We start from the raw sequence: 64,797 nt of genomic DNA, 5'->3' as shown, positions 1-64,797 counted from the left end.
TGCTCTCTTTCAGCTTAAAACCGTTAGCCCTTGTTCTATCACTACACTCCCTGATGAAGAGTGCCTCCCCATCTCTCCTGTCAGACCCCTTTTAACTACTGGAAGGCTGCTCTAAGGTCTCTCCAGAGCCTTCTCTTCTTTAGGCTAAACAAGTTCAACTCTCTCAGCCTGTCCTCATATGGGAGGTGCTCCAGCCCTGTGGTCATTTTTGTGGTCCTCCTCCGGACCAACTGGTCCATGTCTTTCCTGTGCTGAGGATCCCAGAGCTGGACGCAGTACTCCAGGTTGGGTCTCACAAGAGCAGAGTAGAGAGGGAGAATCACCTCCCTTGACCTGCTGGTCACACTTCTTTTGATGTAGCCCCGGATACAGTTGGCTTTCTGGGCTGCAAGCGCATGTTGCTGGATCATGTTCAGCTTCTCATCAACCAGCACCCCCAAGTCCTTCTCTTCAGGACTCCTTTCAAACCATTCTCCTCCCAGCCTATATTTGTGCTTGGGATTGACCAAAACCAGGTGCAGGACTTTGCACTTTGCCTTGTTGGACTTCCTAAGGTTCACACGGACCCACCTCTCTAGCCTGTCAAGGTCCCTCTGGATGGCATCCCTTCCCTCCAGCGTGTCCACCACACCACACAGCTTGGTGTCATTGGCAAACTTGCTGAGGGTGCACTCAATCCCACTGTCCATGTCTCCGACAAAGATGTTAAACAGCACTGGTCCCAGTACCGACCCCTGCGGAACGCCATTTGACACCGGTCTCCACTTGGACATTGAGCCATTGGCCACAACTCTTTGAGTGTGACCATCCAGCCAATTCCTTATACCTTGCAGTTGGCCTTGTTGAACTTCCTGAGGTTGGCATGGGCCCACCTTTCAAGCCTGTCAGGGTCCCTCTGGATGGCATCTCTTCCCTCCAGTGTGTTGACAGCACCGCACATTGTTTGTCTGCAAAACTCAGTAAAACAAATAATGTAGAGAGCAAGTTATTGTTGACCTTTTGCTGATTGTTGAAGTCATGTGAAACTTGAAGAAAGTTATTAGAATTGTTCCTTGAGACTGGTGGTAAAAGCAAACAGGCTATAAATGTTGTTAGCCTGCTGGGCAGTGGTACAATAGAGCCTTTGTTCTTACAGAGCACTTAATTGTAAACTGGGTCATGAAACTATTGCCTTCTGATTTGAGGAAAGGTGGGAAAATACCAGCTTTCTACCACCTTCGACTGGCTTGTGGACAGTGTTGAATGTTCACTTATTTGTATTTTTTCAAATACAGTTAAAAGTAAAGTAAGTATTGTGTCTACAGTCAAAATAATTTGTTTGGGGTTACTAAGGGAGTTGGAAATGGTAATTTCCTTCACACAAAACATAGACTGTGCATCTCTTGGGGAAGATGGCTAAATCCAGGAGCTGGTTATTGCAGCAGCACGTTGTGAAGGAATGAGAAGTGGGATTTACTTGTATTTCAAAAAATGTTTCAGAAGGTTTTGTGAGCCTAAGGCTCTTTTTTTTTTTTTTTTTTTTTTTTTTTTTTTTTTTTTTTTTTTTTTTTTTGGCTGTTTTGCTGACATGGAGCTGATGCTGGTCCCTGGAAAAACATCTTTTCCACAAAGAGACCTTTACCACTGGCTGCTAATTTGGTCCATAGAACGGTACACTAAGGAACTTGGGTAGTCTTGAGTGCCAAGTAGAGCTACAGCAGTGAGATATCCCAGACTTGCTGTGTCAGGAGGATATCTGTAGTTGCTTAACTATTACCTCCAGATACCCCTTGACACGGGACAAGCCACAAGATACTATACGGTTAAAATGTGGATTTACTCTGTTGCTAAAATGTGGACTGTTCATTAGATTTAGGAGCAGGCATATGGTAGTATAACTACATTGATCTAAATACTTTAGGTGGAAAACCAGAAAGATTGTTCACAGTTGTCTATGTTTAAGCATGGTTTTATTTTTATTAATATTAATTATTTATTTACCCAAACTCTCCCTACTGTTTTATCTGGATTTAAGTATTCCCTCCAAGCATTCCTGGGATATATACCTTCTTAATAACACTGTTAACTTTAGCAGTGGTTCTAAAGACCTATTGATGGTTTTCCTTGACCCCTGTCACTCCCAATTAGAAGTGCTGATGACCCTAGGGAACGAGCTAGAAGGGTTCTGTCCAGAAAGCAGAGGGAACCTGTTAATGACTGTCCTGGTGCTTAACTAGCCATGAACATAAATGTTAACTTGCTGTAATGCAAACACTCCCTTCTGGCACAGCAAGGCTCAGTCTGCAGTGTATAAGGAAGTTACGTGCTTTTTCACATCAAAATATGTTGTCAGTTATGCCTTGTAGGAGCATATCAATGAGAATAATACTGGGATCTTAGCAGGCTTTGACTAGACTTAAGAGTAATCAGCTGCATCAGGCTGGTAAAGGTTGAGAGAAAATTTACTGGGTCAGTTTTTGAAGAAAGCTATAACAAAGTAGTTATGGGTGGTTTGGGGAACTGGGAGACTGATTTCAATTTTAGTCATGTTGAGATGTAGGCTGGGGGAAGGAGGCTACACAGTGGGTGAAGAAATCACTGACAAAGCTTTCTACAAGGAAATTAATCCTTTCAACTTGTTTTTTCCAAAAGCTGTGTTTAGCTGTTGTATGCTTATTAAGCTGTGGTTGTAACTGTTGTTTGTAAATATGTGGGTTGGGGGAGGAGGGTTAAAAATAAGGAGAGAAGAGCAATATTTAAACTGAAGTGCAAGATTGACACAAGAAAAAATAGATATGAGCTGCTTATGACTAAAATGGGAAGAATCAGAACTATACTTTATCTCAGGAAGTGCTTTCCAGTACACGTTCAGCTGCTGCTCAAAGTTCCTCATGGGTATTACCAATTGTCTGGTTTTACTTGCTTCCCATGAGCTGCACTAAAAAAATAAAAATCATTGTCTTGATAAATGAAGTGCATTATTTCTGTCAAGTGCTAATGCTTCAGGTTAGTTGCTTGATCTGCCTCTGGATAATTATTAAGAGTAAAGATCAAGATTCTCAGGCATCAGTAATTTGAAAGCACAGCATCAAGTCACATGTCATCCTTGACTGACTCGGTTCATTATGAACTCCCAAGGTTGGAAGTACAAAAGCAAGGGGTAACAAACTAAAACATGTGGGAGCAGGCCCAAATGTGGATGTTAGTGGAAAGCACAGTGGCCATTTATACATGCCTGCATCATCTTTTCAACAGCATTGAAGAAGTTGCCTCTTTGCACTGAACATGGATTTAGATATTTTTCCTGTATGTTGTCTTGTAGGTATACTGCTTAACAGCTGTTACGCATCAAGATCCCTGGTGATGGCTTTTTGTCTCTCACTTGTGTGTTAGTTATTCAGCAGATCAAATTCAGGGAGACGTTTCTCAGATGTTTCTGTGGACCGTAAAACTTGTCCAACCAATCTTGTCCTTCAGCTGGAAGACTTCTGTCTTTCGTAATGACATAAATTAAAGTATGAAGCAGTTTTGTCATAGACTGTTATGCAGTTGCATCACAATCCAGACTGTCTTAATTATTCTTTACCCTGTATTGCCTCAGGCTGTGACCTCACAAACTAAACAAGGTCATGCTTGGCTAGGATGAGATAAGTCAAACGAATTCAGCACTACAGGAAATATTAGTGATTCAGTAGGTGAGGTGACACCCCTGAGTTAATGTTTTTCCTGTGTCCCAGACTGGTAAAAGATGCTGCAACTTGCATGATGAGATGTAAAACCAAGGTCCTTTTTTAAAGTTTCAATGCTATTCCTGGCAAAAATGTAGATGTTAATTCAGGGCTCCTGCCCAAATTCAGATTTTAATGGCTATGTTCTCTATACATTTCTAATGTCTGTTTTAGTAGAGCCACATCATCCTCTTGCACTTGTCTTAAACTGTTCTTAGAGTTTTTAGGGAAATGTTGCATTACAGAGGTGCTGACATGTTTACAGTGGGTAACAGATCAATTTGCAGAAACAATGGTCTATTTTGAGATCTTTTGAAATCAAGGAAATTGTATTCACGTAAGAAATGTCAGGTCCAAACTGAAAAGCTGCCAGATTTAATTTTGTTTCTTTCTTTTAATGTATGCAGAATAGTTTTTTGGCTTGAATGCATATTTGCAATATGCTCAAATGTACTCATGCTTATGTATTTTTATTTTCTATAGGATTCAAGTGCCCTGTATGTTCAAAATTTGTATCTTCCGATGAAATGGATTTACATCTTGTGATGTGTTTGACAAAACCAAGGATAACCTACAATGGTAAGAAAGAAGTAAGCTGATAATTATTTATTCATTTTAAACATTAGAATGATAATAATTATTTAATAAGATACTCTGGTAACTAATTCAGTGGACTCAGAAAAGATGTATTTTTTTTGCTTGTTTATTTTTTCAAAATAATTCATAGGAACTTGGTCTTTTACTGCCTGCCAATATCATTTACACTGTTGACTTGTTCTACAAATATAAAATTATTCTTATTTGAGTGTGTGTATTCAATTTTTTTGGCCGCAAGATCAGGTATTGGTCAGTGTCTGTGTAGTGCCCACTTGAGATATGTGTAGTTTAAACACCCTCTCATCTAATGACAGGCAGGTCAATCAAGTCTCCTGGGGGCATTATTAAGGACTGTTACTTGATGCACTGTGCAGTTGCGCCTTATTCAAGAAAATTACCCTTTCTTGAAGGAGCTAAAGAACTTTCCTTCTTCATCAGATTGTGTTTGTGATACTTTATAAGGACTGGTAGATATGTATGTCTAACCTTCATTTTTTGTGGGTTTAGTGAGACTTTTGCCAATGTCAAATGAATCAGCTGTTGTAGCTCTGTTTTTTCCCCATACCATTACAGTCTCCTGGCACTCAGTTCTATGGCAAGCACACAAAAAGATTTCAGAGAACTGGTAATTCAAAAATCTTAGTGAAATCTTAGTGCCTACTTTGGCAGAGCTGCCCTAGCATCAGTAAGTCTTACAGTGCCTCCTAAATGAGCTTATTGCTCACCAGTCATCAGATGTGGAATATGTGAGAACAGAATGTGAGAAGAAAAAATTGTAGAGGGAAGGAAGTCAGTTTTTTTCTGGAGGTGCAGAGCAAAAAGTTGAGGTTCAGTGGTCACAAGTTGCATCAGGGAAAAATCTGATTCAATGTAAGGTAGAAATGCTGCATAATAAGGGTGGTCAGACACAGTAGCAGGCACCTGAAGAGGTTGTGCAACCTCCATCCTTGGAGATGATCAGCAACTGGTTGAACAAGGCCCTGAGCAACTTAGTCTAGCTTGGTCCTGCTTTGAGTGAGGGGCTGGACCTGAAGACCTCCTGAAGACCTTCCACCATAAGTTAGTTGTATAAATAACCTGCAGTGTTATGGGCTCTTTGACACTCCTGGCACCCTTGCAGTTATAGTATCCTACACTGGATTTTTTTTTTCCTTGGAACAAGTCTTGAAGAGTGGTTGGAACCACCTTTTTCTTTGTCTGGACAGCGATAATGCTTGGCCTTAATTGCAAAAATAATTTGAAATAATATATTTACAGTTGTGAAAGCCATTTCAAAGCACAGCACTCAGGAAAAGTAAATATTTTTTTTTCTCTTGGTGTTGCTGCACCATATATTTGAGAAGGTTGACTTCATCTAACAGAGGGGGCTTTGTTTCTTTTTGTTTTGCCTTTTGTAAATGAGGACTAAGCATTTTCAAGATAAGTTGTTAGAAATCTTTGTATGGAGGGATGTTGACCATCAAGAAGAAGCAGGCTAATTGCGCCAGTCAGGGAGGGATAATGCACTTGGGATCAGTTAGGGTAGAGCAGGAGGAGGCAAGCTGGCAAAGAGCAAGCTCTGGCAGTAATCCAACTGATGGGATGTCCACAAGTTATGAGTTGACTGAAATAATCTCTTGATAATCTGCAACACGACAAAAGCAGTTGTGGACAATGCAATATGAGTTATTACCAGGAACTTGTCCTTCAATTTAGCCGTGTGTCTGCTGTATAGAGAGCCTCAGAAACTCATTCTAGGAAAGGTTTATATAAGGTTGAAAGGACAAAACTACTGAATTACACAGACTGATTTGAGAAAGATGCTTACTTAGAAGTATGGTCTCATTCTCATAATAGAAATGTGCATTGATCCTTGTGATGGGTTAACCCTTGGCTGGGAGGCAAACCTAGAGCAAAAGGGATCCAGAACAAAAAGGGACGATCTTCCAGAGGACCCTCACCTATGTACTGAGCATGACGTGTATGTTATGGAATAGACTATTGGCCACTTTGGGTCTCAATCCCGAATCTAAGATTGAATCCTAGGCTAGTAATTGGGGCTGTGCTCCCTCACAGCTTCTCCTGTGGACAGCAGAGAAGCTGAAACACCTTGTGCTGTCCTGGCAACAACTATAAACATCACTGTTGTCAGCTTTCTTCTTAGCATAAATCCAAAACCCAGCCTCTTGCTAGCTACTATGAGGAAAGTTAACTCTGTTTCAGCTGAACCCAGGACATCTGTGACTCCAGTTGGTTAGCTTCTGGAGTCATGGACTAAATCTTAAACTGTAGCCTATAGCTTGTTAAATTACTGCAGTGCAAAGAAATAGAGAATATGGCTTCGGAGTAATGCAGTACTCAGTTGTTACTTTGTGGTATGATTGTGATCCCTTTAATGAGGCTAATGAAAGAGAATTAACTAGCAGATTGGTAACTTAATGCTGCCATGATTACCGGCCCAGAATTGCATATGAAGGTACGTGCTTTTTTTTCTTGTATATTTTGCTGTTTGCCACGATGAGGAGATCAGTGATGGATCTGCCTTTTTGTTGTAATCCATAACAAGGGCATCTCAAGTTTTGCTTGAGAGAAGAAAAGGTGCAGCTATCAACCTCTGGTACCTTCTTCCAAAATGGAAGGCATTTCTTTATGCTTTACTTTCTCATTGTTATCTTGGCCTTAGGCCCTATATACTTAAATAGAGCCAAGCAGGCATCATTTGCTTGTGTTGGTCACTGGTGGTTTCCCAGTCCTATTACCACTAGTAGGAATTTTTTTTCTCCATTTTTTTTCTCACCTTCTTTTCTCTCTGAATTTTGTGTTGCAAGTAGTTGAAGAGAGCCTTAGACTTTGCAGGTGGTGAAATGTTTAAAAATTGAGCAGTTGGATTGAACTGTGCTTATGTCTAGTTCTGTTTTAGATGTATTTCCTCATGATGCTGTAAGCGTATTAGTTGTTCTTTCTAAGAAACAACAGGGAACAAATTGTATGTATTTTGTCATTCTGAGAACACAAACCTCCTTTATTTTTAAATGTGAGTCTGAGGCATAGAGTCTTCCCCAGAAAAATGTTGTAAGACTGTTTAGATGTGATTTGAAGTTTAAAAAAAAATTAATGAGTCCTCCCAGACAATATCTAATTGCTTTCTGAGTTACCGTTGTGCATTGCATTTGGCAGCAGGAAGGGTCAGTGAACTGCAAACTCTGGCAGCTGTCTGATTTACATGTGTTTTCTGAAAGAGAGTGGTCACAAATTTGTCCCAGTTCTGTGCTGGAACTTGTACTGATTCTCATATAAATAAATCAGTATATTTTATTAGCCATGTTATTTCAAAATCATGTGACTTGCCTGCAGTAGAGATCTCATTGCTTATTCAATTTGGTGTGTAAAAAGAGCTCTTTCTTTTTTTCTGTGGAACTTTGTTCCAAGTATGTCTTAAATTACTTGTGGTGCTCACACATGAACCAATATCTAGACATTCTGATACGAAAGCTGGTTAAATGAACGGAATTGTGCAAAAACAATGTGTTTGGTGTTACTGTCTTAAATAGCCTTGCTTTTTTTAGCAATTAAAGACTCTCTTCATACAGTTACTTGCTGAGTTGCTGAGAAGCCAGAGTAGGTCCCATGCACTGGTTAGCCAGGGGTTGCTAGAAGCCATTTCTGTGAAGAAAGTGGGTTACTTGCTAGCTGACAGATTTTTTGAAAACCACTGCTAAAATATTATATAGCTGTACATATTCCTTTGAGGTTCTCCAAAGTGTTAAATGAGGCCCTTTGCACCATCTCGTTCAAGTTTGCCATGGTGAGTTACACGAGAGCCCACTTAGGGACTGTGCTGCACAAGATGTTGCCTACAAGGTAGCCCTGGGTTTTGGTCAGGCAAGGGCATTTACTTGAATGACACTCAGTGCTTTGGAAGCAACTTGCCTTTAACTCCCTCCTGATGATTAGACCTATCCGGTGAAGTTTAGGTTTTGAATATAATCATTGTTCATTTTGTGTTGTTACAGTATTAATGCTTTTTTCACTGGAAGATGCTTTATAAAAATTAAGGAGACATAGGAGAGACTGGTGTCTTTAGGGGCACTAGCTTTAGATGCTTTGCAACACATGCAACCAAATCCCTCTTGAAGAAACCTTGCAGTTTGTTCTGAAGTAATTTTGGTTTTCATTTTAAAAATCCTTTGTTTGTTTCTCAGAACACTTTGTAAAACTTTGTTATTATTAAAGGGCCCCTCTGAGAGCAGGGACTAGCAGCCTGGCACCTGGCCAGATGGGGAAGCCAGTGACCCCAGAGAGCTGGGGAGAGCCAGTCAGCTCACTAGACTGGTTGGTTGGCTCGGCAAGCCTGCCTGTCCTCTTTCAAAAGTTTTGATTGAATTAGCACATTTCTGTGGAATATTTCAGGTTTCATCAAGTCAGCACTTTGTTTCGGAACACTGTTCTACTGGAAACTTTCTAAGCAGGTCTCCTTAAAGCTGTATGCTCAGGTGTGCTGCTGCTTTGACATCGGTGCTGCTTCAGACTGTTCTGCATTTAATTCAGATAAGGCAGTGGGTCTAATTATTGGCCAACATGCTTGCTGAGGTTAATTTTAAGGGGAAAAGCTTTTGCTAGTGTAATTCCAGAGAGGGAGGGTATTGAGACATCCAGTGCATGAGCTGCTGGAGGTTTTTTCCTTACTCAAGGCAACAACTTTGCAATTATTCTTTTCCAATTACAGTAAGTGAATTTTTTAGCCCTACCACCCCAAAAAAGAGCAGGGGTTCAAACATCACAGATAGCAGGGATTACGTATATGATTTTATATTTAAAGTTTATCCAGCTCTGTTTTGAATGCAGGATTAGTATGTGGAAAGACTGTTATAGACAGAATATTGAAAGTTAAGGTAGGTGTACTGGAAGGAAAAGATGAGTGAAACTCGATATGTTATTGCTGTCCGGCAACACGACACGTAGCTAGCCAAATATTCCTGTGCCATCTAACCCAATTCAGAGTGACTTGGGCCACAACCATGCAACTGATTTAGATTAGCAAGGATGCAAAGCAGGGTTTTGTCACCAAGATTTAAATACACTGTTTGTTCTAAATCAGTTTGAGGTACTGGGTTAAGTTTTGTCTTGTTAGGAAAGAGAAATTACTGGTGCTGCCACATGCCGAGGCCTGCATGTGAGTGTCAGAATCTGGAGCTGGCATTTGTGTGAGCAAGAATCCTGCTAGAAGAGTTGTTGACATCTAAATGACAGCCATAACATCCACATTTCAATCAAAAGTAGGGACTTAAAGATTGGCATGATTCATCTAAAGGACTAACTAAAAATATTTTTTTAAACATTCTTTGTGAATGGGACTGTCCTAATTTTTTCTAACACAAGTTATAAGCTTTGTTGATTTGTGGCTGTTACATCTTCTGGAAGGCTATTTGTGCCAGAATGTACTCAGCTTATATTTCTCAGTAGAAGGGAAGAAGACCAGCACACCTTAACCTCATGTTTGGACCACTGAGATACACGATTCAGGTAGTTCCGCACCCTGCAGTGACTTGATTTCCTTTGTAATTTCTGTGCACAAAAAAAGAGAGAGTATTTTACTCAGTGGGGCTGATGCTCTCAGTTGTTTTGACTGATACACTCAAAACTTCAGTCTGGAATGAAAAGAATCGCCAACTTCAAGTTCCATTCTCTGCCAGGGTTCCTGAGGTCATAGCCTAAAAGACCTTGCAAAAGGGCATCTTGCCAGTCTGCCTGGAAAAGCTTAAGCCTTCTTCCTTGTCCTCATCCTTTAATAGGACTAGACTTTCAGCAAAGCAGTACAAAATAATACTAAGGCAAATCAGTTCTTTCATTCCACTTTATCCGAGGTATAAACTTCTCCATAGAGTTTATAATTTTTCCATTTTTGGAGTTTAACAAGATTCTTGGCTAGAAGTTTCTAGCTTCTTGCTCTGCTGTAGTTGGTTCTGTGCTCTGTCCTCAGGGATACTGGGGAGGGAGAATAGCATACTTCGTAAGGTAGTTTAACAGGACATGTAAACAGTTACTTATCCTGTGCTTGCAGTTAAAGTAGTGACATTTACTCCTGTTTTGATCTTGTGTACTCATGAACATCCTCCACAGTATGTAGGAGGCCCATTCAGTTTCCCTGGTGCTTTAAAAGAGTTTTATTCAGGATTTCTTGAAAATAGTTAGAACTGTTGAACATCTGTTGAACTTTGAGATTTTGCTTAACATGGTGACAGCAGAAGAACATTACTATAGTAAATAAAATATTAATCTGAGACACAGCTGTTATTCTGTGAGTTGGTATCATATCAGCTCAGACTTTTCATAACTTGTCCTGCAAATAATTTTTAAAATTTTAAGGAGGGAAATTGTGTTTGAAAAACAGTTTGTAGTTTGTGCTTCTTCCCTTTGGGAGTTGTTTGTAACAGTTGAACAAGGAGGAAACTTGCAGTGGTGTTCACCAGTGTAGTCTGTGGATAGCTCCTCACCCAAACCAGACTGCCAAGAGGAGCAGTGGCAAACTCTAGCTCTTCCTCCTTTTTGTTCAGTAAAGCTGTATTTCCATCTGACCATCCCACATGTCTCCTTCAACAGTTTTTGGTGCCTCACAGAAGAGTATCACTACAAAAACAGCCTGTTACATTTCGGTTTTGTTGGGGAGGATGATATTATTTTTATTGTGACATTTTAGTGACATTTTAAATGTCACAGAAGAGTATCACTACAAAAACAGCCTGTTACATTTCGGTTTTGTTGGGGAGGATGATATTATTTTTAAAGAGTAATGCTGACAAATGTCACTAAATAAAACCACACTCAAGCTCAATGTATAACTTCCTCCAAAAGGGGGTAGGACGTGCTCTGCTGACCCCATTTCAGCCTTAGTCAGGGGGTGAATTGGGTCAGTCTGTGTTAGCATGGAGTGGCAGTACTTTTGGAGGCCGCAGTCTCTTATCTTTCCTCCACACCCACCAACTGTCAACCCTTTGCTACAGAGTCAAAAAAGTAAGCTGTGTATTTCTAACGGTGTGGCTGTGAAGAAAGCTTCTGAAATGGGAGCATAGCGTAACTGAGATGGAAGTGCTTTGAATGTCTGTAACAGCAGTTCCCAGAACTGTGGACTACCCCATTTTTCTTGGTAAGATATAATCTCAGAGGTTTAGTGGTGGTAGTTGAGGTACTAATATTGCTTATTATTTTACTTTACATGTAAGGGAAAGGGAGGCACAGATTTGTGAAGAAGCTATGACAGCTCACTTTCATGGTTCAGGTTGGGGGTGCTTAATAGATTATGCTGAATTTTCTTGCTGTAATGAAGTAAAGTCAACAAGCATGTGTCCTGCTGAGGAGGACACACTACAGAGATCATATCCATTCATATCTTAAACTTTTCTCTGATTTGTTGTGAATGGGACTGACTCTTTTAATGAACCTTTGGGGAGGAGGGTATTTGGTGGTTGAATCTCTGCATACTTTCCCTTAAGCCAAGCCTAAATCTGCTAGACCAAACTTCCTGTGACAGAGCTATCGCAAATCACTCCTGGACAAAATAGCTGCAATGTCACCTCGTACTTACTTCAGTTCTTAAGAGTGGGACAACAATTTTCTTTTCTCAGTACATTGGAATTGCCTTTATATAAATGCATACATGTCCCATGGGAATATTTTATATGCAGCACTGCATAAATACAGTAAAGCTTTTGACAACTACAGAACAAGCCTTCTTGTTTCTGAAAGAAATGGAGAAAATAGGATCATTCATGTGCTGAATAGCTCAAGTTGTTTCCTTTCCTTATAAACTACTCCTAACCTCAGATACTGTCATTATCTTGCTTTGGTACTGACAGTGCCTCTAAGTTGTCATTGTTAAATGGCAATTCTTGTCCTAGAAGATTACAGATACACCTGTGAACCAGTGCTGCAAAGAACATCTGCAGATGACAAAAGGAGTGATTCAGATTGGGTTAGAAGAAGACCCGATATATTGTGCTGGGTGTCGTGTTTCTCTTATATAATGGCAGTGCAGTGCTGCATGCAGTAGAAAGCTAAGGGACAGTTTTGTTCACTCAGTAGCAGACGCTCACTGTGCTGTGACTGTATCATGTGAAGCAGGCAGATAGGAGCTACCTTCCCTTCCATGTCTTACATTTAATCGGTCTTCAGCTTTGAGAGGTCATTCGGAGGATGTCATAAATTGTGTCTGCAACTGCTGCAGTCTTGTGACTGCTGGGAATTTAGCTCCAGGGGAAATAATGTTCATAGTTTTGTATGGTAATTCTGCAGTCTTTAAAGCTGATACCTCTAAAAACTTGAGATTTTACTCACTTGTTCGCAGCAAGCTGACTTGTTTTTTGTAGTTGCTCTGTGGTAACAAAACCCTTGAAAATACACAGCTTTTCCTAATCTTAGAGAGTAGGTTTTGTTGGCTGTATTTTGAAATAAAATTACTTGAAATATTTAGGTTTTTAGACATAAATGCCAAACTACATCTTGCTGAGATTGAGTGATCTGTGTAAGAGTTTCATGGTATTTCCTTCCCTAAGTTCCTCACTGTTTTGCAGGAACTGCAACAGATTATTTGCAGAGCAGGATTTTTTTCTAAAGAAATATAAAAGAGGCACTCCTTCTTGCTCAGAAACTGCCCCAAGGGCAGATTAATTGAAAGTATTGCCTGAAATGTAATTTGTAATTTATTTATTTCTTCAGATTAAAATCTTGCTTTAAATCCTGCTACCCTTTGGTTACTTAAATAGTCTTGTGCTTCTGAGTTGCAGACTCAACAACCCTTCAATGACAAAAGAAGTCAGTCCAGCTTTTTCAGAAAGTTTCAGTGGTAGAACAAGGCTAACTCTTCAGAAACAAGCTGGGTGAAAACACTGTTAATGGGATACACTACTCTCAACTTCTAAACTGCAGATTCTTATAACTGAGAAAAGATTACCAGTTCCTAGAATTTTTAACAAAATTCAGTTATTCTAGAACAGGCTGTAAATTGCCCATTGACAGGAATTATATTGATTATATACTGACATAGGTACAAAATACTAGACTTGCCTAGTATGTCCTCCATGGAGGAACCTCTTTGCTCCCCAAAGTTTGTGTTACTTTGTGTCACGTGGCTACAGATTTGTTCAGCTGCAGAAATAACACCAAGTTCTAACACACAGCTGAAACATGAAAATCTTAACTATTGCTAGATTTAGTGCTGAACTATATTAACACTTATGAAACCGTGTTAAAATTTCCTCATAAAAACCTCAGATAACTTCCATTTTAAACATGCACTGATAGCTCTCTGTAATTTAAAGCCATATCAAATTTTCTTCATTTTGACCATGTTCCTCATCCCCTCCTTTCTTGTGCAAAGTTTCATTAGACAGTCTTCATGTATAACATTAGCTATTGGATAGCCTTCATGTAGCTAAGCAATAATGTATTCACTGATAATTTTTGGCCCACAAATAATGTTTATTTGTTTGGAATGAAGAGATGGGAGAAGAAATTGTTTGGTTAACACTTTTATCTTTTTTTCTTTCCAGTTTCAAGGAAGTCTGTTTCAGTCTATGGCTTTCTTAGCTGACATGCCTTGTTGCCATAATGGTGTCCAATAGTTTTGCTAGCCTGTAGATTTAAAAAATTAGCAAAATAAAACTTTAATATAGTTGTAGAAATATACTGCCAGATTACGTGCATAAAACTCTGAACAAATATTGGAAAATTGTCTTTGGAGACTTTGGGGTTTTTTTTAACACATCTCCCATGTTAATCTTTTTGTGTCATTATTTGTGAATGACCATGATTGCTGAACACTGTTAAAATTATGTGGATGTCTTTTACTTAATTTCTAGAATCTAGAAATTGATGCTCTTTTCTTTAAAATATAAAAGAAGGTCTGTTGTTGGTTTTGTGTGGGTTTTTTGTGGGTTTTTTTCCCCCCCTCTTGAAATTAAAGATCTATATACTCAGTATGTCACTGGGATAATGAAAACCTGTAGGTACCTGTACCTGTGTACTGTATCTCTGTGCTTACTTGAATAAATTATAATACTGGATTATGGGCTAGCGTAGAGCAGAAAACGAGATAACTTTGAAAACTCCGACTCAGTATTTGATGTTATCAGACATGTGTTGCATTCCATCTATGTCGCAAGGATAATTGCATTTAAAATAGGAATAGCTTGTAAAAAGCAATCTGTCTGCTGTGAACAGAAAAGACAGACAAGTAAAAATTATGCCGTGATTTATATCCCTGTCCTGTGTATGCACATTGACACCAGGCATTCAGTTTTAACTTGGAAAAGGCTGATCTTGAGCCTTTTGGGAAAAATACCCTGTAGGCCTAGCAGCTGGCACTGGGGTTAGTAAGCTAGATGTGCACACTGAGTTTTGGCACCAGTGTTTTCATTGTGTGTTGCTCAGTAGTGCATCATATCTTCCCTAAGAATAGTGTCTTAGTCAGGCACACCTGTTTTTCTCCCCTGCTCCTGTTTGGAGCTTAGGCTCATAGTTTCATCTTTCGTACCATCTTCCTTAGTGCTCCCTACGCATTAATTTTGCGTCAGATCTAACCAAACTCCTCTGCAAGCTTGCAAAGAAATGAATCAGTTACTTGGCCAATGTTAAAAGACTGGGAAAAAAGACTTGGCAACATTCGGGGTGCTCAGGGCACCTGTAGGAAGCCTGAAATAGGAACTCGGAAAAGGACAAAGTGAACAAAACACTGAATGAAATACTGTATCCTGCTTCAAAACAAGTCACCATTAAAGTAACCCGTGTTGCCCAGAGTAATAGGATAGCTAACTGCATCTGAGCTTCTCCTCTTCATTCCCTCTCTGCCTCTGCTCTTCAGTGACGCTATTGCCCTCCCCTTTCCTTCCATGAAGGTTTCTAATGTGCCTGCTTCACCCACATTGTGTTTGATGAGAGTTCTTATAAGACATGTAGGCCAGCACGTCGCCATCACCCTCTCGGTTTGTTGCAGACCATTACTGGAATGAAACTTCTTAATTGAAAGTCATTGCAAAGCAATTTCTTTGGCTTCTGACCATAGGTTCAGTGATGGTGAATAGTTGAAGCCTTGCCATTTGGGAAAACTGTGTTCAGCAATCTTTTTGGTCTCATTTCGTGTGGGGATAAAATAAACTCAGTCCCTTTAAAAAGCTGCCAAAGCAAAAGAGATTTCCTAACCTCAGTAGGGGTCCTTTTGTACAGTTTCATCAACATCCTGCACTTGCAAGGTCTTTTTCAATTTAGGTCTTGCCTTCAGCTTGATCAGAGACAACCACCTTCTGTTGTACCTACTCTGCCACATCCATGCTCTGCTTTACTTTCCCAGGCTGTGTGAACACTCTTGGTGATACCATCCACTTTGATTTGGGAAAGTTGCTCATTTTAACAGCCTTACAGCATCATAGTTAAGTCTTCCGTCTCACCATAGAGCTATTTGAAGAGAACTGTCTCTACATCGTATATGAAAGGAATTCTTCACCTTCCTCCTGACCACAGTGGTATCTTTTCCTCATTAAATTATTAACTCAGATTCCCAAGTGATCTACTATCAGAAGAAGCTTCTGTAGATAAATACACTTGGGGTTTTATGCCTGGTTGGTTGTGGTGGGGTGGGTTGTTTTTTTTTTTTCTTTTTTAGCTTGGTGTTTTTGGCTTTGGTAAAGAAGTAATCCGCTGCACAAGGCAAGCTGGACTTCAGGCCTCTCTCATTCTTCTTGAGAGAGAACAAGTCACAAGTCTTAATTTCTGCTTGTTGCTCAGGGCAAAACCATATGGTTCAGCCACTTTTGGACTGGATCTCTGGATTGCAACCCCAAGTTCTCAACAGGCCTGAATTGGTTTTTCATCTCATAGCAGCTGCTTAGTGCTGGTACAGATTGTCAGGTACATATAAGTAGCCCTTAAATATTTTGCTTTGTTTTACTCCTCAGATATGATAAGCATTATTTAGCAAAGAATAAAAATGGTAGATCTACATGTGTAGATCCCACACTGGTATTGTTCTTTTTTCCCTGCTTCTATAAGTTTCCTTCATCGCAGCTATCTCCAGCTCCCTGCAAGAAACAATCCTCTCTAACTGCAGCAGGCTCTTTGTCAGCAATACATGCTGGTTGCCCCTGGCCATTTACTCAACCACTCCTTCTTTTGTAGTGTATCTGTGGTGTAAGATCCTCTTTGATGGTAAACTCAGCCTTAAGAAGTATAAATCATTCTTACCTGATGGAGCCAAGGAGGAGGTATTCCCCAAGTGATAGTTCCTTACGCTGTTTCCTAGGGAGTCTTATTTTGCTGCTGTTGTGTTTCTTGTGGATTTGCCCCTTTACATGCTACTTTTGATTTCACTCCTGACATCCAAGATTAATACCTGATAACCTAAGAGATCATGTAATATTGAGTTAGAACTAAGAAGATAGCCCGAAAGCAGCTTCCTTGTTCCAGCTGCTGCAGTAAGCAGCTTTTGTTTCAGATGGTATGTGCTGGGGTGCACCATTCATAATGGAGTTTCACGGTGGGGCACTAATTTGCTACTGCTGCATTCAAGGCTTTTTCACCCAGTCGCCTCCCAGTGAGACAATATTCATAAGTATTTTAATCTCCCAGGAATAGTGTTTCTGAAGGGGAGGGGGAAGCCTTGGGACAAAGACAGTGTCCCAAGGAAAGACTATTCAAGAACAAGGTACCTCTTGAGTAATTCAAAACACAAATATACGTCAGTTCATTTGGAATAGGGCCGTAAGGCAGGATGGGTAAGGCTGGCATGAAGTCCCTTTGCATCATGTTATGGAGGATGGGAGTGTTTATTTGTGAACAGGTGCAGCTCTTTGACCCGTATCTAGACTAAAATTTGACAGTTTAAGGACATGGTACTTACAAATGTGGTGAACAGAACTTTAGAAGTCAGTACAACAGGAGAAAGTTGTTTACCTATCTTGAGATGATTTAACGTCCAAGGGCATCTTTAACTGCAAGCAGACTGATTAAACAGAAGTTGGAAATACTGTAGCTTAAGCAGTAGTTTCAGAGTCAATCAGATAATTGTCTCTTGCAGATCTTGTCTCAAGCAAATCTTGAATCACTCTGGAAACGCATAGTCACTCTGGCAATAAGTCTCAAGACAGAAGCACAAGATGTTTCATGTCCAATTGCATTGATAAATTTTATCTTGTATGAGTACCTATTTCACTCCAATGTTTTCTACCAGAAGCATACATACAGACTGAGAAAGTTGGTACACTGATCATGATAGCATAGGAGTAGCTGTGGATATTGTTGCTTGGAAGTGAGGAGCTTTATTTCTCAGACTACTTGGCCTTTTTTCAAAGCCTAGCTCTTCACTGGGAGTCCTTGGCTGCAAACGTGACTTTGTCTATGAGCAAGATGTCTTAATTGGACATTGTATGAAAGCTGTGTTATTTAACCTTGGGATTTAAATTTTTTTTTTTTTTTCAGAGCTGTAGCTTGTATTGACACCATGTATCTTAAAGTTGCAGATAAATTTCCATTGTGGCCACTGAAGCAAACCTCTCTACAAAAGAACTGCTTCTCTCAGTGCACAAATCCCTCTCCCCTCTATATTATTTAATATACCTAATTAGAATTGTATCAAGGTAGCTAGGACTGTACCAGCTTTATCCTGCTCCCCAAAATTTATTTCTGTTGCTACTGTTTTCCGGTTTTTTTCTTTATTCAACAAAAAGTATTTTTTTTTCTGCCATACACCTGATCATTATCTGTTTGAACAGGAAGCATCTAGCTGTTTCTCAGAATCTGCTTCTGAAAGCTGAGAATGTCCCACAAAAATATAAATCCAGTTCTTCAACTTTTGGCTTAGCTGAGAAACAATGAAACTTCTGCAGCCACCTCCCTCGAGCTCAGCGCAGTGTTGCGATACAAGTATTGCAACTTGGGTCTTATTCTGCAAATATTTTTCTTGTGTGGCTTTCACTTTGTTTAGTGTGCTCCCTCCCCTTTACCTTTGTGTTTTAAGAGGAGGGAACACCGAAGACTGTAGACAATGTTTGTGCAGAAAGTCATGATGGGTATCTGTATGTAGATATCTCGGTCTTGGACCAACACTGAGCAAGGTGAGAGGGAAGGGGGGGAAAAAAAGGATAACACTTGGACTTTGAATAGAAAATTGTAATGGGCAGCCATGTTGTTGCAAGGGTTGAAGAGTGAGATGCCAAACAACATCCCCCCAGAATTCATCAAACGCTTTGTCAGTATTTGAGGAAGTGTGACATATGTTGTAGATGGTTAGTTTGGTTATAGAGAGGTTATGTTTTTGTGTATTGTGGTGCGGAAGGTGTTTTTAGATTGGTTAAGTTCTTGGTATTACTGCACAAGTTGTGCACTGGTATTTGGGACTATTTTGCCTGTCAGAAACACATTAAAAGTTACAACATATGGATATTTAATTAGCATATGTGTATTAGTTTTTTCATCAGTATGAAAGGGGGTTTGGATTGAAGTTACTCAGCAGAGCTGAATTCTGAATTTCTACATGCTCAACTTGCTGGTATTATGAATCCTGAAAACCACTTAGTTCTGGTTCAAGTAAAAACACTAGATGTTAAAAACCTTCCCTTTTGCATCTGACCTACAGGACGTTGCTTGTGTTAGAGAAATAAGAAAAAATAAGAAATGTTTCTGGTCAGGAACTGACTGTTTCTTCAGAAGGTATGTTCCTCACTGAGGGCTGTGTAAGTTCAACTTCTGGCCGTGAAGGTGCAGTCTTCATAGGGGGATAAAGCTAATGGCTGTAGCTCTGCCTTGCTAAATCTGCTGACAGACCCTGTAGCTTGGAAAGCTCTGAGTGGCAAAATAAGCATCTTCTGCAGTGACAACTGAACGATCTTTCTCCTGCTATTGAGGGCTCTGAGTACTAAAGCATCAGCTCACCTTCAGAGTGTCTTACTGCCCCAGTTTTTGAGCAGCAGCAGAAGGCTGACCTGGTCATCCAAGAACGATCCCTCACTGGAGAATGCTGAATCAAGGATGTTCCTCGTGTGGCGGCCAGAATACTGAAGAACAGGTAGAATGCCAAAGAAACTGCTTGCTCTCCAAGTGCTTAGGATGGACTAGGAGAGAAAGCTTTTGCTTGCAGACAGTTCCAGACTGCAAAGATTGCTACTGAGCTACTTCAGAGAAGCACACCCACATGATGGTCCTTCCATTCCAGTGTCTTACTTCTCCCAAGGATATCAATCCCAAATAAGAAGGCTGTCTATATTATTTGTATCAGATAGTGACTAATAATGTTAATCTCTTTCTCCTTTCTCCAATGCCTGCATTGCAACAGTAAATTAAATGACAAGATGGGGGGTAGGAAGAGGGGTAGAAGAAGTAGGTCTAGAGAGAATGGTATTTTGGGGAAAATGGGTGTGAAGAAAAGGAGAGCATAGTAGGAAACAGGTGGAAAGGAATTGAGAGGGAGAAAAACAGATGCAGCAGGAGCTGGAAAGAGCTAGTAAATCAAATCTGTAACATGTAATAAGAGTGTGTTAATCACATAGACAGTTTCTGGCTACCAAACAAGTTACCTGTGGAAAATGCAGGTCTTTTGGATCTACTTGTTTTTGTAAGTGTGTGAAGAAAAACTTTGGATCATCCAAGAAGGCGATATCAATAAAAGTCTAGAATAAATTCTGCAATGTGGATAAATTCATGCTATGTGTGTGAGGAAATATGTTGGTTCCTAGGTATCTATAACTTGATGTACTCTGTTTAAAAACGAACAAGCAAGTCTCTATTACTGAACAGAGATATTTTTAGTAATTGCCAACAAAAATGAATGAATGTGTAACAGACAGATGGTAATATGTACTATTTAATAGAATCATAGAATCATATAGGGTAGGAAATGACCTCAAGGATCATCAAGTCCAACCCAACACCACCTAACTCCCTAAACCATGTCCCTAAGCACCACATCTCCACGTTTCTTGAACACCTCCAGGGATGGTGACTCAACCACCTCCCTGGGCAGCCTGTTCCAATGTCTGGTCACTCTTTCAGTGAAGAAATTTTTCCTAATATCCAGCCTAAACCTTCCCTGGTGTAACTTGAGGCCATTTCCTCTTGTCCTATCACTTGTTACTTTAGAGAAGAAGCCAGCACCCACCTCACTACACCCTCCTTTTCAGGTAGTTGTAGAGAGTGATAAGGTCTCCTCTCAGCCTTCTCTTCTCTAACCAACCCCAGCTCCCTCAGCCGCTCCTCGTCAGACCTGTGCTCCAGACCCTTCACCAGCTTCGTTGCCCTTCTCTGGACCTGCTCCAGCACCTCAATGTCCTTCTTGTGGTGAGGGGCCCAAAACTGAATTGAATTGAATGAAGTTTCATCAATATTTTTAACTTCTTATGGCTCTTGTTTTACCAGTTTAAGTGCTGATAAGATAATGTTCAGAAGGTATGTTCAAATAAGTTTTAGTCATATTCCCGAAAAGGTGCACTTTTGTGTCATTCGTCACTGTTACGCTAGCTGTCGTGGCAGCTTCCACAGACATTTAAAGGTCTTTCTAACTTGGTGTTCTGTTCCCAGTGAATTCTTAGAGAGAAATGAATACTGCAGCTATAAAGTGACATCTCTCCAAATATTATCACCGTCTCCATGATTTGTGACTTGGGATTTCCTGAGCCTAGGCTTGTAACTGTGTCTTAAAAAGAAAAAAATGAAGCAGTAGCACAGATTTTAATGACTTAATCCATAAAGTATGTGTTGCATGTGCTTTTGCAGTCATCAGTTTAGAGGCAGACTCTTTCATTTCAGACTATTTCGGGCATTGCCTATAATTTTAACCATGGCTGAGTTGGTGGATATATTTGATAGTTGTTGGATTTATTTTTCAAAAATTCTAGGAAAAAGTTTTTAATTGGTAAAATATGTGAAAAAATTGCCAGGTTGATTGTATTTTAATTCAGTACTACCTATTTTGCTATAAATGCAGGAGTAGAATAGTATTTATTTTTCAGTAAAGATAAAAGCAGAATTTTAGGAGGAAAAATTACTGACAACCAGAAAATAAAACAGTAGTATCATTACCCAGGGATAGAGGAGAGGAAGAAGAAGTACTTGAGTAGGCGCAGGAGGGAAATACTATGCTCTTTTGCCAGATTTTGACACCAGTCTTTGGCTAGTGAGTACTTGTTTCAAGTAGCTGGGAAGGTGGAGGAGTGTTTACCTCCCATTTGGTGCAAGGCAGATGGATGTGGGGGTGTGGTGAGTGTTTGTGTATGTAACCACATGTGGGCGAAATGGAAAAATGTGGCCTCGGCTTATTTCCTCTTCCCACTTCCATTTAGGTAATACACTCATATAAATGTTTTAATCATAACATTAATGAGATCTCAAACTGTTCTTTTTTTTTTTTTTTTTTTTACAAGAGAAAAGAGAAAAAGAAATCACTGCTGAATCACTCCTCTGCAGGAAAATATGAAAATATGAAAAGAAATAAATTGTTCAGACTGCAGTAGTTCTGCCTGAAATGATTTACACATTTTTCCATAACAGATACATTTAAAAGTCAGTGTTAAATGGCCCTTAACCTGACTTCCATCTGGTGTAAGCCAGTGTTGGTACAGGGGAGTGCTGTACGAGACAAGTACGGAAGAAACTCTGACCGGGGTCCAGGTCTAACAGGTTTTTTCAGTCCTTTTTCTTTGTGTGGGATTGATGATCCAAATAACTTAAAATAGTCAAAAGGGAGTTGGACCCAAAATGTCATAGGTACTTGAAGGGTTTGGTTTTGCTGTCATCGCTCTACATGTGTAATCAATTATGAGCACAATTACACAAGTTTGGGTTTGTTAACGTGCAGTGCCAAGTTGCACGTGGGCATTTATAGCAGTTGGGTATTTGGTACTAATTCCTTCAGTATTTACGTTTTTCTCTTGCACAACAGCTTGGTAGAATTTGTAAGGTTAACACAAGAAGTAGGGAATGCCAGCTCATTATTTCAGAGGAAGAAGAGCATTGAAACCTGTTAACAAAATCTCTTGTGCAGGGGTGGCAGAACTCCACCACATTTGAGTCCCCGTCCATGCCAGTCATCATCAGTGTTCACACCAGCTCCTTCTGGCACGACTAGGCAAAGCCTGGTGTGTGGCCAGCGGCTCGGCCAGATGGAAAGCCTGGGGTGCAGCCAGGGAGGGGAGCAAGCGGTTTGCCTGGCACTTGTGCAGTAGGGCTGGTATTGGGAAGAGGGCGGCTAATGGCAGCTAGGGAGAGTGCCGGAGGGAAGGAGTCTGACACTTAGGGCAGGGCTGGTGGGAGATACAAATGTTTAAACTGGCATCTTGCCCCAATGTTAGCCAAAAGGTGCAGAATCTTGTTAATCGCTCAGCGGGAGTTCAGACCCAGGCGTTGTACGGTCTGGGGAGCTCACAGTAAGCCTGACAGGTACGGTAGGGAACGATATGAAGGCAGTTCACAGGAATGTTTCCTTTCATAAATTGTATTTTTATTGGACAGCTTTTTAGTTTTTGTCATCAAAGCTTGATTAAATGCTTCCCTCTTGAGAGTGCTGAGGGAGGGAGGCTGGGGATTAGTTCACTGGAGGTATCTTAGTGCCATTTTTTTTTGGCAGCTGCTGGGCTGATAAAGTGACTCCATGGAAAAAAATTACTTTTATTAAGTATGCTCTGTGTATATGATATATGCTTGAATTATTAATGGCGCTTCTTCATGTAACCGAACTGTGGGAAGAGAGTAGATCTGCTCATAGGACTTTCGGCAAAGTACTTGTGTAAAGAAGCTGTCTAGGAGAGTAGAATCTGAGAACCTCAGGCAAAGACTAATATCTCTGTAGCAGGACAATGCTGCCTGGAGAGTCTTTGCCTCCTGGTGTCAGATATTAAAGTATCTTTTTATTTAAAAAAAAACAAAAACAAACCTCAAGGAAGTATTTATCCTTAGCACCCTCTTCTGGGCAAGTTCTTACTGTCAGGATTTTGTAACAACAGTTAGGAGTTCTTAAGATCTTTTGTATTGTTTTAAATTGCTTTCTCTCTTAGGTACCTCTAATGTTCTCAGAAATTTATCTGATAGAACAATATGAATTATGTTACCATGTGTAAAATACATGTTTGATTTTCTTCATTGTGATAGGTGTGTATTGTTTATTATTTTGTTTTGAATATTTTTCTTTATAGCAGTTCACCTCATGTTAGGGATTGTTCACATATCCTCGTGAAGATGCCACACATGTGGCATTACACAGTATTTTTAGCATAAGGAATGAATATTAGCAGAGACTGAAATAAGCACTCTTTTAGAAACCCAAGCACCTGCAAGACAGCTTGCTATCATTCTAAGGGAAACTATGTAGACCTAATTTCATTTCACTTTTTGCTGCAATGATAGCTTTTTAGCTGTCTACTTGTCATTTTCTGTGTGATTGGAATGCTGTAGTGATGAGTATTGGAGCCACTGGAGAGAACAGCTTACAAGCTCTAGTGGTTTCTCAGTGGTACCTGGGAATGATCGTCTCCATAAATAGTTCCTTTAGGCTCCTTTTGGTCAAGAAAGGGGAAGCTTTTCCCCAGAAGCTGTAGAAATTTGAATATATGGGCTTTACTTTGCCAAGTGTGGGCCTTTCTGATCTGCCGGACATTGCCAGCTTGGTTGTTACGTGGTCCCTTGTTGGGAATGCTCTGTGCACTGTGTGAGTTCGCATCTAACTGGGATTTTTAACCTGCTCCTGGCAAATAGGGCCTTACGTGATCTCCTGTTTTGCTTTGTGCTAAGACTGAATTCTGCATCCCACATTCTGGCTAAGAGAAGTGTCCAAGAGAGAAGGTTTTTATTGAAAATAATATTTTTTCCCAGAAACTTCTGTGTGAAAGCCAGCTCTTGTGCATTCCTGGTAACTTACTTTCTCCTCATTTGTTATGGGGCTTGCGAAAAATTCAGTATCTCCAGGTCATTGGAGGGATACAGCACTGATCTTTCCCTGATGGAAAACTCCCACTCCTATTGCTAACAGTTGTATACTTTACATTGAGGAAAAGATGGATGGGATGTGGTAGAACATGCTGACATGGTGAGAATTGGAGGTTGAAGGTGTGAAATATGAGTACCAGAAAGGCTGGTGAAAGCAAGCCAGATGTGTAGAAGAGAGTGGAGTAGGAGAGCAGTAAAAGCAAATGATAGGACAAGTGTTCAGAAGTTGAGAAGATCTTTACCTAGTTCATTACCTGCAGCGTCCTGTCTGGAGAAATGTTATGTTCAGGCTTGAACTTAACCTCCATAGTGAAAACTGAGCATAGGGAAGAGGGGACAGCTAGGAAAAACCCATCCAGCATGAATCCTCAAAGCCCTGGAGACATTACATACCATCTGTATGAAGAACCCAACTTCTCCAATGCTTAGCTCGTGTGCTCAGCAGCACAGCATGCCTGCTGCAGCTCTGTGGTTCAGAGCACAGGTTTCCGAGGCCAGACCAGAGGAGCCTGTGCAGTGGGGTACGGGTCTGCTGGGAGGGTATAAACTCCAAAGGGATACTGGCTGTTGATTATGGCTACCCCTCTTCTCCATATGGGTATCTTCCTACAGGACTTTATTTTGAGCTACAGCTGTGTTCAGGCAAGAAACTGAATCATAACCATATTTTAATTTGAGCTGCTGTGAGGTCTCCCATCAGGAATCTTCAGTCACCTGGTATGTGACTGATCCTCACCTTGACAGGGCTTTTTGCAGGACAAGAAGTATCTTTTGTAGCTGTCCTTGATGTTCTGAATAAAGAACATTTTGCTTATAGTAGTCTATTTTTTAACCATTTAACTTTGTCCTTTCTTTAGAGGATGTGCTGAGTAAAGATGCTGGGGAGTGTGCAATATGCCTGGAAGAGCTGCAGCAAGGAGATACTATAGCACGGCTGCCTTGCCTCTGCATATATCATAAAGGGCAAGTATTCCTCACAATGCATATAAAATTCCAGAAGGTTGCATTTATTGGGTAACTCCTCTACCGGGGGCTTACAGGAGCACTAAAACTTAGTTGCTTTTTACATTTGAAAAACAAACAAACAACAAAGAAACAACAGCAGCAATCCTAAAGATGTTTTTAAAACGACATCTTTCTGCCTCTCCAGGGATGTGTTTTCAGTGTCAGTTTTCCCTGTGACATAGTCTTCTCACACTTGCATGAAAAGCCCACAGGAAAAAAAAAAAAAAAAGGTGAAATCACCTGTATGGGCAAGGGGTACACATCATAGCTATGGAGCTTAGGTTGTGTGTTACCTACATAATAAAAGTTGTGGTAAGTGCTAGTAGACTTGGAGGGGAAAGGGGGAAGCACTTTTTAAACCTGTTTTGTATTTGTTTCTACAAGTGTTTGTAACTACAGGAAGTAAGATGTCAGTGAATGATACAAGCAAGATGATAGTGTTAGTAGTCAAGTAACCTGTGTCTAGAAGCTGGATAGCAGTTTGTAAAATGCTTCCTTAGAAGATTTTAACACTTAAGCTATTTAGTTGTTCAACAGTGTTTAATATCCAAATACTACTGTGGTTTGGGGGTTTTTACATTTTCAATGAATGTTGAAATATGTGTGCATATACATATAATTCTTTGTATTATATAAAATTCGACTATTCATTGAAATTATGAGACACCAATTTATATTCATATGTTACTGCTAAATGTTACTGAGATATTCATGTCAATTGTTTTCATTTTTGTCTTGCATCCAACAGCTGCATAGATGAATGGTTTGAAGTAAATAGATCGTGCCCTGAGCATCCATCAGATTAAGACAAGATTCATGTTTTTAGGTAATATTTATTTTCAGACACATACATTTCAACAATAAATATCTTGGTTAGCTGAAATAACTCTTTATGCTATTCTTTTTAATTTGTGAATTTGCAACTGTGTTGGCACTGTAATAGTAACCAGTAAGTATTGACGTATATTGCAATATGTAAAAGGTTTCTATATCCTTATATGGCATGGTCTGAAATTATGCATTCCAGTTTTTGGTACTGGAAAGTGGCAAGTCGGTGCCAATAAAGCATTAGCATTAACTTTTAAAGAGTATTTTTTCCATGGAAATGATACAAAATTAAAATAATACAGTTGTGTAATTTTGGATTGTTCCATGAGTACTGGTATTTATTTCTGATGGAAAGCTTTGGGAATCATGAAAAAGTTGAAAGTAGGTATTTCCAAAACAACTTTCATTTTAATGCATTCCAGAATGTTTAAAATGTATAAATAAATTAAAAATGTTAACATGTTTCTATCCATCCCATCTTACAGAGGTTCACATTTTTCCAGCTTATGTTTTGTGTTAATGATTTTGGATCTGCCATCAATGTCAAAGGTTTAAAGGATAGGTTTATTCTTTTAGTTGACTAGTTCAAAACTTTATCTTGCATGAAAGTACTGCTTGTAAACATTGCAAAACACACCAACAATCATCATAATTATTAGAGAAATTGAGATATCTGGAATTCTCGCTGGTAGCTGAGGGTTTGGTTTTGTTGTTCTGATGGAAAAAAAATTCTAAAGACTTTATCATTGGCATCTATTCATTTGTTTCATCTTCCTTCATGAGTCTGCGTTGCAGGTCACATTGCAGTGCTGCGGTTGCTGCAGGGGTAGCAGAGAAAACCTGAAGGAGGGTATCCTACTACAAGGATAAATTGTTTTAACTTCAGGGCAGTGTTAGCTGAAATTAAGAAACAAACATGTTTCCTATATTGCTCCAACAACTGCATTGTGGAAGAAGCCCGCATGCTGTTTATGAACACATCTGTCTCTGTCTGAGGTGTCTAACCTCATGTTAAATCCTATTGTCTTTTTTTTTTTTTTTTTTTTCACAGCAGAGATGGTGATAATTAGGGGCTGAGGGAAAAAGGGAAGGAAAACACAGTGGTTGTGCTCATGCTGTTGGAGTGTGTTATGTACTGAAACAGCTGCAATGATGGTACTTTGTCTTCTGCTTTTTCAACAGCTGCTTCCACTGATGGGAAAACAGAGATGTGAGGCACAGCGTGCCTGGCCTGAGACTTACAGCTCTCTGTGGCTGAAAAAGGCAAAGATGGACAGTGACATGCAAAAAGCATTGCAGCCACCGGTTACTTGCCAGTAGTGCTCGGTATACCAAACACTCATGCAAAAGACACACAGGGATTTTGAAAATGCTGCACGTTCTGTAACAATCGTCTCCCCACAGACATTACTGACACTATTTTGTATTGAAGGCCAAAGTTCCTAATTTCAGCCTAACTTCTGGTTCTGTGAAGAAGCAAGTTATTGGACATATTTCCTGATGCCTCCAGTGGAAGCAGAGATGTTCGATACATGCTGTCTGAGACCCTTGCAGGAAGATGGCCCCGGTTTTGAGTGGGACTGTTTTCACCATCTCATTGGCTGAAGAAGAGTAAATGGCAAACTAAATATAATCTAACAGTGTGACCTTAATTTACTGAATTCACACCCTGTTTTACATTCTTCACTTCTTTCAAGAACAGAAAACATAAACTTCTCTGCATAGGAACACTGTATTTCAAAATTTTGTAACTAAACCTTTGTCACAATGCAGTCCAAAGAGTAAAACCAAGACAGGTAACTAATTTATGTTGGTCAAGCTATAGGGATTGTTGAAATCTGCATGTTGTATTGCTATTTAAGTAACTAAAACTTCTCTTCTACTGCTTGTGAGTAAAAACAACAACAAAAAAACAAAAATGCAGCAAAGCAAAATCTTACAGCTATGCAACTTTTTTTTAAATAGGAAAAAAAAAAAGAATTACTGATTTTAAGTGCTGCCAGTTAAGGTAATTTGTTTAACGGGTATTTTTTTAAAAATGTTTCAGGTAATTATTTTATTGTACTACTGTCATCTCCAGGCTGCCTCCTGAAGTGTAAATTAATAACTACAAATGTGGGCACAGTAAGAGGTTTTTATAGGCATGGGTGAGATAACATCAAGGTGGGATTTGTGTTTAATATTTAAAACACTTATGTGCAAGTTTTTGTTTCCTTCTTTGAATTATTTTTTTGATGGCAAGATCTGTAGTACTTTGCATCTAAATCCTTGGTCTCTTCATGAGCAGACCAGCATTTGACAGTGTCTTTTGTTTTGGTTTTTTTTTTTTTTAAATGCACCTGCATTTGTTTAATTTATTATTATTTTACTGTATTATACTAGTAGAGTCAGGGCTTCATGAAACACAAGATGTCTCTGGGGGGGGTACACCAAGCAAAACTGTGGATAGGTATTAGTTCCCAGTAAGTATCACAGTTTAAAAAGACCAAAAAAAAAAAAAAAAAGACAGTAAACTGGAACAGGTATCAGAGCTTCAAAGCATACTTTTTATATCAAGAATTAATCATAATAGTTTCTGAGTTTCACAGTACAGGGAACAATTATGAATATTTATTAGTGACAACATTTTTAGTGGGTTTCAGTAGTGAAAATAAATTGCACACTTCAAACATTTTTCTTGTACATACATAATTCTGCTTTTCTTTTATTTAAGTACATGTTCTCTGTTGCTACTGTGATTCATATCAAAAAGGGCAAAGAACAGGAGCAACTGCTGCTGTCTGGAGAACAAGTTCAGTGCATGTTATTAAACTCTCTATCTTGCTTGCAGAGCAGTTCTTGCCTGGATAACATTTTCCCTTGAACGTTGCTCTGTAAAATGCCTTTGTTATGCTGCAAGTCTAAAGGAGTCCAAACTAGATAATTGTCATAATTGCTGGTGCAGTTTCTACATTTTTGGGCTTGCATCACTGGTTTCAGCTGAACCTGTAACTCTGGGGCCCTGTTGTATTCTCTTTTTCAGTGGGAGAAGAACCGTTTTGTCACCCTTTCAATTTTGAAGTCACATCGAATGTATAGTCATTCCCTGTACAGATTCCTTTTTAGATGAGAGTATTTGTGTTGCCTTGTATTATCATGGGGGGGAGGGAGGGAAGGGATGAAGAATTAGAGCACCTGTAATTAATACTCGGAATAGTGGTGTTGCCTGCAGGCCCACTTCTCCAATGTTTTAAATCCCTGCTATCTTCCAAAAGTAAAACTTTTACATTTGCATTGATTCAATGTTTACTGTTGGCTTCATGCCCACAGAAGCTCACCTGTAATAATGTAAAGGGGGTAGGTAAGTGTTTTGGTGTCCTGTGCTCTGAGGTCGTAGATAGTCTTTGGCTTGGGAATTAAGTAGGTGAATATTACAAACACAGATTTGTTTACAACTTAACCTCAGTTTTGGTACTTCATATTTGTAGGTCATTTACTGTTTTTTCAAAAACCTTAATTTTCTGTATTCAGATGCAAATAGCTGGTTTATAGGCCCATCAGTTATCACTGCTGTCCTGCATTTAGGGCCAGTGTTTGAAAAGCGTACCACTAGCAATCGCACTGATGCATGGTTTTGCAGGCAAGGGTCCGCTGCTGCTTCTGTCAGCACAGTAGAGCAGCAATACCTTGGATTATTTGAGGAAGGATACAAGATCAGCCTTAGATCCTAGTTTGGCATTCTTGGTATCCATATATCTTTTCTTAAAGGCTATGGGAAGTTTTCTTGTATGAAAACCTGTAATATGCCCCAAGCCTAGAATAACCTTGGAAGCATGAGAGTGATGCTTGGGTTTGAAAATGCCTGTGGAAACTCACCTACATAAGCTTTCTGTCACCAGCTGTGTTGGTCAGTTGGCAATGACCATGCTGTAGACATAGCTCTAGTCATAGGCAACACCTTCGTTTTAAATACATCCTCACAGTGGTCCTGAGTCTTTGCACTTCTGAAGGGGAAAATAAACCAAACAAGTCCTGTGTCTCAGTCAAAGAATACCCCACTTGTCCACAAGAAGCAATAACTTAAATTATGGTGCGATTATGCTTCTTTGCCTGTAAATATCTTGAGATTGCCAATTCTGTGCTGTTTCAGAGTATTTTCTGTCGTCTAGCCTGTATCTTCCCTAAGTATGTAAGGGTGTGAAATAATTCCCATACTCAGGTCTGCCATAAACATGCTGCTTGCCAGAAGGGAGAGAGTAGACTCAACACTGTCTTCAAGTGTCAGATTTTTTTCTGAACTTGGAACATACCCATGTATCTTGAGTAGCAACTTGTGTTTTGAAGTTCATAGTGGAGGTGGCTGTAATTTGGGTTGTGTGTAACCCTACTCCATACAATGCCGTCAGCACAGGGCACCCATTGTCCTGTCTCATAAATCAGTATATTTATAATATAACCTTTTGAAGGAAGTAGCTAATTTTCTTTCAACATGTACATTCAACGGTGAGTTCAGTGGGACGTAAAAGCAAAAGTACAAAGCACACTGCAAATTTGTGGTATTTTATTTTGGGGAAGAATAAAGCCACAAACAGATGGTCTTATTTGTAATCAGTTTAACTTTCATATGTAAGGGTGACTGTACTGCAGTATTTTGAAATGGAAAACATGCAGGTGATATAAAAAGATGTGGGTGGATACTCATGACCTTTTTTTCCCCTGGTTTCCCCCTTTATGATGTAAAGGGGGGTTTATGATCTAATCTCAAGATTTATACATTTATTCTAGTTCTTAATGTTAGGAGCACTGGCTTTTTTAATTAAGTCTTTGCTGAAAGGCCAGAGAGCTGGTAAAACTGACTCCCAGATGACAAAAATCTCAGCAAGTGTGGGAAAGATAATTTTTATTCAGAGATGTGGATCTTCGGTGTTTCTGGTTGGATAATGTCTAATACTTAAGATGTGTTTATGGACGCTTTTAGTATGCCGCCTTTTCTATGTGGGGGCTTCAGAAACTTGCTCCGTTTCTTGTGTGTTCCAGCAGAAGCAGGGAACGCGGCCCTTGAATGTTACTGCTCTCTCTGTGTAAACGGCAACAAAGCATACATTGGTTTTGATGGAGGCCGTGATCTCTCTGAATTTCTGTAAATTGTAGCTGCTTTCCCATATCGAAAGAGAGTATTTGCCTGCAAATTTGGTATTGCTGTTTTGTACCTACTAATTTTCCTGTACAGTTGTGTGTTCCCTGCCGAGAGACAACCATACACCCAGGAACGCAAAAGTGCTACGATGGGATGTTCTAGCTCACCTTTGCTAGTGGAGGATTATCTCATTTTTTGATAAGTGCTATATTTTATGATTCACTTTCCACCCTTCCAAGCTTAAAAGTCATTTTAGTATCAATTTCTTCTCCTCTTCCTAGCTGAAGACATGAAACATTTTAGGCCGTATCCTCTCAATCTTTGGAAAGCGTTTCCATTGGCATCAGCAAGAGTAACCTAAGAGGCTGTAGGTGGAAGAGGAGGGCTTCTTAGGTGTTTTGCTACAGCCCAGCCAAATGTGTTTTTGCTGCAGTAGTGTCATCAGCTTGTACCACTTCTTGACGTTCAAAAATACTCTTCATGAGAAATTCACGACAGAACTATGTCCAGGATTTGTTTCCTGAATGTAAAACTTATGATGTTTCTCCATATAAATTAACCTGCTTCTAACATCAGGTTGAAGAGGTTTTAGCCTGTTGGGTGTGTGTGTGGGGAAACACCAGTCCTTACTCTCCAGTTGGGATAAACTGTAAAATGACCTCACTGTGGGGCATTATTTGTTGCTGAAGACTTGCTCAGGTAAACCAGCGTAGGAATATCCTGCACCCAAAAAAGGTTGAACTTGGTTCTGTCTTTGATCTAATAAGTTACCAGTGTACAAAAAGTAGAAGGCAGCAAGCCCACTAGCTGATCCTTCTGGCAGCTTTTAATCTATGTCTGTTTGTTTGAGAGACTTTTGCCCTTGGGTGTGCTTTGGCAAAGATTTTGCAGTGATAAGTAGGATTTGCTTGATTCTGGCAGAGTTTCAAGTGTAAGTAACCTGCCCTTGCAAGAACATGATCTGTTGCTGAATCCCGTTCCTCTTGTTTTCCCGCAAATCTGTCTTTTTTATTGCTAATTTGTAACATTTAATCGTAAACACTTCTCAACATGACTGGTCACAAGCTCTCAAGGTGTGAAATGCTAACAGGAAGGCCATCAAAGCATGATTCTGTGCTCTTCCTCTCTCTGTTAAGATGAAGCTGAAGTCTTTGTTATTGTACAGTCAAGAATTCTCTCCTAGCTGATACTGCCAAAGCACTGTAACTTTCAAGGAAGAAGGGAGGTGGCTTAGCTGTAGAGGGGATGTTTTAATGAACTACTTAATTTTAAAAGCTGTAGCATCACACGGAACGAGTGGTGATCCAGCATTAACCTTATCACTTGATTGTGAATCTCATTCTGGCTCTTCCTCCCCTTTTGGCGTGTACCTGCCTGTAGGGAGCCAAGTCTCTGTTCCCTTTTTTCATATGCCTCGTCCCACAGGGCTAACTCTGCCCATGACAAGTTTAGAGAGAACTACGTGCTAGCTTCTGAAATGCCACCCGTACATGCAATGGTAAGGGACAAGATGTCTTCCTTCATTACCCAGAGCAGAAATCGGTATGTAGTTTGCAATGTCTAATGTAAAACGTGTTTGTATTTTTTTTTTAATCGAGCAGTATGATTGCAAGCTGACTTAAGTTGTTCTAAGGTACTCTTTTCAGTGGTCTGCCAGTACATAATCATGAATGAAAATATTTTTTTATTGATTTTTAGGTTATATGTTTAACATTCCATTCGTGTAAAATATGTACAAATATGTGTAATAAATCTTTTGAAGCACAGTTTTCTTCACACTTCCAGGTGATTTTTTTTTTTTTTTTTCAGTATTAATGAAGAGGCGCTGCTGTACAGCAGAGCTTCTGTATGCCTCTGTCTGCAAGTAGGAGCGCAGACTGTCCGGGCCAGCCTCTGGCCCCTCTCAGAGCCCCTTTTGCTCTTCCCATATCCTGCAAAGTGGCTGTGTGACAGGTATGGCCTGGGATCATGTTGGCAGAGCAGAGCTGATGCAGGTGCTGTTTTGCCAGGGTGGCTGGTGGGTGGAGGCGAGGTTGATGAGTCCTCTGGTGATCCTCGGCAGACATGATGGCCTTCAAGGTTAGCATAAATCAGAGCTGCCGGGTCTGGAGGCAGGAAATTCATGTGGGTGGTTTAAAAAGAAACAAGAGGGGGTAGGAGGGCGGCAAACAGCCCTTTCTCATCACCTAAGGACTGGGGAGATCCATCAAAGCATCAAGGTAAGCTTAATACAGTGTTCATTCCTTCAGTTCCCTCTACCCAAATACCACTCTGGCTTCCTCCCAAAACATTTCATAGTTTCCTCTTTAGAACCGACTCCGTGCCAGTGTACCCATGCCTCAGCAGTTTGTGGATTTCATTGTCACTAATAGTTACTGGCGCTCTCCTGTCCGTCCCTAAATAGCTGGGAGGAGGCTACTACACCAGGCTCCCGCAGAGATGCATTGCTGGAGGAGGGAATTTCTGCCCAGAGCCAGAGAGGACGTTAAATCCTTCTCCAGTTGAGCTCCCTGGCAAGGGCAGAGCACTGGAAGCCTCCTGGAGCAGCAGCTGCAGCTAACGAACTCATCAGGCTTCACCCAGCGCTGCCTGCTGCAGGTAGCTGTGGGCGCGAGAGACCTGACCACGGTGTTAGTCCCATCTTCCTGCCTGTGCCCTGGCAGCAGCTGGGGAGCTGCAGCCCTTCTGCTGAGTGAGTGAGATGAAGACAGAGGCACAGATGAGGCGGGTGCTACCGACGACACGTGGGTTTTGGACAGTATCTGGTGTAAGTCTGCTAGTGGTAGACGGTGGTTTTACACCCCTTCCCCTACACTAGTTGGGAGTGGAGCTGTGAGTGCTATGAGCAAAACCAAAGTGCATTTCACCAAGGTTACATGCAGCACAGGTGGAGAAAATGAAAGGAGTTCATGTTCTGGGCGAGAAATACCTCTTCCTATGCTGGTGTGTTGCATCTCAACCCAACAGGGTGCTGCTCCCAGCCAGGGGGCTGGCGGCAGGCTGGTAATAGCTGCTGCTGGGATGGGATGCAAGAATTTATGGCACAGGTTCCTGCCAGGCTGGAAGGCCTTCCTTGGTTGCTCCACTGTTTGAGAGAAGCCTTCTGGCGTGGCTGGGAGTAGCTGAACCTGTTGTTAAAGCATGGCGACAGTTACGACCCTCGCAATTCTCTCTGTGGGAGATAAGTTTTAATGCATGAATTATTCAAGTCTGCACCAAGAGACAGCTGGGTGTAATTACTAAGGAACGTGTTCATATCTCTTGCTAGTGTGACTTTTTTCCCCCAGATTGCCTTCTGGGAAGCCTGAATTCCTTCACTGCCAGTAATCCCTGTGTTTCTCTCCTCGGTCTCAAGCTGTATTATGGAAGCAATTGATAATTAGTTAGAGCTGTGTTTGGCTTCACATCAGGGAAATCATCTGGAAATTATTCCAGTTCGGTAGGTACAGGATTTCATGTGTGGAATTTAAGTGAGTGGCATCTTTTGTTATCATATCCTGCCCTCCTGCCTAGTCGGGACATGGGCCATGCTGCCTCTGCCCCAAGTGCCTTGCCCTGAGAGGCGAACCGGGCAGCAGCGCCAGCCCCGGGCCATTCCCGCGGGCTGTCAGCGTGAGCTGGTGATGCCGCGTGTCTGGCCCCGCTAACACACGCTGTTGCTTGGTACAGCCAGTGGTCCATGTCCACTCCTGGATGCAGCATTGCTTTCAGTAGGAAGGGGATAAAAACACACAGCCTGTGGAGAGGAGAGAGGAGTCCTCTGCCACAGCTGGAGCCACACAGGGGCATTTTCTTGTAGCTCAGGCTACAAGACCTGAGCAATGTCCAAGCCTGGGGAGCTCAGGCTGGAGCCTGCTGGTCTCTGAACATCACCCAGTGTATTTGTTTAGCTGAGGAAGCACCCAGCTCCATCCCACCATGCAAGGAGAGGGGTGCCCATGTCCAAAAAGCCCAACCAGGTCATAGAGGACTCTGCTTGCGAGGTGCAGCACAGCTTGTGCCTGCTCTCTCCTTGCCGGCCAGCCACTGGACAACAAGGATCCTTAGCAAAAGCCAAGTGAGATGGTGTTTTCCAGCCCTCGTTTAATAAAGCATCTCTTTTCTGAGGGGGATGAGATCAGGAATGCGTGGGGGCAGGGAGGAGGGTTTGACATAAATAAATAATTGTATAAAGCCCATCCTCAGTTGACGCAAGATGACTCATTCTTCATAAAGGCATGAGCATAGAGGAGGCAAATATTAAAAGCACAGGGACGGGTCTTCCTCAGCTGAGCTTGGTGGAAACTGCAGGTGCTTGGTGCCTCTCCAGATTTGTCCCCTTATCTTTTGAGTCATGTTTTGTGTCGAGCTCCTGCCCTTCCTTTTTGCTCGGGTTACAAATCTCTTTGTTTGAACAGGCGTTTACATTTTAACAAAGCCTCCCCCCCTTCATTTCCTAGTTGCTTCTTTAAAGAAGATGGCTTCAACAGAAGGAAAAGAAAAACCCAAAGCCTCTGTCTGAGCCCAGACAGGCTTTGTCACCAAGGAGAATGATGACCACGGGGCCATCCCCCCTCCCTGTGCTGCTGTGGGGTCTCCTCACCTGCTCCCTGCCTCAGCAGAACCCAAGTGTCTTCTAAAGGGAGCAGCCTTCCTCTTCACAAGTCACCCAGGCCAGGATTAACATCTGCTAAACTCAGGATTAACGAGTCTGGCAGGTAATGGGAGCGTGAAAACTTGACAGCTTCATTTGCTCCAGCCTGTGAGGTCTAAGTCTCCTGGCTTGTGAGGATTTAGCAGCAAATAGGTTCCTGACTTTGGTGTAGAGAATGAATTCCCAGATGTGAGCGGATGGACATAATTTAGTTGTTTGCAAAGTGTCTGCTATAGCTGGAGCTCTGGCTCTCTTCCCTGTGGGAGCAAAGGAGATGCTTCCGCACCAGGACAGGCTTGCCCTTGGGCACAGTCGGTCACTGCAGCGATGGAAGTGACCCATCAGCTGTGGCACCAGCAGCCACCTTGTCGGCCGGCTGCCTGCACTGGGGGCTGGGACAGGGGAATGAATGGAGCCAAAAAAGCAGGAAGATTGTGTCCAGTGACATGATGGAGCCGCTCCCCTGTGAATGACCCTGAAGTGCCCCATGTATGGGGCTGGGGCAAGGGCCAAGCCATGGGGGGGGCTGGGATTTGGACTCCTAGCTCTGCCCTAGCAGCTCTGCTAGGCAGCGAGAACGGGGTAGAAGCTACCAGCAGGACAGCCAGAGCAAGGGAAATACCTGGTTCATCCTCTCCTGTACCTGATGCCCATCTCTGTGTCTTCCATTTCCACATTTTTCTGGAAGGTTCCAGCCTCCTGGGGCTGTTGGGAAGCCCCCCTGTCCAGCAGCCCTGGTGCCAGCAGCTGCTACAGGCTCCACGCATGACAAAAATTTATATATCACCACCTTCATGGCTTGCTTGACCCTTGAAGGTGCTGAGCTCAGGTGGGTGAGGCGGCATCAGCCCTGACAGAAATCTGCTGCTTTCCAGTGCAGTCACCTGGGGACTCCCTGTCAGCACGGACGTATGAGGGTGCAGGACATCCCCAGCTTTCCCAGTATAATGTGATGGCTGTAGTTCTTGCCTCTGGCTGACTACAAGACCAGTTTTTATTCCCTAACCCACCTGCTGTGATCTTATGCCTTGATGCTCCTGAAGATGCTGTTTTCTCTAACCACCATCCCTCCTTTCAAGTCCTGCTGCATGCCTTTGCAGTTCATGCCCTCATCTCTCGTTTAGTTCTGGGAGTGGAGAATGAATCCCAGCTAACCTCGGCCCTGTTGAGATTCACAAGGGGATCTGAACATGAATTCCCCATGAGGAAAGACGGGACTCCTCCCCAGCACCCATGGTGCTCCCTGCATCCTTCTGCCTTTGTCCCCACCAGGGAGGTGAGGAAGGACTCTGCCACTGTTGCTACATTGTGTCTTCAGAAGCCTCAGCCATCCCACAGGGCAACCGAGAGCCCCCAGCAAGCAAACAGAATCCATCTCCTGTGAGTAAAGCTGGAGTCCCCCAGTGCAGCAGGCAGCTCCCGACCTGGCCTCCATTTTCATCTAGCAAGATCCTGCTACTTTGTTTCTACCTACTAACACAACAGTCAAGTCCTTCAAGCACGGCTGCAGCTTTTTTCTGCTAAGATGACTTGTTCCATCAGTTGGAAACCTTGAGTGTCCTCTGCAGTGAGCTCTCCTTCCTCACAGCACTCCCGTCCCTGCCTGCCTTTGGTCTGAAGCCTCTGCTCCCGACTGGGCCATTTACACAGGGCTGCAACAGGCGCCTGTGTTCTCTGCCGCACCAGGGTAAGGGGACAGAGTGAAACTACGGGGAAGCAGGTGTGGGTCTCTCACTGCCTCAGTGTCAGTGCTGCTCCCGTGGCACAGGGTGGAGGGATTAGGACCCTGTGCTGGCTGTGGCTGAAGAGCAAAGGCTGCGTGGCTTTGCACCACCCTGCGAGTCCTGAATTGTGGTCTGACAGCTGGAGGTGCAGGTCTGATACCCAGTCAGCAGCACTACACCGGGCTCAGAAAAGCATCCTCTCCTGAAGACCTGCTGGTTTGTGACCAGAGCAGGACAGCGCTGCGTTGCAACAGGGCTCTCTGGAGAGCCGCTGTATCACCTGGCACCACCAGTAACCGTGCACAGCTTGTACCAGCCACATGCAAGTGTCGCGCCTCAAGCCAGCAAGCGCTCGCCCCCAGCAGTGGGTGGAAATGCAGACAGCTCCTGCAGCCAGCGTGGCAGGAGCACTACAGGGCACAGCACAGCAGCAGCGTGTGTTGTGTGTCCCTGAGCCACTGTTGTGGTCTCCCTTGCTGCTCCTGACTGGGTTGGCACCCACTGCTGGAAAGGCCTCTCATGGACAGTGGCACCTGTGAGTGCCCTTCTCCAGCTATGGCAGCTCCTCTCGCTCATCTGCAGACAGAATTTGGCTGTCCCTGTCCCATCCTGATCCAGCCAAGTGTCTGCTTGAAAGGGCCTCCACAAAGCCAACGCACTTGCAGGCAGCTTGTTCAAGTTATTTAAAAAGCTGTTTATTATCACAGTAGACAAGTGGAAAAAACGTAACACTGTGTAGAGAGAAGATCTTAGCAAATTACAAAGAAGTCTTAAAAAAGTTACAGTTGTCTCTGAATTCAAGTAAACAAGGCCCTTGCAGCAAGCTGCAAATGTGTTGCTCCAATGCACGCTACAACTAGCCCAGTAAGCCTGTGAAGAGCTGCAGCCTGAAATGCTGTGCCAATAACCAAGGAAACGCCGTCTGCTCCCAGAGCAGGAACCTGCTTCCCCAAGCTTCCCCCAGCTGTGCCGTGCTCTGTGAAGCAGACCCTCTTCCCTGGCTGACCAGGGAGCAGGACACTGCGAAACCCCTCAGTTTTGCCAAAGCCAGACTGAGCTGTACTCAGACCTTCAGCCCAGCCCAAATGAGCCCTCACAGCCCAAAATCACCTCTGAAGTGAGCGGCTATGACTGGCATGGTCACTGGCACCATGTTTGGTGTCAAACTCTGTCCTACATGGAGTTGGGCTTGGTCCTCTCACCACTTACTCCGAGGCTATGTTCAGCTGCCCGAGACACTCCTGACCCTGGAAACTCTGCCTTGGCTTGTAACACCATTTGCAACAGGGCTGAGGTTATTGTCATGCTACAAATAGCTCCAAAGGCTGCTCTAAACCAAAAAAAAAAAAGGGGCAGAAGTGTCTGCATTGTAAAGCTTGGAGGGAGCTGTCAGGCACATGTTGTACTGCCTCAGCTATCAGTGAAATGAGGACAGGAGCTGGAGTTTTAAACTATTTTTTCTACCTGGTAAATGAGCAAATAATTCAGTGATTAGAGCAAACTGGGAGCACGCTTCCCTCCAACACAGGCAAATGACAATGCTGCTGAAGGCCGTTCCTGCACCAGTGTCTCCTCTACTCTGTAAGGGCAGGCTAGCAAAACAGAAACATTTTGAACAAGGTGCATGGATGTCTGATTTGTTAAAGTCACTGAGAAGTCTTCAAAGGCCTTGCCTTGGCAGATGTTTTTGCAATTGAAATCCAGCTCATCTGTAACCATGTGCCCTTCTGCTTCAGTAAACAAATGGCTCAGGTGCAGAAATCATTCATGTTAGCTGACTTTCCTCTGGCACAGTCTAGAAGCCTCATCGGTTTCCCTGTGAAAAATCAGTGCTGATACCATGGACAGAGAGGAAAAGACACTGAAAAATAATGAACACTAAGCTGTTTTTCTTATTATTTTTTTTTAAACCACAGGTTTTGTGAAAAGCGTTATGAGTATTTTAAAATGTGTTAGAGAGTTGAAGTGAGTCGACACAATTGGGGACTGGGAAAGGTGTGCTACCATGTAGGAATGGAGAAACTCTGATGTACAAAGCAAGCCTTTTTTCATGTTTTTCATGTTTACGGGGCAAATTTAGGAGATGGGAAGGCGAGGGTTCGTTGGTTTGGCATCTTAACTGGAGATTCTTCTTCCAGCCTACCACAGTTCTGTGGGTTAGTCAGCAGCTGGAGAATTGCTTTTCAAAGTTTGGAGGAGGGGTGGGGTGGTAACATGGGAGAAGGAAGGAAGCTGGACCATGCGTTTCCATTTTTGGTTCCTTGGACACACTGTGGGGTAGCATTTGAGTTCACCTTTTTAAAGAATGCCTAATTCACACACAAAAAAAATAATGAAATACCGCACTCCTTTGCAAACTGGTTTAAGGGCATCTAAAGTTACACACCCTAAACACTCTTTTTTTTTGGGGGGGGGAATAATGTTTTCTTGCTGGTCCTTATCATTGTTACTTGGTCCTTGCCTTGCACTTTCCACTAATTCAAGCATAGAATAAAAGCTTTCCGAGCAAATCTCAATCCTTCTCTGTGCTTACACGTTGCCGGGAGAAGGGATTTCTACTTGATGCAATTGATTTTCACTCATCCTTTCTCCCCAGTTAAACTAGGCAACTTCACATTGGTGTACTGCCACCAGCACAGTGTCTAGGCCAAGAGCCAAGGCAATGAACAGCCCACTAATTCATTTTTCACATTTATCTCCAGACCCCCTCCCCAGAACAAACACTGTGAAAACAGGATGTGGCAGTTTCTATGCAGCCCTCAGGAAATTTTAAGCAAAGAGTTTTACTGCCAGTTTTATGCTTTTACGGTGACGGCAGTAAGGACTTCTGGTCATATAAAAGAAAATGCATTGGTTTCAATACGGAAAAAAAGATTATTGAAAGTAATCTGAGCCTGCTGCATCCATTTCTCAAAAAAAAAAAAAAATGGCAAAAAAGCTGTGTCTACAATGCTGCCTGCAGTCAGTGGAGAAATAAGAGAAATAGGCAGAAGAAAGGTATCTATGTTGAAAACACTGGTACTATGCAATTATTATAGATGGATTATGTTTTCAGTAAAGCTACCTATGTTCATTTTCAGTTATGAGGCAGATAATATTGTGAGCTTGTGGAGTTTGCACCCTTTCTTGCATACATATATATATATACATAAATATGTACACACATATATAAGTTAGAGATTATTTACACCAGCGTACAGAATAAATCTAAACAGCTATCAAAATGCATACACCTGCCAGTGGATTTGGTCTGTTAACACTTTGCATTTCATCTTCAAAGCCCCATACAAACATTAATTATTTACCCAGGCAACTTCCCATTCACCAAAAAGGATTAAGAATCAGGAAGGGTAAGGGATGGAGCTGAGGGAGCACAGCACGTTTATAACAAGGCAGCTAATCGTGTATCTCTCTCCTGCCATAAGCACTGCAGATTTACACCTGTATAAACTCTGCGGTCCAAGTGCAGAAATAACCTTTGTAACACGAAGCTTGTCAAAATGGGAAAGTCCTCATTCAAAAGCAAATGATCCGTTCTTCATTTTCAAAAGCTTTGGCCTCTTCTTGGCTTATCAGGTTCCCATTCAAACTGGAGGGGAAATATAAAAGGGATGTGAAAGTAAGGTAGTGACTGTTGCCCATCTTCTATTTTTCTAAGGTTTTGGATCACGGCTTTGTCATGTCGGGTGAGCTAAATGCTTCTTCTCAAGGGCACACAACCGGGAACCGGCCTCAGGCAGGCAGACTACAGCAGTGCTGTTCCCGCTGCACATAGGAGGATCAAGGCTACTCCTTCAGAAGTGAAAACTGAACTAACACCTTGTCCTGAGTTCAGCTGGGAAAGGGTTAATTGTCACAGAAGCTGGGAGGTGGGCATCACCAAGGGGATATTCGATACCATGCTGATGTCATGCCCAGGATATAAGGGAAAGCGAGCTGGGAGACACGTGGGGGTATTTGTGTGGTGTTTTGGTGATGAGGTCTTTCCATTGTGTGTTCATTCTATAATCCAGTTTGTTGTTATTATCTTCTCCTTGTGTTATTAAAATCTGGGGTTACCTCAACTCACACGGTTCTACCTTTTTTTTTTTTTTTTTTGTTCTTTCACCTTACTGGGAGGGGGAAGGGGGGAAGGGAGCAACCATGTGGCATGCAGTGGCAGTGGCAGCACGGTTGCTGCTCTGCCGCTTGGTCCTTACCTATGACACACCTAAACTTCATTGAACCAAAATCGGTGTTGGATGCCCAGCTGCTTGCATTTCAGCAAGCAGCATACAGCTGTCAAAGGTTCTTGCCATGCAGTGGGCTAGTTTAAACAAACTTAAATAGTCTTCAGAGCATTTTGTGTCTTCCATGACAACACGAGAAGAAAATGCTGTTAAGTACTCCGGCATTATTAATGTGAAATGACTTAGGGCAAAATTTTCAAGTTTGGCTACACTGATATTTACACTCCTGAAAATGAGCAGCCTGGTAAGTGCAGCTTTCAGAAATGTTGAACACTATTAAAGCATTTAGATCTATGAAGATACTGGGGTTAATGAACACCTCTGAAAATCCAGGCAAGAAAAAAAAGACAGACTTTGGTCTGAAGATTCAGAATGATTCGAGCAGGAATTGATGCCTCTTCTGTAGACAAAAGCTGACACTAGCCTTTGAAAAAAACATCTTTTCCACATCCCCAGGAACCCACTAGTCAGCTGGTGAGTCAATATCCTTTCTAACCAAGAATTCAGTGTCCTTTCACTAAAACAAATATATATATTTAAAAATAAATTTCATATTCAATAATAAAGAAGCAGCAGTGCTAAAACCAGCACAGTTCTATTCACTCCTGAGCCCCCTAAGGTGAAGGAAGGAATGTTGTATTTGGCTTTGTGCCTTATCATGCACATGCATGGCTATGTGATGCCTACCTTTTCTAAAACAAGCAAATCTTACAAAAAGTTAATCTTGTAGCTTAGCACTTGGAGTGTGTTTGGAGTACTACCCAAAGAAAATCCAAGCACAAATTCTATGAACCAAATTAGTAATGCTAATTAAGTGTAACCATCTCCTGCTTGTTGGGATTTAGCTCCTGAAAAGCATAAACATGTTGCAGAAGTTTAAAAATAAATCAGGAGAAGCAAAACTTGGTCTATAAATCTAGGCCCCAATTCTGCAAACATACACGTTCTGTGAGTCAGTGGTACACACAGATGTGAGCTAACAAAACTGCTTGACATCCGTAACACACAGGGAAGTGTTTCAATGACAGAGGCTTTTTACCTATTTGAAACCCACAGCTGGAACTACACTGCTTGTCTCACATAATTTTGCTCTGAATTTTTCAGGCTGGAAAATAGTAATGCCAAAAGTGTTTTAAAGGGAAAGAAAGTTTACAAAGTGAGCAATTGAGGAGGGGATTTTTACCAGACTTCTTTAATAGCTGTGTTCTCCTTCAGAGCTTCGCAGAGGTACTTCACCCCTTTGGCTGTAATTTGATTCTGGATAAGCCTAAAAAGAAAGCACTTCATGTCAAACTAGCATGCAAACTAATTTACAGTGCACACACAACCTGTGCTCAGCTTGACATCAAGGAGCAAAGCTGTCTGCCACAAGATGACAGCTGTGACTTCCGTCTGTGAGGTTGGTACACAGTATTGGTCAAATGCCTCACATGCACTTTCAGAAACAGAGCCCAGAGTATCAGTCTTTTCCTTTTCATCTTGCATGTGGCTGCATTCTGGAGATACTGAGCTTAATTTCTAACTAATTTCTGCTGAGAACTCTTTACTTACTGGTATGAGATTGTGATATTTGGACTTTGAGACAGACTAACTTCTTAGCTCTGTTTTCTTATTAAGAACACTTTGAGATGTTTTTAAGTTATCTACAGAAAATTCTGAGTACAGAACCTGTGTAAGCCAAGTGTTTTAGCAGTTATGATTCAGAGATTGCCAAATCCTCCTGTCTTGTTTATCAGAGCAGCAAGATCTCTGAAAAATTAGGCACTGAATTTGACTCTAGTATGAGCAGGTGCGAGTCCCAGTGAAGCCACCTAAGTAGCTACAAAGATGTCTAATCTGACCTGAGAGGATAAAAAAGAAACAAAAGATCCTCACATAGCACAACTGAAGAAGCACTAGGTAATTCTTATTAACCACTGCAGACCATGCCCCAAGTTGAAAATGAACACAGCCCCCTCATCTGCACGAGTATAAAAATACTCATCAACCTAGCCTAATTCAATACGTATCTTTCAGTCTACCATGGTGTGCCCCATAGCTGTACCGTTCCATGTGACTGGCTGCTTGAATCCCACAGGATTCAGGATAAGGCCGAAAACTGGAATGACTTGAACAATCTCTTAGGGAGCAAGGGAAAGAAGGAAGCAGGGAGGCATTCCCATTAAAGGACTTTCTGCACTTGGCAAATGAATAAAGATGACAAGAGATCCAGTAGATGCTTTCAGCTACTGGAAAAACACTTCTATACAGGTCACCACCTTTTGGAGATATCCACTGTTATAACCAACAAAGTAGGATATACATTTGTCTACTAGCAGGAACCCTTGGACAATACTGAGCCATGGTAAAGACATGTATCTAGATTACTATGCCTGCTTTGGATGGGGAAAGTTTTATTACAAATTCAAACCAAACTGCTCAGTGAAGCATATCTGCAGCTGTGTGCAAAGAAATCAAGGCCTTCCTCCACTCCCACACTTATTTTCAGGGTGATTGGCACCAGAGCGCTTCTGCTTTCAGCAGAGGTTCCAAGTGCTTGTCATCTCTGACAACTAGCATGCATGCTAAGGGGTGGAACTAGGATTAATACAGGGAATGCTAGAGTGTGGTTAGCAAAGTCTTTGTATAAGCTTGCAAAGGGACTCAATTGGTTATGTTCTCTTGACCACCTGGAATGAATGGATGGCCATTTGTTTCACAGCCCACATCTGCCCAACCCCATCCACGGACAAATTATTGTGAACCTCTGTATTAGACAGCCAATGCTGTGTTTTCTTGGAAGTTTAACAAGTCTCTTTGTGATTGCTAGAAATAATACGTGGTTTCCTGGGGATTTACGTCTTATAGATCAGTTTCTTGCATGAGTGAAAGTGCTAGCCCTAGAAGAAAACATCAGGCAAACGGGACATATATTTAAGTGTCATGTACATTCTTGGTTGAAGAGTTGAGCTTGCTACTTTCATAGTATGACGATAAACAGTAAGAATCATAATAAGGTTGTTCTATTCTATTCTAGCTGTCTGCCTATATGTTTTTTGCATCTTTTGTGTTTGAGGCTGGTACTGTTCCCCTAAGAAGAGATTAAATCAATTAGCAGTTCAAAAGTTACCAGAACGCACAAACAGCTGAAACTTTTCCCTGTATGAAAGCAGGTTCAAAATGCTAGACAGCAGCTTTATTAACTTTCCATGAGACCAGTCAGCTGCGTCCAGACCATGCACAGAAAGCTTACTGTGACCTACATAGATTTGGAAGGTGAAGCTTTAATGCAGTGACTGCCAAAGAGCCTGTGCCTCTGTGGAATGTAACTCACCATAAATGCACCAGTTTCTTGTTGACCTTCAGCATCTCTGCAAAACTCATTGCTGCCTCATCATCCAGCTCATTTTTAGTCAACCTAAGTGGGAGAGAAAATGTTCACTTAGGATGTTATCATTATTTTTCAGCTCCCTATTTTTCCAGCTTGTCTGTGACTTAACTTTAGACAGCCAAAGGGGGGTGTGCTGTTCCTGCCCTGAGCAATTTCTAAAGGCTGGACACAAAGAGATACTGAAGAGAAGCCCTGGAAGTTAAAGAGACAAGAGCATCAGATTTTTATTTCTCAGAGCAATGTTCTCATGATGGTTTAGTGTCTAAAATGTGGATGAGGTGTGGTGGAAAAAGGTAGAGACAACACTGAAGAGGTGCAAAAGCTGGGGACGAAGAGCTTGACTTCAGAGGATGGAAGTGAGAGAAGATGGGGAATGGAAGATGGAGGAAGCAGAGTGAAGCATGACACTGGGACATTGGAATGTGTCCTAGAGGACACTACTCATGTCCACATTCTTCCAGAGGGATATATCTCATAGCTTGCTGGTAGTGAAAGCATAGGGAATGGGGGGAGGGAGAGAAGAAGGAGGGACAATAGGAGGAGGCAAGATGATTGCAGGAAATCAAAATAGCCTGCAGCTTTCTCTGGAGAAAGAAGAGGAGAAGAAGTAGACCACACTGTCAATTACCAGAATATTTTCACTGAGTTGTTGTGCTGCATAGCTTCAGCAATACTTTTGCCTCCCTCTGTCGTGATGCCATTGAATGCAAGACTGTGAAGTAAAGATACAAAGGTGTAAGAACCAGTCAGCATCACTTGGCCCTTCCACTGCCAAATACCAATGAATGTCCTGGATGATCTGTTTCCCAGTTGTACAAGTCAGCATTTGGGTGTTTCAAAGGCTCACATGCTTTGAAAACCGGCAAGTCCTTATGACTTTTACAAGTGAGAACAGTTCACAGGCTGCAGCCTCATACAGGCCATAAGGTTTGCTGCCAGTGAGCTGTACTCTTGAGACGGACAGCAGAGTTGCAGACAGTGATTTTAGACTCAAGGGTTTTAACAAGGACAAAGAGTTGGTTCTTAGTAGTACACAAGTTTTTACATGCATTTGTCATCCCAACTCCCTGTACAAACTGGGCACTTTGTCCTTTAAGTCCTTCACACACCCAAATATCTCATTGTTCTTCCAAACACAACACCTTCTGTTGTGTATGGAGAGATGAGCTTGTAAATGCATGCTTGCCATTATAAACCACAAACATTTCTTAGTCTGCTCTTCATTCTTTGAATAGACTTTGGCAAAATCATCCAGTTGAAGCTATGCTCCAGGCTTTGAGTGTTCAAAAAGTATTTCCCACCTCAAAAGCAAGGACAGAGCCTGAAAATAGTGTGAGGTTTCAAAAAAAGAGAGAAAGAGGAATCAAGTAGGGCAATGGCACAAATACATGTTAGCACAAATCCCTGTTAGCTTCAGCTGAAACTAAATATTCTCAGGCCATCATGACTAGGCCTAAAAATGGCAAATATGCTATAGTGATGTAGCAGGGACCATCTTCCCTTAATCTTAGCTTTATGCTACCACTGGAGCTAACTAGGAATTCAAATAATGAAGCAAGATTAACCAGTGGAAGGTAAGAAATGAACCCAAGTACAAGTACACTGCAGAGCAGAAGATTCACTCTCCACAGGTGCCAGAAAAACCTAGGCCTAGCCAGCACAGTTACTCCTCCTTATTTTTACAAACACATTCATCAGCATATTTGTTCTCCTCTGAGAATCTCTCAGCTCTGATTCAGGTTCAAAATGTTTTATTTCAAGTCCGATGTGTCTGGATGGATTCTGCAATTACGGGAAGACGGCTATTTCAGATAGCTTTTAAGTTTAAATATATGTAGGTCACTGCACCTGTTCACCATTTAATTTTTTAAGCCCAGCTATCCACTTGCAGAAAGGAGGACAAGGCACCAGCTCTGAAATCCCTGAATCTGAAGTGGCAACAATAAACTCTACAGAGATCCCCAAACTCCCGGAGTCCTGTATTTCTAAAGAAATTAATGCCATGTGCCACCTTGTGGGGAAACCAAGGAGCCTTGTCTGCTCCCTCACCGTGGAGGCCAGTGGAACTGGCGGACAAATCCAAAGGACCACCATGAAACCAGTGCTCCAGCTGTGTGGAGGGACTCCAGAACAGCAGCCAGCCACCACAACATGCATCTTTAAATCCCTAGCCAGCATTTGAAAGTCTGGCAGGCGATGTGCTGTTTTACACTGCTGGCTTCTCCCCGCGCTGTGCGTCCAACTTCACCCATGCTAGGGCTTCCAGAAGGCTAGTTTGAGATGAATCCCTGCAATCCAGTGAGAACTACAGCTCACTGAGCACTCAAGGTGTGGTGTTGTAGCTCCACTGGAGCACAGGATGAGCCTGGATTTAAGAACGCCCCAGACCCTACCCAAGCAGTTTATTGCTGTACCCTTGCAAGAAGAACTGTTACACTGAGTTCACTGGGAGCCTGATTCTGTGACAGCTGGTGCACCCTCTGCTAATGCTCTCAGATCAAAATGGCACCCACTGCCCATGTGCTTTCATAAATGCCATTAACTCTGTGCAGCAAGAGGGGAGGAGGTGCACATAAAAGAAAGGATGCCAGCCCTGCAATACTTTTAACTTGCTTAACGGCTGCACAGGGCCTTTTGATTCAATCTGGCCTCTTGCTTGCACCAGAAGCCTGTTGGTTACACAGGGAATGCTGCAATACCAACTGGCATTCCAAACTACACACTTGGTGGGAAGACTCATCGCTTCAAAGCACAATGGGAAAGCCAGCACTACACAGAGCTGCCTGGCTCCACTGGTGTTTTACCTCACGTTTGTTAACCTGGGGTGGTTCCTCAGGGCCTCTGCAAATGCCTTTGCTCCTTCGTCTCCAACTTGATTACCCCACATCCTGATGAAGAGAAGAAACCAGGAGATATCAGGTGTGCTACCCTCTTTCCCCTTGGGACTGTATTCTCCCTTTTTTCTCTTCCCTCCCCTACCCCCCTGATTACTTCACACTTTCAGGCTTGTGAGAAACGGTGGCAGCTCCCCCTCCCGCTGAAGCAGAGATGTTCCAGGGGGGGCAGCTCCCTTTCCGGCTGAGCCAGACATGTTCCACTCCCTGCACACCATGTCACCAGCCTCTGCTGACTCACCGCTACCCTAAGGCCATAGCACTGAAGCAGCTCTAGGAGAGAGCCTGCTGCAGCAAGAGTGCTTTTGGGATCACCTTGCTGCACTGGGCAAACCCTCTGCAGCCCTGTATCCTTAGAGGGTAAAGGAGTCTTGTGGTCCTGTACAGTGAGCTCCTGTGAGAAATACACCAAGTCCTAAATCCTATCATTTCCCTGCTCAGCATTTCCTCCCCAGAGCCCTGCTGCAGTTGTCCTGTTACCTGTTGGGCGTAGACTGGCCTCTACATAGTCCAAACTACAGGTATTAGGAAAGACTCATCAGATGCACAACTGCACAGGGACCCACACCCAAACAGGTGACTCTCTGAAGTGAACTGCTCAGTCAGCTCCCCCTCTCCTTCAGAATAGTCTGGCAAAACAGTTACAATGCCTTCAGCACCATACCTTCCTCTTCAGCAGCTGCCGAGAGAGATCAAGATCTCACAGGGACACTGGGCTCTTCCACACATTTGTAAGGAATAGTATTTTCTATGACAAAACAACCCTTGGTAACACAAAGGGTTAAGAGAATGCAACACGGCAAAAGCTGCAGAGATTTGATCAACATTTAATAGCAATATCTGTCAAATCTTTTCTGTGCAGACCAACTACTTTGAAAATTCACCCTGTATTATGAGGCTTTAAAGTGCCTCTGCTGAGGTATAAGGTTTTTTTACAGGGATCGTGGCTTGGTGACTCAGCCACACTCAGCTTGATGTGTAATTAGTTGGCAGCTCTTTCAAAATCAATTGAGCTTTGTGATATCTAAACACATCCACTTCCAGTAAGTTCCCTATAATTCTTTGTCCTTCAGACTCAATGCAGTTTGTTATGTAAATGCTGAATATATTTGTTTAAACATTTCTGTCCAAGTATCCTAAATCCATTTAGAGCGATTATTTCTTCCAAGGAAAAAACAAGAGTCCTTCACTGACATTACAGCAAGTACAGCACAGCACACCCAGCTGTATGACAACAGAAGTGTGTGTGCTATTGTCTATACTTGAGAAATGTTGGAGGACAACAAAATTAAAGGCCAAAGATCTGACTGTTCAAACCTGATTTTCATATTTCATGGTTACTGTGACATTCACAATGGCCAATCAGAGGTTTTAATTCCATGTATTCAAGTATCAGATTCTGAGAAACATGTTCTCCTGTAGAGTGGAAAGAGAAATTGGGATTTGCCAGAGGGGAAAAAAAAAAAATCAAAACCTCAAGTCTATCATCCCTCCTGAAAAAGAGGCCAGGGATTAAAGGTTTAGAGTACATTCAGCCCTGTCTCAAATAATAGCCTACTCACCAGTTTGGGACAGACTAGAGAGAAGGATGACGGTAATTCCTTCTTATTCTCCCAGCTTGCAACTTTATCAGGACTTGATGCAGAAGGTTTGACAATTATAACAATGATACCCAATAACTAGGAACATCGCCAACGGTCATCAAACTACCAAGACTTAAAAATGACCAAGTATCTCTAGAACAGCTGTGTTGCCCTAAGGAAAGTGGCTACCTTTACATACTGTCCTCTTGTCAAAGGTTCTGTCAGAACAGGGTAAAAAAACCCCAAAAGCAAAGCAAACATTGTATGAACTAGAGAACAATAAAGCAGCCCTCCTTTCCCCTCCAAGTGAAAAATGTGGCTATGCTTCTGCACCGGCTTGTTCTAATACTGCTGTGGGGAGGAAGGAATGGCAGAAGGACATAAGGTAAGAATGAAGGAAAGAATCCTAAGGGATTTACATGATGCCTTGCGAAGAGCACGTCCTGAACTTACCCAATTTCAAACATTGTCTTGCTCTTCTGGATGGCCTGGGCAAGGCACTTTCCTCCTTCACTAGTTATTTTGTTTGCTCCTATTCTGCACAAAATACATGAATTTGTAAGGTACATCACTTACAACTGTACAGCTAATTAGCACACCAGCTCAGAGAGCAATACAAGTATTTCAGGCTGATTATCTCTGAAGGCTAGCTATAGTTATCAAAGATTTACCTAAAGTAAGAAAATACTGCAGGCATTTGACCTTTGATTAAAAGACATAATTTTATGTTGTCTTTTACATATTTTGCACGTCAGCCCTCCGAATCAGAAGTATTACAGTAGAGTCTTGGTTTTGATACTCAGTATGTCAGAAATGAGCCTTAGGAGATGATCCTCAAGACAAGGCCCCCTGCCTAGTTTTAATACAGTTCATAATATCAGCAATTGCTACAGAGTACATGAATTACATGCAGCATGTTTCACAGTGCCACAGGGAACAGAATATTTCTTGGTTGTGTGGCTCCAGAGGAGATTGCAGCTGATAAGCACAGTAATAATTTCAAGTCTTTCTCTTCTGACCACAGGCTATAGGTAGTGCCACAGGTCAATGCAGTGGTGGGTGTCTCTGGCTGGCATGACAGAAGACCTTTTTTTTTTTTTTTGGCCTGTATGGAGATATCAAATGGCTGGAGTTGAGAGAAGTCTCAGTTGCATATACATTGATGTAAAGAACAAACAAAAACCAAACCTCCTCAATCCACTGTATTTACATAAAGTAAAACTGCCTTGTTTGACTGACGTCGGGCACATGAATATGCACTCTATCTCAAAATATTCTCTGGGGTTATTACACAGCCTGAAAGTAACTACCTTCCAACAGGCTTTACTGTGAAAGTTAAATAAGCAAAGCACCGTCTCAAAGCAGTGAAAGAACCAAAGTGCTCTTGGTTTTCAAAACCCTGCAAATATTTCAAGTGAGAAAGATGTGCCTAGCGTGGGATTTCAGAACAAGTTAGCGGTAGAACAAGGACTAGAATCCAGGTGTCCCTGGCTGCAACATCCATACCAACAACTGACATTGCTGTAGTTACCTCTATTTTCTGCTATGGTCACAATTAAACCACTGGTTAATGATCTACTTTTATGTCAAACCACTGTTGTGCATGGCCAGACACTCTTATCTGGGGAAGTTCCAGGAAGCTAAAGGGAAGCAAACTGGGGAATTCCAGAGCTGAGGTATGACACCAGCACAACCTGACGTGAATGGCTCGTAAAAGACGGGATGTAAAGCTTGGTACTAAATACAAGTGAATTCATCCACTGCAAGGGGCAGCAAGATTCATGCATCCTCACTCAGGTACTCAGTCTGGATTTAGGTAAAGAACAGGTCTCATGCTCTCCTTTTGCTTTCTCCTATATTCCAGTTAAGACTATGGATTAATGAGTTTTACTTGCTGCCATTCACTGCTAGACTACTGTAAAATAATATGCAACTGCAACTCAAGTTATATTTTATTTGAAACATCATTTTTGTCTTTTTTTCCACTCTCCCTCCCATTTCAAGTTGTTTTACCTTAATTAGGACACTGTAGAAGTATAAAGGAAAAAAAAATCCAGCATACTTAACGTATTCAAGACTTGAACACTCTTCAATTAGTTTTGCAACATATTTGGCTCCAACATCAGTGATTTGGTTGTTGTATAAGCTTAAAGAAAAATCACATTAGTAAAAATAGGTTTTTTCTGTTACTTTAATATTTACAACTTGAATCTTTTATAATGCATGCATAGCACCTGTCTTTTTTGTATGGCTTTGTACACATTCACAGTTGCTTTTATTTCTATTTTGATGTACAATTCATATTGTGAAGGGCTAGATATAATATATAAGGAGATCAGACTGTAAATCATGGGAAAATACTATGGTCTCCCCAAGCAAACAAAGCTTCTTTATTCCTGTGTTAGTACAGAAAGAACATTGCCAGAAGAGAAGTCAGAAGAGAAAACACCAGAATAATTATTTTTGGTCTTTTGAAAGTCATAAAATCCCCTTGCAAATGTTACTAAAGATCAGATACCCGAGCAGATGTACTTACATTAGGGCTCTGGGAGAAGAAGTTGACTCTTGGTATTCATTTCACTTTTCAAAAAGTAATTTTTATGTAGCTACTTAAACAAGTAGCAGGAAGTCAGAGCTAACATGCCTTCCACCTTCAACTTGACTAAGAACTAATTAAGGTCTTAAAGAAATTGGTACTTCATATGTGAAAAAAACATGGCTACACAAAAAGGGAACCATGAACACGATACTTAAGCTGTATGTTTCTGATCCCAGTCTCTATCAAGCTGTATCTGCTTTGCATAATTGAAATAAATCAAGTTTACAGCAGAGAAAACAGAAGGCTCTAGCTAAAATGCTCATGCTCTGTCTCCCCCTTGCCACAGCCAGCAAAAGGCTTTAGGTATAAAGCTAGCATGCCCCCACAGTTCAGTAACTTGACACTGTGTTACAGAAGGGCTTGATGTCAGTGGGAGGCCAGGCTGTGAGGCAGTGGTCCTTTCCAGGGAACTGTTACAGATGTCAGATGAATAATTTCTGACACTAAATGCTGCTTTGCTTATGTTCAGTAAATGCGGAGGTAAGTGTTGTTTCCACCCCACCTTTGCTGAGTCAGTACTGTCAGCACTGGAGTTTTACTTTCTAGTATCAATATCTAGTGTTTTGCTCCCAACTGGTACATACCCTAGGAAAGTCACAATTTGGTACTTTGAGAGTTCTTCATATAAGATCCTTACTCCGTGATCTGTGATCTGATTTACACTGAGCCTGGAATGAAGGGAAAGAAAAGGGAGTTTGAATCAATACAGATTACAAGTGTTCATCACCCATGAGTTAACAAATGACTGGAGCATTTTCCTCTGATATTTTAAATAGGTCCTTATGCCACGTATTAAAAGCCACTGAGGGAAACGTGAACTCAGTTTCATATGGCTCACTTCAAAACCAAAAGAAAACAAAAAGCCTCAAATCTCCAAGGCAAGGCTCTGGAAGCTGTCCATAGAACTGAAAACAATAAAATGTAGTAAGTCAGAAACCAGAGACACACACTTCATCTTTCTCCTGCGCTTACTGTGATTGCAGGAAGAAATTCTGCTTGACACCCTAGCAAAAGCAAGCTTTCCAAATTACTCTTCTTGTAAACTTCTCTCTGGGTAGCTAGTGAAAGCTAGGCATCTTGAAAGTCACAACACATTCAGGCTTCACTGAAAAAAGGTTGTGAAAAGCCCTGGCCAGGTAATAGAACTGTAGTCCCTTGAGTGTGCTAGATGTTTCTAATTTTATTGTCCCAACTAGACATGAAACAAATCAACGTCAGCCATTCACAGAATAAAAATACTTCTTTTCACAGTTGGGTTTTGCTTTCTTTGTCTTTTTTTTTTTTTTTTTTTTTCTTCAAAACCACTTAAAGATTTTCCACCTTAGCTAAATGGACAGGTTCCCATGAAACATTCCAATTCTGATAAATCACATTTTCTGGGTAAAGCTGTCTCAGTGAAAACATTTTGACCATCTTTAGTTTCAACACACACTCTGAAGCTTAACATTCACTGCTGAGAGTTCCTTATCACCAACAGCATCCCTGGCTACTGCTGGTTTAGTGACTTGGTCACTGTGAAATGCACTAGCACATAGGAGAAATCAGAGGTAATTTCTACAGATCAGAACAGTCTGCTTCTTTGAAAGGGATGATTAAGCTGTTAGAAACAACATTTCCTGACCTGCAGAAATTGGTCATTAGAAATGAAAATCCTAATATCAGAAGAGCCATAAAGACAAAAAGGGAACCTAACAGACCGGTTTGGTGCTGGGGATGGTGTTAAGATCACACTGTGTATGGCATGATCATACGACAGGGAATGAGAACTCTGTTTTGCCTTATGCGTTTTTCCCCAAAGTTTCCTTATTCCCTTCTCTTTGAAGGTTAGCTGATTTGCAACTAACTGGAAAAAAAAAGTGTCATTGGCTTTGATTTAGTCCTAGAGGAAAAAAAGGCAGAGCAGAACCAACCAGGAGGAATAAATCCATTTATAAAAAAAACCAACCCTCTCATGGGGCTGAAGGGGCTTTAAAAAAGATATATTTGACGTTCCAGGGTTTCTGAACCTTAATGTTTGGACAAATAAGGTATAGGACTGGAGATGGAACAATCTGGCCAGTGATACAAAAGGTGGAGTTTGTTCTCCCTGATCACACCACACCATGTCCTCCTTCCACATCACCTCATGGAAACATCGCATCTAAAGGCTTCAACTGCATCCCTTCATGGAGTACTACATGTTAGCTTTTGTACTGTGAAAGCCAGACATCCTGGCAGGATGCAAAAGCAAGAAATTCAGAGCTTTTGATCAAGGGTTATTTTCATCCCCTCTTACCCCATATGACCAAGGGCAGAGATAGGCTCAGGCAATCTTCAGATAACGGAGGAAGCACTTGTTTCCTTTCTTTTACTTGAAGCACTTTCTCCCATAAAAAATCCTCTTTTGAGACAAAACAATCTGAGACAGAGCTAACTAAACCTAGAGGTTTAAACACTCCTGGCTTCTAAGAACTTCTTATCCCCCTTTCCGTTTGGGTTTCCAAATTCACAGCTTGTCCCTGCTCCTGTGACTGGCTGAACAAAGATTTCAGAAGATCTGAAACTTTAATTTCCAGCAGCAGCAATAATCCTCATCTTTCTCCACTTTCACAATCAATTCCTCCAGCCTAGCAGTTTGTGGAATAAACCAAGGATTAAGCAAGGACCTGCTTGCACAGACTCCTACCTGATCACTGCAAGCTTGCTGAAACAAGGTAGCAGCTGTTTTACTCCATAGTCATTGATATTGTTGTTGTCCAAATCTAGAGCCAGGTGCTTTTGGAAGTGATGCACAACAAAGGAAACAGCACTGCAGTCAGCAGAGTAGGCATTGCAGTACGTCAGCTTGATGTAATTGGCTTGCATACGTTTGGCAGCCAACTTCGCTACTTTCTCACTCCGAGTCTCGTAAAGGCATCTCAGCATCCAAACGAAGTTGGGCTGGACCTGGATCTGATTGTAGTTTGAAAGCCTGGACCGAGTGAGGCCCTTCAGGTGGGATTTCATGCTCTCCCCAAGGTATGTGATGAGTGTCTTTATCTTCCTCTTAACGACTGCAGGCAAAACTAAATGTCTGAAGAGCTTCTGCTTGGATCTAGAAAGCAGGCCACAAAGAAACAGGTTGGTAAAATGAAAGTGTTCATTATTTCGAAAAGGATCCTCCCCTGCTAGTTGTTTCTTCAACCAGGGAATACGAAGGCAAGTAGGCTGGGCAGTCTCAGTGGAAGAACATCCATTGAAAAACTGAAGTAACTCCTTGGCACCCACTTTCTCTTCAATAACCAGGAACAAAGCTGTGAAAAAAGACTGAAGGGTTAAGTGTAAGAACTCGTAAGTGGACTGACTGTCACAGCCACTGTAACCTTTAACTGTCCTGAGAAAGCCCAACTGCAAATCTTCTTCAGAGATGCTCACTGATGAAACCTCCTCCTGCTCAAAGATAAAGAAAGAGTTCTTCATCCCTTTGTATGCCATTTTACCCAAAGCTAGAAGAGTTTCCTTTCTTGATTTGAACGTCTCTGCTTGGCTCCTGGTGTTGTTCTTCAGCAAACTTGTTTTCAGAGATCGGTTCAGATGCACTTCAATCATGAGCAAAAATACATCTGTCAATGTAACAGAACAGTCTGGAAGCTCATGGCTGTCGAACATGGCATGGAAATGTTCATAGCATTTAAAGATAATCCAACAAAATAAAGGCACTGAACACAAACTGCAGAGACTGGGGTTAGCTTCCAGCTGGTTCAACACCAGTGTTCGTTGCCTCTCATCTTTGAAAAACATGGCCATGTATTCCTTTAGGTTATCGCTGGAGAAACCACGGAGCAACACTTTTTTTCTAATGATGTTTCTTTGGATCTCAGTTCCTGTCCTTGCTGTAAGAATTTTCTTGGCTCCCTTAAGAAGCTTTCCTCTGAGAAGGCTTACCAGCAGCACCAGGGGATGGACGGGTTCATCAGGTGAACACATCTCAGGAACACTACTGAGATCAAAGTTGGAATAGATCTCATCGAAGCCATCAAATGTGAAAAGAACTGTATGAGGGAATTGCAAGATGTGATGGAATACCTCTGTAGGGTCCTGGTCTGGGTAGCAATTATATTTGAAGAGTAGGTCTTTCAAACATATGGCTTCATCTTCCTTAAAGCAACTAAACATCCTACATCGGAAACGGAAGAAAAATTTCGCCCCTATGTCCAGTCCTTTTCTGGCCCAAAGGCTTTGTATCTTTTGCAGCAAGATGGATTTTCCAATTCCAGCATCACCAAAGACATAAATAGTCTCTCCATCTTCATTAATTAGCCCAACTGCATCATCAAAAAGAGCTTCTAATTGACACACTTTGCCTAGACTCTCATTGGTAAAACTGACCAGCTCCATAATACTGTTAGAGTAGATTTCTTCAAGCAGCATCTCTTCCCTCTGAGCGTATGACATAACAAACTTGGAGTCCCGTCCCAGTTCATATCTGAGTTTCTGGCAATACCTGCTAACTAAAAAGACAGTGATCTATTATTAAGAAGCCAATGACCCACCTCTTTGGGAACTGAGAGGGGACAATAAACTTAAAAAAAATTCTTATGTAAAATGGGTTCTTTGGCAGAGTACTTCTAATTATTTGTGCTGCCATCATTACTTTCCTGGGAAAATGAGGTGCTAATGAAAGAGGTAATGTGTGAGCCACCCTTTCCTGAAAGCCAGTACTGACACTGCACTGCTTTAAGGGGCTGCTGTCCTTCAGCTGAGGCTCAAAGCCAAGCTGCTAACCTCTGCAACAGCTTTAGCATCTGCTTTTTCACTCTATTTATATTCTACATGTGATTTCTATCAGGTAGGTGTTTATTCTTGCCTAACTTGTTTGGTAATTTTTATTATATTTATTATAGAAGGCATGTGTTTTAGAAATGGGATGCCAGGCACCTCAAAAGATTTTTTTTAAGGTGACCAAAAAAGAAAAAAGTGTCTCAGTTATTGTGCAATGTTAGCTTGTGTTTTTATTGCAACAGAAACTTTGCTTCAGATTGGAGCAAAGTAATTCTTGTATTTATATAGTATGAAAAAACCTCTCAAGAGGAAAACATTTATTTCTGGAATACTTTAGCTCTGACTTTTAGTATAACTCATCATTTAGGATCATAGAATAATTCAGGTTGGAAAGGAACTCAGAAGGTCTCTAGTTGAACCTCCTTCTCAGAACAGGGTCATTTATGAGATCACATGAGGTTACTCAGGGCTTTATCTAGCTGGATCTTGAAAACCTCCAAGTATGCAGAGTGCACAGCCTCTCTGGGCAACCTGCCTCATTGCCTGACTGCCATCATCATGGCTATTCCATTGCCAAAACATCACAGTGTTGTTAATAAATTGTAGTAGTGGCCTAGAAAATACTACAGCTGGCACAAGGTGGTTATGCCTCTACACTACATATCCACAACAAAACACAGAAAGCGCTTGACTTCAGCAAAACAGGATGTAACGTATCAACGTGACTGTTGTTTATACAGTGTGCCTTTTAATTATTTGGCTACCGCTGCTAGCAAGCACAGCATACACACATTTACTTTCCCTGGCTGTGCCTGCCTAGACTCTCTTACTTTCACATCGCCTGGTTAGAGCTTCCTACATAGCAGGGTAGTTCTAAGGGAAGGGAAATAGATGCATGACCTTACCTGGATCTGTATTTACCACAGGCTTACTACAAATATTCTCTGAAGGCTCGTAACCTATTTCATCCAGCCAAGGCTGAAGTTCATAGTAAGCATCAGTGACTTTCTGCAGGACACAGATGAAATATTCTGAGACTTCTTCTCCCTTGCTCTGAACCAAGTCTAGAATTTTGCGAACCTAAAAAAACACCACATGAAAGATCACCGATGCACAGCATTTTATGACAGCTACACTTGTAGACTTCTTTAGGATCCTTTTTGGACTGGAACAGGGCACCAAAATCAAAACTGGTGCTTCAAAAACTTGAATTCAAAATCTATCTCTGAATTTGAACCATCATAAAACTGACTTTTCTATTTGTATTTTGCAATAAAGTTGATTCTGCAACTTAAGGTCTGAACTTGTAGCTAAATTGTACACCAACCAGAAACAAAATGCATAAATACCGCTCCTCAATAGGGAACTCAAAGGATTTCCTCAGCAGGGAACTCAAAGGATTTCCTCAGCTGGACCAAACCGTGTATTTTACATCCCATGCTGGTTAAAATAAAAAAAGAAAGGAGTGGTTTCCCAGCGCCCTAAATTCACCCTCTGGTTTGTAAATATTCTGGTCACATTTAGATTTACCTCAGGATCAAGCCAGATCCAGAGCAGGGCAGGCATAACCTCTCCCTGGATCTTAATGCAGATCCAAAAACCTACAACTCTTCCTTTTAACACAGCAACCCAATTCTGCAGGCTCTCCCTGTGCAACGGACTCACTGCCTGCACCTGTTACTAATGGCTACCTGGTAGCCGCTGGAGCAGTTCAAGACCAAGTGTTACCTTTAAAGACAAGGCAGAGACCAATCTCGGTGCAACCAGTACAGGGCACCTCTAGTACAAAACCCTCTGCAAGACAGAGCAATCATCTGAGGCCCATTTTGAATGTCTGGATCATCTTCTTGATGGAAATGAATGAAGAATTCAGTTCTAAACCAAACAAAGGGTTTCCAGAGACTGCAGTGTCTTGTGAACTTAAAGCAGGGTGAGGTACATACAGCACAGCAAAAGCACAGTATTTTTTGACAATTTGTATGCTCTAAAAACCAATGCTGTGCCTTCCAGAGAAGCTCCCACAGAGTCCACTTCACTTACTATTGTGGCCTGCTCTCTGTCTCTGCTTAGCCTCCTGATGCATGGCCTCCCCCTCAGCTTTGTGACAACAATCACGTATATTATGCCAAACAGTAAGAAATAGAAGTGATCATACAGTGTGCATTTATTCAGCTTTGACCATTTGCACAGAGTGAGCACTACGGTACTGTTTCAACTTGCCAGCAAGAATTACTATTTAATGAAAATCTGCACTGTTAGTGAAGTCCAAGGTCTCAGCATGTTTTATGGTTTGCCTGCCTCTAACTGTGACACTATTCTGAAGCTGCATGACTGGTGCAAGGAGCAACTCTGTACATGAGATAATTTTCTCCTATCAGAAGACCAGGAAATAATTTTTGCTACTCGTCCAAAGATTAATCAAAACCCCAAATGTGCCAGGATATATCAATTTTCCATACAACCATTCACAATGTACATAGGTCTTTAAAGAGAAGGGAAGGTGTGCACAGGGACAACACACAATCATTAACTTCTAAAATAATATTTCATTTCCACCTCTCCTCCTCTAAAGCAGGATGATCTGTCCCACAGCATCCTGAAATAGATTTTCCTTGCAATACTCCACACAATAATGAAAGCTTGTGTGTAGCAAGCTGTGCTCTAACAGCCACTGTGGTCACCTCGCTATCAGAGGGCAAAGCTGCAGCTGGGGGGACAGAACACCAATTATCACCCTGCTTGTTCTTACAGCTGCCAAGGGGCATTACAGGCAGTGCCAGCCATGCTGGAATGAGATGTGCTGCAGAAACCTGTCCAGAAGGAAGGGAGGGAGGAGACTCCAAAATAACAAAGACTAGAAAAGACAGTAGATGTAAAATTGCCAGATAAGGCTATAGAACCCAGTGGTAAACTGAAAGTAACAAAAAGCTTACACTGGCTAGTGAAATAAAAACAACATACCTGGTCTGCTTGAGTTGGAAACTGGACAACAATCTCTGCATCTTCAGTGGAGAAGTAGTCATTCTTAATCAAGTTGTCAATCAAACACTGCGTGTTTCGGATTCTACTGACCAGAAGTTCTCTGTATACCTTCAACAAAGCAATGAAGGATGGAGGACTTGCTCCTGCAGGCTTTTTCACAGAAATCTCCAAGTTAGCACAAAGCTGGCCTTCCATAGTTGAGATAGCAAGAAGCTGCTCCGTCTAGCCTCATCTTTGACAAACTGTCCATTTGCAGTGAGAAGGCAGCTTGGACTTAGCTTCAGGGAAACAGGCAATGTGTCCTCCACATTACCCAGTCTGTAAAAAGCAATTGTATATAACCTCAATTTAAACCTTTAACCTATGCAGATATATCCGTCAACTAGCTGTCAAAGAAAACTTCCAACCTCTGCATAATATCACAGCCAATTTTATTAAGAAAAAAATCCCAGATTTCTTCCTCAGGTATTTTCATCTATTTGCTCAGGTTTTGGAAAAAAAAAAATATCTGTTGCAGGCAGTCTCCCCTCTACTACCAATACTGTACTGTAGCTTGCCTCAAACACCACCATTGGCATCTGCTTTGTTAGCTGCCTGTTCTTAGTGCATAATTTAATATTTTTATTAACTTTCTATGTTTCAATAGAAAAAGCAGGGCATCTGTCCAAACATATCTGGAGAAGGAAATAAATGGAATAAAATTATATTTTATAACAATTAATTTTGTAGGAGGAATTAATTTATAGTAGCAATTCACTTTGCTTATTCTTTGTTACAACAACAGACCCTATATAAACACCCCTGTAAGGAAGGCCTTGTGAACTCTGAGACCGTTCTAGCTAAACCAGGAAAAAGCCGTTAGCTTCAGGGCACCAGGTTTGAGAGGCAGTAGTGAGACTGAAAGAAAACCCCTCATCAGATGTTTCTTTTAAGGAAGTCAAGAGTAAAGTGACGCTTACAGGAAAAATGCTGCTGTAGATTTCAGAGCTAATACACCACTTAGGGGCACAGAGCACTTCACACCTCCTAAAGGTATTGGTTCAGACAGCATATAAAACTAGGGAAATACCATTGCATTAGTTTAACTTGGTTAATCTTAGAAAATTCAGGTGAGTAACCATGGAAGTTAAAAACACATTTTTTTCAGAATCTGAAAAATAACAATGTTACAGAAATGACTGAAATAAGTGATCATAAATATACAAGATCCCATCTCTAGTGAATCACCCAAAAAATCTGAACCTCTTCTTAAACAGGAATTGCACAGAATAGCTGATTTTATATGATGAACTAGGCCTTCAAGACCTCTTTCATCAAAATTCATATTCATTACTGCATTGGGCATCCAACCCACCTCCATCTTCATAAAGGGAAGAGATGCACACAATACAGCTTGTAACAAAGATACCAATTTAAAGCCTGTGCAAACACTTAGGCTTGAATGCCTGATGTCAGCCCCTGTATGTTCACCTAGAGACACAACATGATCATTAACTTGGACAGCTACGGGCTCAGGAAACCCTCTCATTGCTGTAGAGATGTTTAGAAACCGTACTCGTTAGCATGAATGCTCTCTCCCTGCCTACAAATACATATGCTGTGTATGCCCTCGTTCTCTATCCCAGCTCTGGAGAGCTCTTTTTAGATGGCCATCTATTCCCATTTTTCTTTACAAGGCATAAAGCAGTAGGTATCAGGATCAGACTGCTTTGTTACTAAAGGTTGTTTTTTCTTTAATTGCAGTTAACATACCATACATCAAGCATGAAGTTATATCCTGATTGCAATTCACCAATAGGTTCATTTAGGTACTACTTAGGTACGAACCTTGCAGATACGATTTCCCATGCAAAAAGCAGACTGAGATCACAACTGGGTCACCTCCACACAGACAATAAGAACTCGCATGATTAACACAAATTAGTAGCACCCTCCAATAACAGGTAAAACCTACTGTTGCTTCAGCAGGTCAAGGGATATTTGGAACAACGTTCTCAGGCTCTGTTTACAGTCATATTAATAAAAACAAAACACAATGCTCTTCTACAGCAATTCTGTAAAGGTGCCAGCTCTGCTGCTACAAAATTCTCACAATTTCCCAAGACACTCACAGTGCCAGCAAACTTTCGAAATGCTCCCCAGCACCGCCCTTGACAAGCCGTAACTGAGCCCTGCCAGCTCGCAGATTCTGCTAGGTGACCTGCTGACTAGAACAAACTCATTTCTATGGGTTTTCCATACCAGAACCTGCAGTCTGCACCAGTGTAGCTTCCCTTGCTTGACACTGCAGAAAGACACTTTATTCTCCTGCATTTTAGTGATACTACCTATCTACACCTCCTCTGATTTCAGGAGACCAATAGGTCCTAACTTAGGGTTGCTGACCTGCACAGATGCAGATAACTGCTTTAGGAGTTAAGTAAGCCCTCCCAAGTCTAAGACCAGGCAAAGCCCCAGCACAACTGTTATGGATCACAGCCAACTTCAAAACTGCAAAACTCTTTCAACGGGAATGTAACCAAGTGATCTGGCTTTCTTACCACATGAGTAAGTGACTGCATCTACTCAGACAAATCAACCTTTCATTATGCCATTCACATGACCCACAAGATGAAGTGGCTGACTTCTGAGTCACTCGGCTTCCTATAAGCCACACTGGCACATCTCTTTGCTCAAGAAAGCTCATTCCATAAATGAACTCTATCATGAAGACCTAACAATGCTGAAAACATTATTTACTCCAAAGCTTCTGCAAGCTTTTAGTTAAAGAGACAGAGTCACCTTAAAACACATGCAATAGAAATATTAACCCTTTTCTTTCACGATACTGCATCTACCCAATGTTCTCTGCTTGCTTTGGTTATTCTAGGACTATATTATCCTAATGCATTTTCTTTCTTCCTGCTTTGTGATAAGAACTGAGACAAACATCCAAGAAAGCATAATAATGAACCAAAGTGATGTCATGTGTACAAAACAAACAGAAGTATTTTCTTCACTCTTTCAGATGCATCTACAAAAAGGGTTAAGAAAAGAAAGAAGAGAAACAGCAAAAGGACAAGAACATGGAAAATACGGAAAGATCAGAAGACCTCAAAGACGCCTGCCCTACATCTAAGTCCAAGTCAGTACAGAACCTGATTGCTATTGGAAGGGGTATGCATACATATGCTGCAGGAGAGACCATGTTCCCTTTCACACAGCGTGATCTGCAGGGGAGTGGAGAAACAAGAGAGCAATCAAAAAAGAATATAAAGTGAGGCTAAGCATCAGGGGAGAAAAAGACAAAGACCAAAAATGCCGAGCAAGGAAGTCAGAGCTGGCAATATGAACTCTGTGCTTGATGACGTACTCAGTGATATTTTCACTGGCAATATTAACTTTAAGGCAAAAAACCCCACATCACCCAATACTGGAAAAAACAGTAATTTTCATCTGTTTCTTTTAATAAGAAAAAATGGAAATTTCCACCATGCATACACTAAGAAAACACCACATCAGATGAGCGGCTGAAAACTTTACATGGTGCTGGAAAAGAAAGACTTCCTGCCACACGTAGTTAAGGGCTAGGCAGGTATGTGCACGTTTGTAGCAAAGCATATCACCTATGCAAATAAACTTCAGGTCCCACTCAGACTAAAATAAACACAAAAAATTTCTACAGTAGCAGTTCTAGGTGCAACAGCACCTAAAAGTCCTGATCAGCATGAGAAATGTGCTTATTCTCTTAGAGAAACAGATGCCCATAAGATTCTGACACATACAATTCTGGTTTGCTAGGACATTTTCTTTGTTAGTTTGTTTGGGGTTTTTTGTTGTTGTTTTTGGGTGTTGTTTTTTTTTAAGAGACACAAGGCCAATGTGTTGACATTGTGATGTCTCCAACTTATCTACAAGTCCCTCATCTGTCTTTCTGGAAAGAGCCCCAGCTTCCAATGCTTTAACATGAGTCTTTTCAGTGAGGGATCACAAGGTTACAAAGCACTAAGTCTCTTGTTACAAGGATCTGTTAGTTTTACCATACTAGGTTACACATCTGGTATGGTTAAAGGTAAATACTTACGCAGCTTACAAATAAGTGTTGAATGAATTTCCTTGCTAGAGTTCATATCATGTTCTTTGCCTTTATCTCTGGCACTCCAGGTGCTGGATTAGTTTCCAGTGCAATTCTTGTGACTGATGTAGCATCAGTCATGGGGACCCTGTTAGAAAAGACTGAGACATCCTCTAATGGGAGACACCTGAGTGCACTGACCAAGGTCTAAGAACATCCACTGTTGAGAACAACTGCCTCATATCTGTAACTGTTCCATTTCTGAAAGGGATAATGAATAAAATAATTTTTCTGAAAGCCACCTTAAGGTTCTTTCAAACCTTTGTTAAACAACACTAAGTTATGGTAAAGACAGATCACCTGTTCTAACAGTAACAGCTTGTGAACACATCTGTTTAGAGAAATTAACATTATCATTGAGGTTTGTACACAGAAAGGTATGTACAGAGGGAGAAAGGGAAAGATTCAGTAGCTGAAACAGCAGAATACCTGAGGAGGAATGGAAAGAGACAAGAGAGATGATACCTGGGAGAAGCAGGAGTCTAGTATAAGGGGACAACAGGAAAGACACTTATTGGGAAAGCTTCTTGTCTGGGAACAGAATGGACTTCTTGTTCCCGAGAACAAAAATTTTTAAAAAAAATTATATACTCAAGAGGCTGACAATGACATTGGAGAGGAAATTCAGTTAGCTATTTTGAGGACAGCAGCTGCGGCCAAGCAGAAGACAGAAAACAGACTACCAGGAATTAAAAAGAAGCAGAGTGCTCACCCATCAGCTGTAAAGGCAAAGAAGAGAGA

At 41.6% G+C, this 64,797-nt stretch overlaps 2 protein-coding genes across 2 annotated transcripts; one reads left to right on the top strand and one right to left on the bottom strand.

The window, feature by feature from the left end:
- Positions 1 to 4,190: 4,190 nt before the first annotated feature.
- Positions 4,191 to 27,876, top strand: ZNRF2 (zinc and ring finger 2; the record flags this gene model as incomplete). The annotated part of the gene is made up of 4 exons (XM_010077026.1): positions 4,191 to 4,286; positions 25,097 to 25,202; positions 25,993 to 26,070; positions 27,255 to 27,876. Coding segments are annotated over 3 exons (260 nt in total), but the record flags the coding sequence as incomplete, so codon positions are not given.
- A 12,833-nt stretch (positions 27,877 to 40,709) lies between these two features.
- Positions 40,710 to 60,243, bottom strand: NOD1 (nucleotide-binding oligomerization domain containing 1). The gene is made up of 11 exons (XM_010077025.1): positions 59,922 to 60,243; positions 57,866 to 58,040; positions 54,886 to 56,689; positions 52,805 to 52,888; positions 51,684 to 51,767; positions 50,075 to 50,158; positions 47,949 to 48,032; positions 45,773 to 45,856; positions 45,088 to 45,171; positions 42,958 to 43,041; positions 40,710 to 41,134 (listed from the first exon to the last, which is right to left on the bottom strand). The coding sequence occupies exons 1-11, from the start codon at positions 60,135 to 60,137 to the stop codon at positions 41,062 to 41,064; spliced, it is 2,856 nt and encodes a 951-aa protein (XP_010075327.1). The 5' UTR covers positions 60,138 to 60,243; the 3' UTR covers positions 40,710 to 41,061.
- Between the last annotated feature and the right edge of the window lie 4,554 nt (positions 60,244 to 64,797).

This window comes from Pterocles gutturalis, unplaced genomic scaffold (genome assembly GCF_000699245.1).
Source record: "Pterocles gutturalis isolate BGI_N339 unplaced genomic scaffold, ASM69924v1 scaffold15553, whole genome shotgun sequence".
NCBI lineage: Eukaryota > Metazoa > Chordata > Aves > Pterocliformes > Pteroclidae > Pterocles > Pterocles gutturalis.
Note: the sequence above shows the minus strand (reverse complement) of the source record. Positions and strands in the feature narration are given on the sequence as shown.

Excerpts from the sequence above, each read along its gene's own strand:
- NOD1 (XM_010077025.1), bottom strand. The coding sequence starts at position 60,137 with ATGGAAGGCCAGCTTTGTGCTAACTTGGAGATTTCTGTGAAAAAGCCT. Across the intron at positions 48,033-50,074 it reads AAGACAATGTTTGAAATTGG|GATGTGGGGTAATCAAGTTG; the intron begins GTAAGTTCAGGA and ends TCTCTTCATCAG. Across the intron at positions 45,857-47,948 it reads CCCAGGTTAACAAACGTGAG|TCTTGCATTCAATGGCATCA; the intron begins GTAAAACACCAG and ends TTTACTTCACAG.